This window comes from Bombina bombina, chromosome 1 (assembly GCF_027579735.1).
Source record: "Bombina bombina isolate aBomBom1 chromosome 1, aBomBom1.pri, whole genome shotgun sequence".
NCBI classification, from domain to species: Eukaryota; Metazoa; Chordata; class Amphibia; order Anura; family Bombinatoridae; genus Bombina; species Bombina bombina.
Genome location: NC_069499.1, coordinates 1,475,433,691 through 1,475,505,779, shown reverse-complemented (window position 1 = coordinate 1,475,505,779; position 72,089 = coordinate 1,475,433,691). Strand labels below are relative to the sequence as shown.

Below are 72,089 nucleotides of genomic sequence, written 5' to 3'. Positions count from 1 at the left end.
CTAAGAACTTTTCCATTTTACATAGTGGTTCTGGAATGACCAGATAATCACAATCATCCAAATTGGATAACACCTCCTTAAGCAGAGCGCGGAGATGTTCCAACTTAAATTTAAAAGTAATCACATCAGGTTCAGCTTGTTGAGAAATGTTTCCTGAATCTGAAATTTCTCCCTCAGACAAAACCTCCCTGGCCCCCTCAGACTGGTGTAGGGGCCCTTCAGAAACCATATCATCAGCGTTCTCATGCTCTACAGAATTTTCTAAAACAGAGCAGTCGCGCTTTCGCTGATAAGTGGGCATATTGGCTAAAATGTTTTTGATAGAATTATCCATTACAGCCGTTAAATGTTGCATAGTAAGGAGTATTGGCGCACTAGATGTACTAGGGGCCTCCTGTATGGGCAAGACTGGTGTAGACGAAGGAGGGGATGATGCAGTACCATGCTTACTCCCCTCACTTGAGGAATCATCTTGGGCATCATTTTTACTAAAAAATTTTATGACATAAAATACATATAGTTAAATGAGAAGGAACCTTGGTTTCCCCACAGTCAGAACACAATCTATCTGGTAGTTCAGACATGTTAAACAGGCATAAACTTGATAACAAAGCACAAAAAACGTTTTAAAATAAAACCGTTACTGTCACTTTAAATTTTAAACTAAACACACTTTATTACTGCAATTGCGAAAAAGTATGAAGGAATTGTTCAAAATTCACCAAAATTTCACCACAGTGTCTTAAAGCCTTAAAAGTATTGCACACCAAATTTGGAAGCTTTAACCCTTAAAATAACGGAACCGGAGCCGTTTTTATATTTAACCCCTGTACAGTCCCTGGAATCTGCTTTGCTGAGACCCAACCAAGCCCAAAGGGGAATACGATACCAAATGATGCCTTCAGAAAGACTTTTCTATGTATCAGAGCTCCACACACATGCAGCTGCATGCCATGCTGTCCTCAAAAACAAGTGCGCCATACCGGCGCGAAAATGAGGCTCTGACTATGATTAGGGAAAGCCCCTAAAGAATAAGGTGTCTAAAACAGTGCCTGCCGATATAATCATATCAAAATACCCAGAATAAATGATTCCTCAAGGCTAAATATGTGTTAATAATGAATCGATTTAGCCCAGAAAAAGTCTACAGTCTTAATAAGCCCTTGTGAAGCCCTTATTTACTATCTTAATAAACATGGCTTACCGGATCCCATAGGGAAAATGACAGCTTCCAGCATTACATCGTCTTGTTAGAATGTGTCATACCTCAAGCAGTAAGAGACTGCACACTGTTCCCCCAACTGAAGTTAATTGCTCTCAACAGTCCTGTGTGGAACAGCCATGGATTTTAGTTACGGTGCTAAAATCATTTTCCTCATACAAACAGAAATCTTCATCTCTTTTCTGTTTCTGAGTAAATAGTACATACCAGCACTATTTTAAAATAACAAACTCTTGATTGAATAATAAAAACTACAGTTAAACACTAAAAAACTCTAAGCCATCTCCGTGGAGATGTTGCCTGTACAACGGCAAAGAGAATGACTGGGGTAGGCGGAGCCTAGGAGGGATCATGTGACCAGCTTTGCTGGGCTCTTTGCCATTTCCTGTTGGGGAAGAGAATATCCCACAAGTAAGGATGACGCCGTGGACCGGACACACCTATGTTGGAGAAATAGTACTCAGCGGTACCATTTTAAAATAAAAAATTGCTTGATTGAAGAATCTAAAACTAACACCTCACTTTACCTCTTCCTATTACTAACACAGGCAAAGAGAATGACTGGAGGTGGAGGGAAGGGAGGAGCTATATATACAGCTCTGCTGTGGAGCTCTTTGCCACTTCCTGTTAGCAGGAGGATAAATCCCATAAGTAAGGATGAAATCCGTGGACTCGTCATATCTTGTAGAAGAAATAAACTTTATTGGGGGTCTAGACATATATTTTTTTATTTATGCATATAATATCCCATGCCCAAGCAAATTCCCATGTGTTTTATTGTACTTTATATTCAAGGAGGTTTAAAGAAAAGATAATATCCTAGCAATCCTGACCTTACTCCATGAGTAACCCTTGGATTCACACCAATAAAGATATCTACGCCATACCTTATGGTAAATTTTCCTGGTGACAGGCTTTTGTGCCTGTCTTAAGGTATCAATAACCGACTCGGAGAAGCCACGCTTTGATAAAATCAAGCGTTCAATCTCCAGGCAGTCAGCCTCAGAGAAATTAGATTTGGATGGTTGAAAGGACCCTGAAGTAGAAGGTCCTGTTTCAGAGGCAGAGACCATGGTGGAAAGGATGACATGTCCACTAGATCTGCATACCAGGTCCTGCGTGGCCACGCAGGTGCTATCAGAATCACCGATGCTCTCTCCGGCTTGATCTTGGCAATCAGTCGAGGGAGCAGAGGAAACGCTGGAAACACATAAGCCAGGTTGAAAGACCAGTGCGCTGCTAGAGCATCTATAAGTGTCGCCTTGGGATTCCTGGACCTGGATCCGTAACATGGAAGCTTGGCGTTCTGGAGAGACGCCATGAGATCCAGTTCTGGTTTGCCCCAACGATGAATCAGTTGTGCAAATACCTCCGGATGGAGTTCCCACTCTCCCGGATGAAAAGTCTGACGACTTAGAAAATCCGCCTCCCAGTGCTCTACACCTGGGATATGGATAGCTGATAGGTGGCAAGAGTGAATCTCTGCCCAGCGAATTATTTTTTAAACTTCTAACATCTCTAGGGAGATGTAAGCTATAGTCGTGATGTTGTCCGACTGAAATCTGATGTACCTCAGAGCTGCTAACTGAGGCCAAGCCTGAAGAGCCTTGAATATCGCTCTTAGTTCCAGAATATTTAATGGAAGGAGAGACTCCTCCTGAGTCCACGATCCCTGAGCCTTCAGGGGAGTTCCAGACTGCACCCCAACATAGAAGGCTGGCATCTGTCGTAACAATTGTCCAATCTGGCCTGCGAAAGGTCATACCTTTGGACAGATGAACCCGAGATAGCCACCAGAGAAGAGAATCCCTGGTCTCTTGGTCCAGATTCAGTTGAGGGGACAAATCTGTGTAATCCCCGCTCCACTGACTGAGCATGCATAGTTGCAGCGGTCTGAGATGTAAGCGTGCAAACGGCACTATGTCCATTGCCGCTACCATTAAGCCGATTACTTCCATACACTGAACCACCGAAGGGCGCGGAATGGAATGAAGAACCCGGCAGGAATTTAGAAGCTTTGATAACCTGGACTCCATCAGGTGAATTTTCATTTCTACAGAATCTATCAGAGTCCCTAGAAAGGAAACTCTTGTGAGTGGGGATAGAGAACTCTTTTCCTCGTTCACTTTCCACCCATGCGACCACAGAAATGCCAGTACTACGTCCGTATGAGACTTGGCAATTTGGAAGTTTGACGCCTGTATCAGGATGTCGTCTAAATAAGGGGCTACTGCTATGCCCCGCGGCCTTAGGACCGCCATAAGCGACCCTAGAACCTTTGTAAAGATTCTTGGGGCTGTAGCTAATCCCAAGGGAAGAGCTACAACTGGTAATGCCTGTCTTGAAAGGCAAACCTGAGAAACCGATGATGATATTTGTGTATCGGAATGTGAAGATAAGCATCCTTTAGATCCACTGTAGTCATATATTGACCCTCCTGGATCAGTGGTAGGATGGTACGAATAGTTTCCATCTTGAACGACGGAACTTTGAGGAATTTGTTTAAGATCTTTAGATCCAAAATTGGTCTGAAGGTTCCCTCTTTTTTGGGAACCACAAACAGATTTGAGTAAAAACCCTGTCCCTGTTCCTCCTTTGGAACTGGATGGATCACTCCCATAACTAGGAGGTCTCGTACACAGTGTAAGAATGCCTCTCTCTTTATCTGGTGTGCAGATAATTGTGAAAGGTGAAATCTCCCTTTTGGGGGAGAAGCTTTGAAGTCCAGAAGATATCCCTGGGATATAATTTCCAACGCCCAGGGATCCTGAACATCTCTTGCCCACGCCTGGGCAAAGAGTGAAAGTCTGCCCCCTACTAGATCCGTTCCCGGATAGGGGGCCGTTCCTTCATGCTGTCTTATTGGCAGCAGCAGGCTTTTTTACCTGCTTACCTTTTTTCCATGTCAGGTTTGGTCTCCAGACCGTCTTGGATTGAGCAAAAGTTCCCTCTTGTTTATTATTAGAGGAAGTTGATGCCGCACCTGCCTTGAAGTTTTGAAAGGCACGAAAATTAGACTGTTTGGCCCTAGATTTGGACCTGTCCTGAGGAAGGGCATGACCTTTTCCTCCAGTGATATCAGCAATAATCTCCTTCAACCAGGCCCGAATAGGGTCTGCCCCTTGAAGGGAATGTTAAGTAGCTTAGATTTTGAAGTCACGTCAGCTGACCATGATCTAAGCCATAGCGCTCTGCGCGCCTGTATAGCAAAACCAGAATTCTTAGCCGTTAGTTTAGTCAAATGAACAATGGCATCAGAATAAAAGAATTGGCTAGCTTAAGTGCTCTAAGTTTGCCTAGTATGTCATCCAATGGAGTCGCTACCTGTAAAGCCTCTTCCAGAGACACAAACCAGTACGCCGCAGCAGCAGTGACAGGGGCAATGCATGCAAGGGGCTGTAGGATAAAACCTTGTTGAATAAATATTTTCTTAAGGTAACCTCTAATTTTTTATCCATTGGAACTAAAAAAAAAAAAAAAGCACAACTGTCCTCGACAGGGATAGTAGTACGCTTTACTAGAGTAGAAACTGCTCCCTCCACCTTAGGGACTGTCTGCCATAAGTCCCGTGTGGTGGCGTCTATTGGAAACATTTTTCTAAAATTAGGAGGGGAAGAGAACGGCACACCTGGTCTATCCCATTCCTTATTAATAATTTCTGTAAACCTTTTAGGTATTTGGAAAAACATCAGTACACACCGGCACTGCAAAGTATTTATCCAGTCTACACAATTTCTCTGGCACTGCAATGGTATCACAGTCATTCAGAGCAGCTAAAACCTCCCTAAGCAACACGCAGAGGTGTTCAAGCTTAAATTTAAATGTAGAAATATTAGAATCAGGTATCTTTCCTGAGTCATTAACATCACCCACTGAATGAAGCTCTCTTTCCTCAGCTTCTGCATATTGTGAGGCAGTATCAGACATGGTTCTTAAAGCGTCAGTATGCTCTGCATTTTGTCTCACCCCAGAGCTATCTCGCTTACCTCTAAGTTCAGGTAGTCTGGCTAATACCGCTGACAGTGTATTATCCATGACTGCCGCCATGTCTTGTAAAGTAAACGCTATGGGCGCCCTAGATATATTTGGCACCATTTGAGCGTGAGTCCCTTAAGCGGGAGTCAAAGGGTCTGACACGTGGGGAAAGTTAGTCGGCATAACTTCCCCCTCGTCAGATTCCTCTGGTGATACATTTTTTAAAGACAGAAAATGATCTTTATTGCATAAAATGAAATCAGTATATTTGGTACACATTCTAAGAGGGGGTTCCACCATGGCTTTTAAACATAATAAACAAGGAGTATTTTCTATGTCAGACATGTTTATACAGAATAGCAATGAGACTAGCAAGCTTGGAAAACACTTTAAATCAAGTTAACAAGCAAATATAAAAAAACGGTACTGTGCCTTTAAGAGAAACAAATTTTGTCAGAATTTGAAAAAAAAAAAACAGTGAAAAAATGCAGTAAATCAAACGAAATTTTTACAGTGTGTATAATAGGCTAACAGAGCATTGCACCCACTTGCAAATGGATGATTAACCCCTTAGTTCAAAAAACGGATAAAAAAAAATGAAATAGACGTTTTTTAACAGTCACAACCAACTGCCACAGCAAGCTGTGGCCCTACCTTCCCCAATAAACGACTTTGGAAAGCCTTTGGGCCCTTTAGAGATGTCCTATAGCATTCAGAGGGCCTTTGAGGGAAGCTGGATGTCACAGTTTGTAATTTTAACTGCACCAACTGTAACTTTTATACTACAACAGTGGAAATTGTTTCTAGTCAAAATTTAAGCCAGCCATGTGGAAAAAACTAGGCCCCCAATAAAGTTTTATCACCAAAGCATATATAAAAATGATTAAACATGCCAGCAAACTTTTTATATTGCAATATCATAAGGGTATTACCCCTGGGAGTAAGCATGATACCAGTCGTTATTAAATCACTGTATTCAGGCTTAACTTACATTAATCCGGTATCAGCAGCATTTTCTAGTGTTTTCCATCTCTAGAAAAAATTATAACTGCACATACCTGATAGCAGAATAAACTGCACGCCATTCTCTCGCTGAAGTTACCTCATCTGTGTAATCCCCTCAGATATATGTGAGAACAGCAATGGATCTTAGTTACAACCTGCTAAGATCATAGAAACCTCAGGCAGATTCTTCTTCTATTTACTGCCTGAGATAAAATAGCACAACTCCGGTACTATTTAAAAATAACAAACTTTTGATTGAAGAAAATAAACTAGCTATATTTAACCACTCTCTCCTACAACGTCCTTGCTTGTTGAGAGTTGCAAGAGAATGACTGGGTATGACAGTTAGGGGAGGAGCTATATTACAGCTCTGCTGTGGGTGTCCTCTTGCAACTTCCTGTTGGGAATGAGAATATCCCACAAGTAATGGATGATCCGTGGACTGGATACACCTTACAAGAGAAAGTTGTTCCTGACATTACAGCAGTAAAAATGCATTCACCACAGTGACACTGTATCAATAGATCTGTATACATTGTGCTAATAGCTATCAAACTGTTTGGGTGGGGCTGGTAAATCAGCAGGCAATTTTTCATTTAGGGTCAAATGTATTTGTTTAACCGTTTTTCTTTAACAACAACAAAAACTTGGTTTTCGGGTCTCTAAAGATACACAGAAATTCTAAATGTTGATTATTGTGAAATGCACGAGAACGTCATGTAAAACCATACAACATAAATAAAAGTACAAAGACTTTCTTGAGGCAAAATCTCTCACACGCAAACTACAAATAGAATAAACTTTGGACATCTGGAGTTCTTCCAGAACGAGCTTTCGGCAAAATCACCAAAGTTGGATCTGTATTTACTTACATATCAAAGTCATTTTTTGTACTTTTATTTTACTCTGACCTTAAAAAGGTTTCTCTCTCATATTACAACAATAATGAGTGATATTTTAACTACATAATTGCATCAGTCTGACAATAAGAACCAGTAACAGATCGGTCTACTCTGTCAATTGGCATTTTTAGGTAGTGTTCAGTTATGGAGACTTGAGCTTATATCTGTATGTATCTCTGTCAGTATACATTGTCATTTAGAGTCAAAGTCTCCATTTCAAGGGACAGTATACACCAATTTTCATATAACTGCATGTAATAGACACTATTATAAAGAATAATATGCACAGGTACCGATATAAAAATCCAGTATAAAACCGTTTAAAAAAACTTACTTAGAAGCTCCAAATTTAGCTCTGTTAAAAAGGCAGCTAGAACATCCACTGCAAGTGGGAAAAACAGACCCCCCCCCTCCTCTGCATATGAAAAGACCGTTTACACAAACAGGAGCAATCTGGAGTAGGTATACGTCAATATTCTACTAAAACTTTGGGGCTTGGTTAGGAGTCTGAAAAGGAGCAATGTTATTTAAAAATAAGAAAAACTATACATTTTAAAAAAACAAAAAAAACTAAACTGTATGGGCTATATAATTGGATCATTTACAAAACATTTATGCAAAGAAAGATAGAGTGTATAAGGTCCCTTTAAGCCCGGTCTATTTGGGAATCCCTGAGAACTTGGACAGTTGTGGGGACACAACAGGCAAAATATGATATTTCAAATGACAAAATAAAGGTAAATTAGCTATGTGTAAATAATTGAATACACTCCCAGCTGGTAAAATGGATCATTTGGACCAAGTAAAGGGAAGGAAAAAATTAAAAAAAAATCTTTCAGAATCATAAGAGTTTATTTTGACTTGAGTGTCCCAAGTCACACAATTGAGAGAGAGAAAGAAAGAAAGAAACAAAGAAAGAGAGAGAGAGAGAAAGAAAGAAAGAAAGAGAGAAAGAAAGAAAGAGAGAGAGAGAGAAAGAGAGAGAAAAAGAGAGAGAGAAAAAGAGAGAAAAAGAGAGAGAGAGAGAGAGAGAGAGAGAAAGAAAGAGAGAAAGAAAGAAAGAAAGAGAGAGAGAGAAAAAAAAAGAGAAAAAGAAATAAAAAGAAAGAAAGAAAACGAGAGAAAGAAAGAAAGAAAAAGAACGAGAGAAAGAAAGAGAGTGAAAGAAAGAACGAGAGAAAGAAAGAAAGAGAGAGAAAGAAAGAAAGAACAAGAGAAAGAAAGAGTGAAAGAAAGAAAAAACGAGAGAAAGAAAGAACGAGAGAAAGAACGAGAGAAAGAAAGAAGGAAAGAACGAGAGAAAGAATGAGAGAAAGAAAGAACAAGAGAAAGAAAGAAAGAACAAGAGAAAGAACGAGAGAGAAAGAAAGAACGAAAGAACAAGAGAAATAAAAAGAGAGAAAGAAAGAAAGAAAGAACAAGAGAAATAAAAAGAGAGAAAGAAAGAAAGAGAACAAGAGAAAGAGAGAAAGAGAGAAAGAAAGAAAGAAAGAAAGAAAGAGAGAAAGAAAGAGAGAAAGAGAAAGAAAGAAAGAAAGAAAGAAAGAGAAAGAAAGAGAGAGAGAGAGAGAAAGAACGAGAGAAAGAAAGAAAGAAAGAAAGAAAGAGAAAGAAAGAGAAAGAAAAAGAAAAAGAAAGAGAAAACAGAATTTATGCTTACCTGATAAATTACTTTCTCCAACGGTGTGTCCGGTCCACGGCGTCATCCTTACTTGTGGGATATTCTCTTCCCCAACAGGAAATGGCAAAGAGCCCAGCAAAGCTGGTCATATGATCCCTCCTAGGCTCCGCCTACCCCAGTCATTCGACCGACGTACAGGAGGAAATATGCATAGGAGAAACCATATGATACCGTGGTGACTGTAGTTAGAGAAAATAATTCATCAGACCTGATTAAAAAAACCAGGGCGGGCCGTGGACCGGACACACCGTTGGAGAAAGTAATTTATCAGGTAAGCATAAATTCTGTTTTCTCCAACATAGGTGTGTCCGGTCCACGGCGTCATCCTTACTTGTGGGAACCAATACCAAAGCTTTAGGACACGGATGAAGGGAGGGAGCAAATCAGGTCACCTAAATGGAAGGCACCACGGCTTGCAAAACCTTTCTCCCAAAAATAGCCTCTGAAGAAGCAAAAGTATCGAATTTGTAAAATTTGGCAAAAGTGTGCAGTGAAGACCAAGTCGCTGCCTTACATATCTGGTCAACAGAAGCTTCGTTCTTGAAGGCCCATGTGGAAGCCACAGCCCTAGTGGAGTGAGCTGTGATTCTTTCAGGAGGCTGCCGTCCGGCAGTCTCATAAGCCAAACGGATAATGCTTTTAAGCCAAAAGGAAAGAGAGGTAGAAGTTGCTTTTTGACCTCCCCTTTTACCAGAATAAACAACAAACAAAGAAGAAGTTTGTCTGAAATCTTTAGTGGCCTCTAAATAGAATTTTAGAGCACGGACGACGTCCAAATTGTGTAACAAACGTTCCTTCTTTGAAACTGGATTCGGGCACAAAGAAGGTACAACTATCTCCTGGTTAATATTCTTGTTGGAAACGACTTTCGGAAGAAAACCAGGCTTAGTACGCAAAACCACCTTATCTGCATGGAACACCAGATAGGGTGGAGAACACTGCAGAGCAGATAACTCAAACTCTTCTAGCAGAAGAAATTGCAACCAAAAACAAAACTTTCCAAGATAATAACTTAATATCTACGGAATGTAAGGGTTCAAACGGAACCCCTTGAAGAACTGAAAGAACTAGATTGAGACTCCAGGGAGGAGTCAAAGGTCTGTAAACAGGCTTGATTCTAACCAGAGCCTGAACAAACGCCTGAACGTCTGGCACAGCTGCCAGCCTTTTGTGAAGTAAAACAGATAACGCAGAAATCTGTCCCTTCAGAGAACTTGCAGATAATCCCTTCTCCAAACCCTCTTGTAGAAAGGATAAAATCCTAGGAATTTTTATCTTGTTCCATGGGAATCCTTTAGATTCACACCAATAGATATATTTTTTCCATATCTTATGGTAAATCTTTCTAGTTACAGGCTTTCTAGCCTGAATCAGAGTATCTATTACAGAATCTGAAAACCCACGCTTTGATAAAATCAAGCGTTCAATCTCCAAGCAGTCAGTTGGAGAGAAACCAGATTCGGATGTTCGAATGGACCTTGAACAAGAAGGTCCTGTCTCAAAGGTAGCTTCCATGGTGGAGCCGATGACATATTCACCAGGTCTGCATACCAAGTCCTGCGTGGCCACGCAGGAGCTATCAAGATCACCGAAGCCCTCTCCTGATTGATCCTGGCTACCAGCCTGGGAATGAGAGGAAACGGTGGGAATACATAAGCTAGGTTGAAGGTCCAAGGTGCTACTAGTGCATCTACTAGAGTCGCCTTGGGATCCCTGGATCTGGACCCGTAACAAGGAACCTTGAAGTTCTGGCGAGACGCCATCAGATCCATGTCTGGAATGCCCCATAATTGAGTTATTTGGGCAAAGATTTCCGGGTGGAGTTCCCACTCCCCCGGATGGAATGTCTGACGACTCAGAAAATCCGCTTCCCAATTTTCCACTCCTGGGATGTGGATTGCAGACAAGTGGCAGGAGTGATCCTCCGCCCATTGAATTATCTTGGTCACTTCCTCCATCGCCAGGGAACTCCTTGTTCCCCCCTGATGGTTGATATAAGCAACTGTCGTCATGTTGTCTGATTGAAACCTTTTGAATTTGGCCTTTGCTAGATGAGGCCAAGCTTTGAGAGCATTGAATATCGCTCTCAGTTCCAGAATGTTTATCGGGAGAAGAGATTCTTCCCGAGACCATAGACCCTGAGCTTTCAGGGGTTCCCAGACCGCGCCCCAGCCCACCAGACTGGCGTCGGTCGTGACAATGACCCACTCTGGTCTGCGGAAGCTCATTCCCTGTGACAGATTGTCCAGGATTAGCCACCAACGGAGTGAATCTCTGGTCCTTTGATCTACTTGAATCGTCGGAGACAAGTCTGTATAATCCCCATTCCACTGTCTGAGCATGCACAGTTGTAATGGTCTTAGATGAATTCGTGCAAAAGGAACTATGTCCATTGCCGCAACCATCAATCCTATTACTTCCAAGCACTGTGCTATGGAAGGATGAAGAACAGAATGAAGAATTTGACAAGAGCTTAGAAGTTTTGATTTTCTGACCTCTGTCAGAAAAATTCTCATTTCTAAGGAGTCTATTATTGTTCCCAAGAAGGGAACTCTTGTTGACGGGGAAAGACAACTTTTTTCTATGTTTACTTTCCATCCGTGAGATCTGAGAAAGGCTAGGACGATGTCCGTATGAGCCTTTGCTTTTGACAGAGACGACGCTTGAATCAGGATGTCGTCCAAGTACGGTACTACTGCAATGCCCCTTGGTCTTAGAACCGCTAGAAAGGACCCTAGTACCTTTGTGAAAATTCTCGGAGCAGTGGCTAACCCGAATGGAAGTGCCACAAACTGGTAATGCTTGTCCAGAAAAGCGAACCTTAGGAACTGATGATGTTCCTTGTGGATAGGAATATGGAGGTACGCATCCTTTAAATCCACCGTGGTCATGAATTGACCTTCCTGGATGGTAGGAAGGATCGTTCGAATGGTTTCCATTTTGAACGATGGAACCCTGAGAAATTTGTTTAGGATCTTGAGATCTAGAATTGGTCTGAACGTTCCCTCTTTTTTGAGAACTATGAACAGGTTGGAGTAAAACCCCATCCCTTGTTCTCTTATTGGAACTGGATGAATTACTCCCATCCTTAACAGGTCTTCTACACAATGTAAGAATGCCTGTCTTTTTATTTGGTTTGAAGATAATTGAGACCTGTGGAACCTTCCCCTTGGGGGTAGTTCCTTGAATTCTAGGAGATAACCTTGAGAAACTATTTCTAGTGCCCAAGGATCCTGAACATCTCTTGCCCAGGCCTGAGCAAAGAGAGAAAGTCTGCCCCCCACCAGATCCGGTCCCGGATCGGGGGCCATCCCTTCATGCTGTTTTGGTAGCAGTGGCAGGCTTCTTGGCCTGCTTACCCTTGTTCCAGCCTTGCATCGGTCTCCAGGCTGGTTTGGGTTGAGAAGTATTACCCTCTTGCTTAGAGGATGTAGAAGTAGAGGCTGGTCCGTTTCTGCGAAAGGGACGAAAATTAGGCTTATTTCTAGCCTTAAAAGACCTATCCTGAGGAAGGGCGTGGCCCTTTCCTCCGGTGATGTCTGAAATAATCTCTTTCAAATCAGGCCCAAACAGTGTTTTGCCCTTGAAAGGGATGTTAAGTAATTTTGTCTTCGAAGACACATCCGCTGACCAAGACTTCAGCCAGAGCGCTCTGCGCGCCACGATAGCAAACCCCGAATTTTTCGCCGCTAATCTCGCTAATTGCAAAGCGGCATCTAGAATAAAAGAGTTAGCCAATTTAAGTGCATGAACTCTGCCCATAACCTCCTCATACGAAGATTCTTTATCGAGCGACTTTTCTGGTTCTTCGAACCAGAAACACGCCGCCGTAGTGACAGGAACAATGCATGAAATTGGTTGAAGAAGGTAACCTTGCTGAACAAACATCTTTTTAAGCAAACCCTCTAATTTTTTATCCATAGGATCTTTAAAAGCACAACTATCTTCTATGGGAATAGTAGTGCGTTTGTTTAGAGTAGAGACCGCCCCCTCGACCTTAGGGACTGTCTGCCATAAGTCCTTTCTGGGGTCGACTATAGGAAATAATTTCTTAAATATAGGGGGAGGCACAAAAGGTATGCCGGGCCTTTCCCATTCCTTGTTTACTATATCCGCCACCCGCTTGGGTATAGGAAAAACATCGGGGGGCACCGGAACCTCTAGGAACTTATCCATCTTACATAATTTCTCTGGAATGACCAAATTGTCACAATCATCCAGAGTAGATAATACCTCCTTAAGCAGTGCGCGGAGATGTTCTAATTTAAATTTAAATGTTACAACATCAGGTTCAGCTTGTTGAGAAATTTTCCCTGAATCTGAAATTTCTCCCTCAGACAAAACCTCCCTCCTGGCCCCTTCAGATTGGTGTGAGGGTATGTCAGAAGCGTTATCATCAGCGTCCTCTTGCTCTTCAGTGTTTAAAACAGAGCAATCGCGCTTTCTTTGATAAGTAGGCAATTTAGATAAAATATTTGCAATAGAATTATCCATAACAGCCGTTAATTGTTGCATAGTAATAAGTATTGGCGCACTAGATGTACTAGGGGCCTCTAGTGTGGGCAAAACTGGTGTAGACACAGAAGGGGGTGATGCAGTACCATGCTTACTCCCCTCATCTGAAGAATCATCTTGGGCACTATTATTATCTGTGGCATCATTGTCCCTACTTTGTTTGGACACCATGTCACAATTATCACATATATTTAAATGGGGAGACACATTGGCTTCCATACACATAGAACATCGTTTATCTGATGGTTCAGACATGTTAAACAGGCTTAAACTTGTCAACAAAGCACAAAAAACGTTTTAAAATAAAACCGTTACTGTCACTTTAAATTTTAAACAGAACTTTATTACTGAATATGCGAAAAAATATGAAGCAATTATTCAAAATTCACCAAAATTTCACCACAGTGTCTTAAAGCCTTAAAAGTATTGCACAAATTTGAAAGCTTTAACCCTTAAAATAACGGAACCGGAGCCGTTTTTACATTTAACCCCTATACAGTCCCAGGAATCTGCTTTGCTGAGACCCAACCAAGCCCAGAGGGGAATACGATACCAAATGACGCCTTCTATAAGCTTTTTCAGTGGATCCTAGCTCCTCACACATGCATCTGCATGCCTTGCCTTCCAAAAACAACTGCGCATTAGTGGCGCGAAAATGAGGCTCTGCCTATGACTAGAGAAAGGCCCCCATCTGAAAAAGGTGTCCATACAGTGCCTGCCGTTTTTTAACAACAATCCCCAAGATTATAATAATTATAAAGCACTATAATCTGTCAAATATGCTTAGCAAGTAATCGTTTCAGCCCAGAAAAATGTCTACCAGTTTTTTAAGCCCTTATAAAGCCTTTATTCTCATACTTAAACTAAGAAAATGGCTTACCGGTCCCCATAGGGAAAATGACAGCCTTCCAGCATTACCAAGTCGTGTTAGAAATGTGGCCATCATACCTCAGGCAGAAAAAGTCTGCCAACTGCTTCCCCCAACTGAAGTTACTTCATCTCAACAGTCCTGTGTGGAAACAGCAATCGATTTTAGTAACGTTTGCTAAAATCATCTTCCTCTCACAAACAGAAATCTTCTTCTCTTTTCTGTTTCAGAGTAAATAGTACATACCAGCACTATTTTAAAATAACAAACACTTGATTGAAGAATAAAAACTACATTTAAACACCAAAAAACTCTTAGCCATCTCCGTGGAGATGTTGCCTGTGCAACGGCAAAGAGAATGACTGGGGTAGGCGGAGCCTAGGAGAGATCATATGACCAGCTTTGCTGGGCTCTTTGCCATTTCCTGTTGGGGAAGAGAATATCCCACAAGTAAGGATGACGCCGTGGACCGGACACACCTATGTTGGAGAAAGAAAGAGAAAAAGAAAGAGAGAAAGAAAGAAAGAACGAACGAGAGAGAGAAAAAAAGAGAGAGAGAAAGCATTTAAAAATAGCTTGATAAAGTATGTGCCATAATTTAAATCACACTACTTTGACAGTCCTTTTGTTTATGAGCTGTAAAAAGACATTTCCTAGAGGTTCCTACACTTGGTGATTTACTTATGTCAAACATGCGCCAACAGCGAGAGTTGAAGAAATCAAAACTTTTTACTGCCTTGTTACTAAATAAAAAAGAAATACAACAATAATAAAAGGAGAATAAAATGGAGACTGTTGTGTACAAAGGGTTAAACAGCTATTACTGCACTTTGTTCACTGCTGATAATAAAATTTTTCCTTCCTGCTGCCATATATCTCTCAATCAGATAATTATTTGGGTATAAGTTAAAGGCCACGTTTTACAGTAAAAGGCTCAGCTGCATAACAAATAAGACGCTGCGTTAAATTGAAAGTCTAAAAATAAAAAACTTTCATGATTCAGAGCATGCCGTTTTAATAAAGTTTACAATTGACTTCTATTATCTAATTAGCTTTGTCCTCTTGGTATCCTTTGCTGAAAAGCATACCTAAGTAGACTCAGGGGCAGCAATGCACTACTGGAAGCTAGCAGCTGATTGGTGGTTGCGTGCATATGCCACTTGTCATTGGCTCACTCAATGTGTTCAGTTAGCTGCCAGTAGTGCATTGCTGCCCCTGATTGGTGGCTGCATGCATATGCCACTTGTCATTGGCTCACCCGATGTGTTCAGTTAGCTGCCAGTAGTGCATTGCTGCTCCTTCAAAAAGGATACCAACAGAATGAAGCAAATTTGATAATAGAAGTGAATTTATTTGTTCCCACTGTTTAAATATTTTATTGTGCATTTGTCATTTAAATATGGCTATTCAGGTGCTTTAAAAGACAGGATCTATTTATATTTTTAAAATTAATACACACTTTGTAAATTACTCATTACAAGCATTTCATTTAAGCCCATGTAACAGGGGTATGTTAAAAAAACAAAGCTCATACAGCAATCATGAACAATACCAGCAACTGCACCAGAGGGATAAGACAGACCTGTTTTGTGCGAACCACAAGAGAAAGAAAAATGCATAGCGTCATATTTTATTTTATTCAGAGCACTTTAAATATTAAAGGATCCTCCATCACACAAAACAGTTATCAGCTTCATTTAAAGGATTAGTACAGTATTTCCACTATCCATTAAAACACTTAGCTGCCAGCGTAGGAAACATGGTCTCACACTCTACAATATGGTAGGTCTTCCAGACAAGCATAAGGGCAATGGTACTTTTAGCTTTTTAGGAAACGAAACCCTACGTAAGTTTGAAGTCTTGGGGACCATGAGGTTGCAAACAGTTCTAAAGGTTGGCAGCAAAGGTGACACTCACATTATGGATATTTCAAATACTGGGTATTTGGGAACAGAAGCTTAAATGTTAATGCATCTATTGAAAAAATGTTTGATTGTCACAAGCCTTATGTTACCACGTGAATAGTAACATGAACTCTTCCCAGTAAATAAATGCAGACACTCTTTGTTTTAACACAATTAAATAGTTGGTTCTAGGAGGAAGGCATCTGAATAAGACTTACAGGCTCAACATTTTAATGCTTGAAGGGCCTGTGACATTTTGCCTTGTAGGTCTCTCTATAAGAGAAAAAAAATTAGGAATAATTAGTTAAAAAAATAAAAACAGATAAAAGCAAGGCTGAGGCCACAGTGTGGAGTATAATACAGATTTTTTTTGGGGGGGGTATAAAAAGTTGTAATGAGGGGTTTCCTCTTACATATTAACTGGTGTCCGGCAGAGTGCAGTGTAGTTTTAAATCAATTGTTATGTGCACCTGGATCCCTTTTCCCCCTTTCCTGTCAGCTATATTCCAAAACAAAAATTTCCATATTTTTAGGATAGCAATAAATTTGTAGTGTTCAGAGGTTACTCTGCCATCAAGGCTTTAGAATATCCACATGAGAAAACAGTTGTTATTGTGGAGGTTTATTGCCATTAAAGGTCTAGAATAGAAAACAAACTTTCTCAGATCCACAAGGGGCAGGGTAGTAAAGGGTTACTGCAAGGACAACCCAATAAGTTTGAGTATTTGGAAAAGTCTTTTCCCCATCTGAGCAGTTCCTTAGAAGAAAAGATAAATATTAGCTCTTTCTAGACCCTTATTTCATCCTCTTCTTCCTCTTCATCCATAAAAGAAAGTTCTCTTGCCCTTATTTTTTTTTCCTCTGTGTGCCCAGATGGGCCTCTGGATGTGGAGTAGTTGTCTTTAGTGGGCTGGCTGCTGTGAATTCTGCTAGAACTTATTTTGTTGGCAGATACCCTATGAACCTCATCCAAAGCTTGTGATGGATATTTTATGGATGAAGGAACTATATGAGTAGATGGTATAGAACTCGGGCCAGGAGGCATTCCATTACCATCAAGTTCATCAAGGCTACAGACCAAGTCCTTCTCCCACTGACTGTTGTCCATGACACTTAAAATATCTCCCAACATTGAAGGTCCCAAGTCAATGTGAAATGACATAATGGATTCAGCATGTTTCATTCCATAATGACTTTTAGAGTTGGTCTCTGGCAGCTCAGTTATGTCCCCAAATTCCCTCTCTGCTGAGGCAAGATCTGGAAAGGGGGCTGGGCTCCGAGCAGATGCCCCATTAAAATGCTGTTCTTCTGGAAACTTCTTAACTGGACTGGAAGACAAACTTTTAGGTAACTTCTTGCTAGATGAACTTTTCTCTGACTCTTTCTCTGTAAGTTGAGGCAACGATACAGCATTTTTGACAAAGAGGGCAGAGTCCCTGAGTGAACCCAACATATCCCTTCTGTCACTACGGGTCACAGAATGAGAACGTTTGCTACTGCGGAAATGTCTGGACAGAAGCCCTGGCTTAGAAGCAGGTTCTTCTACATCTGGTTGGTCTTCTCCTTTGCTAGCAAGAAATGATGTATCCCCAAAGGCATCTCCAGCTCTCCCAATGTGCATAGTATGGCGGAAATCTCCCAGCGGTGCACTGATCATCTCTGCTGTGAGATCCGCTCTGGACCGTCGCTTTGATGCATTGGGATTTGTGACCAATTGCTTTAAGATGGGCATCTTGTCAATACCCAAATAGGTAAAAAAGTATTTTCCAAATAATGAATGCCACAATCCAGGAAAAGTTTAGTGGAAGAAACAATGATTCTGAAGACGGAATAAAGTACTCAGCTCTAAAAAAACTGTTTCAGTGGCAACTCCCATCAGCCAATCCTAAGAAGACAAAAACAATAAAGGAAAATTACTTTTGTAATGGACATTGCATCTACCTGTTATGAGAAATTACCACCCACCCAGATAATAAACAAGCTGTATAGTGTGAAGGTTACAAATTATCACGGAGTCTTTTGTTGCTTGATATGCAGAACATTTATTTTCAGGTACACCCAACTAAATCTAGCTATGATTTACTAGCGCAGGATTTGATCTCAGCAGACAAGTTTGACAGATATCAAATCTTGTATCCTCTTAACAAGATAAAAGTTGCAGAAGCAACCAGGCAGAAAAGTGCAACTGAGAGCAAGGCAATGAGTTGACAGCACTGCAAGGCATAGGACTAATAAGAGGAAGTATAGAACTCAGTTTTGTCGCATATATAGCCTTAGCAGGAACAGAGATACCCTACAGGCCTCTCACTAGGAGGCTCTCTTGATGTGCTCTGCTTAATCAAAGAATAAAATAAGGGTCACTAAGAAGGAATAAAATGCTGTTTTCCATTGCTGTATTAAAAAAAAAAAATGTTTATTTTTATAATGCATATTATATGTTCTTGTGCTAAGTAAAGCTTTTAAAACTCTGTCTCATAATATAATGTTAAGAACAGTCTCTTTTAGCCAGTGAGAATGCAGTATCAGCTGTGCACATATTTATTACCGCTTTCATTTAAACAGAAATGCTTCGTATACAGGATAAACAAAGTTATGTAAAAAAATGTTTCATTTACACAACTGATACTGCTGTATTAGATTACATTTACTTCCTACAATAGTCTCACTGGCTGATAAGGACAACTGACACACCCTGTACAAACAAGAGGAACACCAGAGAAAATCTTGGTTCATTCAGAACAGGAACATGATTTATTTGGAACAACCTAAAAAATGTCAGTGAAATAACCTACCTTAAGCAAATAAAAACATTACTAGCATATATTCTATTGTATACCTTTATTACATTCCTTAATAAAATAATGAGCTGCTAGCAAAACCAGTAAATATATTTCACAGTTTATCTATAAAAACCACTAAAGTTGCCCCTACAACCCCATGCAGACACCCTTCCCTCAGGGCCGTGTGCAGAAACCATTACACCACCAACCTCTTTATATAAACCCCCACCAGACTTACTGCACAGACCAAATGCTCCATTTATTTAAAAACCCAATGATACTCACAGCTCTGTGTGTCCCACTGAATTATGGGTCAGATTGTGATCCGACTGCTGCAGAGCATGCATCAGCAATATCCTAGGGCTGGCACTGTTTACATATAAACAGAGTCCTGTGATGGGTTCATTTTTGCCTGAATTGCTAAATCAACTGCCTCAGGGGGTCTGGGTAAACTAAAGTGTGTGGTTTTCATGTGATGGCACAAAGCTTAACCCCATCTTGTGCAATTCACCGACATAGCTTCAGCAGTATATTGATCTTAGTAAATTACATATAGTGTGTGTATATGAAATACCAGCAAGTAGATTTCTTTTTAGTTAAACTGATTTACTTTTAAACAATTAATACAAAAGTATTGTTTCTAGTTATCTTCATTTACTGATAATTATATTAAGACCCCCCATCAGCCACTGAGCAATAGTAGGAAGTACAAAACACTATTTCCATGTAACTACCACCCTTTCTACAAAGTAACACTGAATTTAAAGACAATCTACTCCAGTTTTGCATAGCCAACAGTTATATTAATACACTTTTTACCTCTGTGATTACCTTACATCTAAGCCTCTGTAGACTGCCCCCTCATTTCAATTCCTTTGACAGACTTGCATTTTATCCAATCAGTGCTGATTCATAAATAACTGCAGAGGGTGTGTAGAATGTTTTATATATATATATATATATATATATATATATATATATATATATATATATATATATATATATATATATATATATATATATATATATATATATATATATATATATATATATATATATATATATATAGCACACAAACTAACGCTGTCTAGCTATATAAAAAAAAAACTGTCAAAATGCACTGAGAGAAGAAACGGCCTTCAAGGGCTCAGAAATTAGCATATGAGCCTACCTTAGCTTTCAACAAAGAATAACAAGAGAACAAAGCATATTTGATAAACGTAAATTGCATACACTATCTGAATCTTGAAAGTTTAATTTTGACTAGACTGTCCATTTAAAGCAAGAGCCCTGCTCTATCTGAAGGTGCATCACTTACTTTATATAAACACACATAAATAAACAGTACATGTATAGTATTTATAGCAGTTGTGTTAGACCAGTGATTCAGATACCAAATCTGGACCAACTCAATTAGGATCACTGCTGAGTGGATGTGTACTCCACAACAGGCAGACCCTTCTCTAGTAAATCAGACATCAGTGTTATATTGAATATCCATTCCAGCAGGAATTTACGTAAGAGGTAATTTAAGGAGTTTGTTACCAAATAACTGTACACGCTATGGCTCTACAAACTCAGGCATGGGTGGCCCCACTTCCCCTCACTGGCCACCACCAGCTGCACCTACAATTTAGCTTGTGTGGCGGGACCCTTTCTAGACTTTGCAAATGTGAAATCCAAATCAATCAAGCTTTACATTTAAAATATTTATGTTGTAATCAGATGTTTTGCAAAAGTATTTGAACAGTAATTTTGGTTAACATTATTTTGCAGACTTGGGACATGAGATTAAACAAAAATTATTAAATGATTCAGCTAGAGGCAAGCATACATTTGTAAACAACTTTCCCATTTACTTTGATTATCAATTTTGTTTCATTCTCTTCTTATCCTTTCTTGAAGGAGAAGCAATGTACTACTGGGAGCTAATTGAACCAATCAGTAAGCCAATAACAAGAGGCATATATGTGCAGCCACCAATCACCAGCCAGCTCCCAGCTTCTGAGCCTACGTAGATATACTTTTCAACAAAAGGATACCAAGAGAACAAAGCAAATTAGATAAGAAGTAAAATGGAAAGTTGTTTAAAATTGTATGCTTTACCATCTGAATCATGAAAGAAAATGTTTGGGTTTGCATAACCAACACTTATATTAATACACTTTTTACCTCTGTATCTAAGTCTCTGCAGACTGCCCTCTTATCTCAGTTCTTTTGAAAGACTTGGATTTTAGCAAATTAGTGCTGACTCATAAATAACTCCAAGGGAGTGAGCACTTATCTATATGGCACACAAACTAGCACTGTCTAGCTGTAAGAAAAAGTCAAAATGCCCTGAGATCAGAGGCGGCCTACCTAGGTTTAGCTTTCAACAAATAATACCAAGATGATACAAGCAAATTGGAAAGTTGTTTAAACTGCAAACCCTATCGGAATCTTGAAAGTTACATTTTGACTTGACTGTCACTTTACGTATTGTTAATCACATATCCTTTGCTGTGACCAAATAGCGATGATATAAATCAGCAATCTCTATGCAGAATGCTTCAGGGCCACAGTTCGGAATAATGTATCGTCAAAACCAGCCTCGCCCTCTATTATGAAAAAATGGGAACAAACTATTCAAATTACAGGAAAAGTGGGAATTAAAGGGACTTTCTAATGCAAAAATGACATGCTCTGATTTGTTAAAGGGACACTGAACCCAATTTTTTTCTTTTGTAATTCAGACACTACATTTTAAGCAACTTTCTAATTTACTCCTATTATCAAATTTTCTTCATTCTCTTGGTATCTTTATTTGAAATGCAAGAGTGTAAGTTTAGATGCCGGCCCATTTTTGGTGAACAACCTGGGTTGTCCTTGCTGATTTGTGGATACATTCATCCACCAATTAAAAAGTGCTTTCCAGAGTTCTTAACCAAAAAAAAAAGCTTAGATGTCTTCTTTTTCAAATAAAGATAGCAATAGAACGAAGAAAAATTGATTATAGGAGTAAATTAGAAAGTTGCTTAAGATTGCATGCTCTATCTGAATCACGAAAGAAAAAATTTGGATTCCGTGTCCCTTTAACCCCTTAACGACCAACGACGTATGGGGTACGTCCTGCAAAAAAATGCAGTTAATGACCAAGGACGTACCCCGTACGTCGTTGGTCTTTGAAAGCACTGGAAGCGATCCTGATCACTTCCAACTGCTTTCATGTTATAGCAGTGATGCCTCGATATTGAGGCATCCTGCTATAACATTTTTAAGCCGTCCTGTGGCCCTCTCTGCATAGGCCATCAATGGCCCTGTTCGTTGTTGGGTGGGAGCTGATCGTGGGAGGCGGGTGGGCGGCCATCGGTGGGGAAGGGGGGCGGGATCGAGTGCACGCGCGTGCATGGGTGCGCGCGCGTGCACGAGAGCGGGCGTGCGCGCGTGCACGGGAGCGTGCACGCACGGGAGCGGGCGCGCGCGCGTGGGAGCGGGTGCGTGCGCGGGTGGGAACCCTACACTATGAAACACTGTAAGGTGGGAGAGAGGGGGTTGAGGGGGGGCAAATGTTTTACAAATGTTAACGATCTGGGAGGGTGGGAGGTTGGGGGTTGAGGGGGGGCAGCTACACTACAGAAAATACTATTTTTAAAATAACATAATAATAAAATGTTTTAAAAAACATATTTGATTTCAAACTGGGTACTGGCAGACAGCTGCCAGTACCCAATATGGCGCATAATAAGGCCGAGAGGGGGGTTAGAGAGCTGTTTGGGGGGGGGGAGATCAGGGAAGTTGGGGGCTAAGGGGGGGGATCCTACAGAGCAGAATTATCTTTTTTTTTTTTTTTTAATCCCCAAAAAAAACTCTTATTTTAGTACTGGCAGACTTACTGCCAGTACTTAAGATGGCGGGGACAATTGTGGGGTGGGGGAGGGAAGAGAGCTGTTTGGGAGGGATCAGGGGGTGTGATGTGTCATGTGTCATGTGGGAGGTTGATACCTACACTAAAGCTAAAATTAACCCTGCAAGCTCCCTACAAGCTCCCTAATTAACCCCTTCAATGCTGGGCATTATACACGTGTGGTGCGCAACGGCATTTAGCTGCCTTCTAATTACCAAAAAGCAAAGCCAAAGCCATATATATCTGCTATTTCTGAACAAAGGGGATCCCAGAGAAGCTTTTACAACCATTTATGCCATAATTGCACAAGCTGTTTGTAAATAATTTCAGTGAGAAACCTAAAATTGTGAAAAATTTAACGCTTTATTTTTATTTGTTAGCATTTGGCGGTGAAATGGTGGCATGAAATATACCAAAATGGGCCTAGATCAATACTTTGGGTTGTCTACTACATTATACTAAAGCTAAAATTAACCCTAAAAGCTCCCTACAAGCTTCCTAATTAACCCCTTCAATGCTGGGCATAATACATGTGTGGTGCGCAGTGGCATTTTGCGGCCTTCTAAATACCAAAAAGCAATGCCAAAGCCATATATGTCTGCAATTTCTGAACAAAGGGGATCCCAGAGAAGCATTTACAACCATTTGTGCCATAATTGCACAAGTTGTTTGTAAATAATTTCAGTGAGAAACCTAAAGTTTGTGAAACAATTTGTGAAAAAGTGAACAAATTTTTTTATTTGATCGCATTTGGTAGTGAAATGGTGGCATGAAATATACCAAAATGGGCCTAGATCAATACTTTGGGATGTCTTCTAAAAAAAAATATATGCATGTCAATGGATATTCAGGGATTCCTGAAAGATATCAGTGTCCCAATGTAACTAGAGCTAATTTTAAAAAAAAGTGGTTTGGAAATAGCAAAGTGCTACTTGTATTTATTTCCCTATAACTTGCAAAAAAAGCAAAGCACATGTAAACATTGGGTATTTCTAAACTCAGGACAAAATTTAGAAACTATTTAGCATGGGTGTTTTTTTGTGGTTGTAGATGTGTAACAGATTTTGGGGGTCAAAGTTAGAAAAAGTGTGTTTTTTTCCATTTTTTCCTCATATTTTATATTTTTTTTAATAGTAAATTATAAGATATGATGAAAATAATGGTATGTTTAGAAAGTCCATTTAATGGCGAGAAAAACGGTATATAATATGTGTGGGTACAGTAAATGAGTAAGAGGAAAATTACAGCTAAACACAAACACCTCAGAAATGTAAAAATAGCCTTGGTCCCAAACGGACAGAAAATGGAAAAGTGCTGTGGTCCTTAAGGGGTTAAAGCGTGTATTGCACTACAGACTCTATGACCATATGTGCTGGTATGCAAAATGACATTTTCTAAAGAATTACAGCATGTCATTTTTTCCATTAAAAGGTCTATCATAAAAAAAAAATAAAAAAAAAAAATTAGAGAACATTACAATACAAGTTATATTTCACTACACATAATTACACATTTTATACGGAATTAAATATTTATTTAGTTTTGGTCACATTCAAGCAAATGATATCAACAAAATTAAAACTTCAATTTAAATTTATGTTTCAGGGAGTTCAAACTAATTTCAGCTTGAAATAACTACATTAAAAACAGAAGGTGGAAAACAACATTAGTTCAGATGAGTGGCATTTTAGTTTAGAATTGTAACCCCTTTGATGTATCAGGAGATTGCAATGACAGCGATGTTTAAGGGACAAGATAGGTCAGAGTCTATGGGGATAACACAGACAGAAATAAAAAAGGAGTAGTGTTCTGTAGGAACAGTAAGCCAGTGTGTTGCTTTTCTGAAGAGCAACAACTTCACGCGTCACGTGCAAACTCTGGCCTGGAGGAGCCTGGGTATTTGTTGGATCCCATGACTGCACTGTATCAAAGAAACCCTTCATGGACTGTGCCCATCTTGAAAACCACTAACTCCCCATAGCAAGATCCATCACTGGCATCATAATACACAAGGTTTGGCTAAAGAAACTACTGTACAGCTATAGGACAAGAAGCTACAGACAAAATGGAGGCTCTCTCATTTCACATAGATAGTACCTCTGGTCTTGTATCAAGTCTGAAAACTGGATTTTCCAGTCCTGATACCTGAAAGAACATTTTTGCAGGCTTCACAAACCTAATCCTGCCACATATTTCTCCCTAATATGCAGTTTATTATCTAATCATTTCTACTGAGGCCAAACATGACTTCTCCAAACTGAAGTCTGAATTGCCTCCTCCAAAAAAGGAAAGCGTGATCACTGGGGGGAAAAAAATGGGTTAATCTGTTCTAATAATATTCAGACTTTGCTGATATGTTAATGCAGGCCTCAACAAACCCAGAAGCCACTGGCTCCAATCATGTTACCCCTAGCTCTACCTTGTTTGGCTTATTCTCCACATATTTTTATACAAATACCACTGTCTGGCTACTAAGTATTCTTACTGGCTCCTAAAATTAAATTTAGGACAGATTTGCTGACCCCTGTGTTAATGCATTGGAAAACTGCAAAATTATTGTAATTACAAAGTGTTTATTGGCCCTTTAACTGGACATTAGTGTAAAAAATTGTTGTCGCACACTGTGAGGCCAAAAGGCAAAAAAAATGTGGGTTTTGACACTGAAACCAAACATACTATTCAGTAAGTATATTTATATACAGGAATATATTTATATATGTTCATGACTTGTCACTGCAGAGGTGAGTAATAGTTCCCTGGACTATGAAACAATACAAATTTCACCAACAAAATGAGAGTATAAAATTATGTTTAAAACATCTGGGAGATATTTTGCAATATACAACTTAAAGGGATAATGTACTGTCAAACAGGTTTACCCTTAAAAGGGACATTAAACGCAAAAAAATTCTCTCATGAGATAGAGAATACAATTATATATAAAGTTTTAAGAGATCATTATTTACAAATGTAGCCCAATTTTGTAATATATAGCGTTTACAAGAAAAAGCACTTAATGTTCGCGCCTCTGCTGTTTGAAAATATCGGTCTGCCCCCTCCCCTATTTCGTCAGCAGCTACATTATCATCTACTTGTGATCGCAGTAACCTTGCAATCATACTCGTTCCTTGCTTTAGCGCATGCGTAATGCAATGATTTTACTGAAGGGGGAATGTGAATAATGAGCCAGTGTTTTTGTTCTGGTTTCAAACATTCTTCCTTTGGTAAAATCAGCGCATTGCGCATGCGCTAAAGCAGGGAACGAGTATGATATATATCACTTAGAATTATTTTTGGGTTGACTGTCCCTTTAATGTTTCCAATTACTAGTTATACCAGCTGCAGATGTTATAACGTATGGGACATTTAAGTTTATATTTGTATATTAAATAGGGACATGAAACCCACATTTTATTCTTTCTTGATTCAGATAGAGCATGCAATTTTATACACGTTTCCAATTTACATCTATTATGAAGTTTGTTTTGTACAAAAAGGAAACCTATGTAGACCCAGGAGCTGCTGATTGGTGGTGCACATATATGCTTTCAGCCAGCTCTCAGTAGTGCATTGCTGCTTCTTCAACAAATGATAAAAAGAGAATGAAGCAAATGACATAATACAAGTAAATTGAAAAGTTGTTAAAAATGTAATCCACTGTCTCACTGGCTTAGAGGATATCTGAACTAAAGCACAGGTGAAATAATCAGCCAATCAGTAAACATGGTTATTTTACCTGCTCTCAACCAAGGTAATCCTGAAAATCTGGAATGTTAGAGAGGTCTAAAGACAGGTTTGAAAACTGTGTATTGTAGTGGACTTCCAGTATCTAGGTATCAATTGCTTAGCTGCGTTTTACATGATTTGAAATAGTTGCTCACGAATCTTGCATGTTACCTGGGGATTTTTTTGGAGCAGAATCACCTCGGGATTCGGGCACAATTGCGTTGATAGAATCTTATTAACCCCTTAACGACCGAGGACGTGCAGGGTACGTCTTCAAAAAAAAGGCAGTTAATGCCTGAGAACGTACCCTGCACGTCCTCGGTTTGGAAAGCAGCTGGAAGCGATCCTGCTCGCTTCCAGCTGCTTTCCGGTTATTGCAGTGATGCCTCGATATGGAGGCATCCTGCAATAACTTTTTTAAGCCATCCGGTGCAGAGAGAGCCACTCTGTGGCCCTCTCTGCACCGGAGATCGGTGGTTCCCTGCGTTGGTGGGTGGGAGCCGGACCGGGAAGCGGGTGGCGGCCATCGATGGCCCTGGTTATGTGCAGGGGGGGCGGGATCGTGGGCGGGGATGAGCGGGGGCGCGCACGGGCGCGCGCCCGGGGGGGCGGGCGCGTGCACGGGGAGGGAGCGGGTGGGAACCGCTACACTACAGAAAATGTGTTAGCAAAAATGTTTAAATGCCCTAATATTTGTTAAAAAAAAAAAAGATCAGCAAGGTGGTGGGGGTTTGTCTGTGTGGGGGGGGAAGCTACACTACAGAAAAAAGACAAATAAATATAAAAAAGCCCTTTTTTTTTGCAAACTGGGTACTGGCAGACAGCTGCCAGTACCCAAGATGGCCCCCAATGAGGCAGAGGGGATGGTCAGAGAGCGGTTTTGGGGGGGGGATCAGGGAGGTTGGGGGCTAAGGGGGGGATCCTACACCCTAGCATATGTAAATATGCTAAAAAAAAATATTTATTTTTTAAAAAACCCTTTTATTTTAGTACTGGCAGACTTTCTGCCAGTACTTAAGATGGCTGGGACAATTGTGGGGTGGGGGAGGGAAGGGAGCTGTTTGGGAGGGATCAGGGGGTGGGATGTGTCAGGTGGGAGGCTGATCTCTACACTAAAGCTAAAATTAATCCTGCAAGCTCCCTACAAACTCCCTAATTAACCCCTTCACTGCTAGCCAGAATACACGTGTGAGGCGCAGCAGGATTTAGCGGCCTTCTAATTACCAGAAAGCAACGCCAAAGTCATATATGTCTGCTATTTCTGAACAAAGGGGATCCCAGACAAGTATTTACAACCATTTGTGCCATAATTGCACAAGCTGTTTGTAAATTATTTCAGTGAGAAACCTAAAATTGTGAAAAATTTAACTTTTTTTTCAATTTGATCGCATTTGGCGGTGAAATGGTGGCATGAAATATACCAAAATGTGCCTAGATCAATACTTGGGGTTGTCTACTATACTACACTAAAGCTAAAATTAACCCTACAAGCTCCCTAAAAGCTCCCTAATTAACCCCTTAACTGCTGGGCATAATACACTTGTGGTGCGCAGTGGCATTTAGCGGCCTTCTAATTACCAAAAAGCAACGCCAAAGCCATATATGTCTGCTATTTCTGAACAAAGGGGATCCCAGAGAAGAATTTACAACCATTTATGCCATAATTGCACAAGTTGTTTGTAAATAATTTCAGTGAGAAACCAAAAGTTTGTGAAAAAATTTGTGAAAAAGTGAATGATTTTTTGTATTTGATCGCATTTGGCGGTGAAATGGTGGTATGAAATATACCAAAATTGTCCTAGATCAATACTTTGGGATGTCTACTAAAAAAAAATATATACATGTCAAGGGATATTCAGGGATTCCTTAAAGATATTAGTGTTCTAATGTAACTAGCGCTAATTTTGGAAAAAAGTGGTTTGGAAATAGCAAAGTGCTACTTGTATTTATGGCCCTATAACTTGCACAAAAAGCAAAGAACATGTAAACATTGGGTATTTCTAAACTCAGGACAAAATTTTGAAACTATTTAGCATGGGTGTTTTTTGGTGGTTGTAGATATGTAACAGATTTTGGGGGTCAAAGTTAGAAAAAGTGTGTTTTTTTCAATTTTTCCTCATATTTTATATTTTTTTTTATAGTAAATTATAAGATATGATGAAAATAATGGTATCTTTAGAAAGTCCATTTAGTGGCGAGAAAAACGGTATATAATATGTGTGGGTACAGTAAATGAGTAAGAGGAAAATTACAGCTAAACACAAACACCGCAAAAATGTAAAAATAGCCTTGGTCCCAAACGGACAGAAAATGGAAAAGTGCTGTGGTCATTAAGGGGTTAATATCCCTGAATATATCATGCCAAAAATGGTTAATAAGCGTGCACTCCCACCAAATGTGTTTCATATGTCCTACCTGTTCACATCCCCTCCAACATGTCCCTGGGCTTTTTTTTATATATGTGTTTAATCTAAAGACAGGTTTGAAAACTGGTGCTCTATCTGAATCATGAAAGAAAATGTTTGGGTTTCATGTCCCTTTAACTACATATAACGTAAATTAGATTCGGGTCAATAAAAAACAGAATTTATGTTTACCTGATAAATTACTTTCTCCAACGGTGTGTCCGGTCCACGGCGTCATCCTTACTTGTGGGGATATTCTCTTCCCCAACAGGAAATGGCAAAGAGCCCAGCAAAGCTGGTCACATGATCCCTCCTAGGCTCCGCCTTCCCCAGTCATTCGACCGACGTAAAGGAGGAATATTTGCATAGGAGAAATCATATGATACCGTGGTGACTGTAGTTAAAGAAAATAAATCATCAGACCTGATTAAAAAACCAGGGCGGGCCGTGGACCGGACACACCGTTGGAGAAAGTAATTTATCAGGTAAACATAAATTCTGTTTTCTCCAACATAGGTGTGTCCGGTCCACGGCGTCATCCTTACTTGTGGGAACCAATACCAAAGCTTTAGGACACGGATGATGGGAGGGAGCAAATCAGGTCACCTAGATGGAAGGCACCACGGCTTGCAAAACCTTTCTCCCAAAAATAGCCTCAGAAGAAGCAAAAGTATCAAATTTGTAAAATTTGGTAAAAGTGTGCAGTGAAGACCAAGTCGCTGCCTTACACATCTGATCAACAGAAGCCTCGTTCTTGAAGGCCCATGTGGAAGCCACGGCCCTAGTGGAATGAGCTGTGATTCTTTCAGGAGGCTGCCGTCCCGCAGTCTCATAAGCCAATCTGATGATGCTTTTAAGCCAAAAAGAGAGAGAGGTAGAAGTTGCCTTTTGACCTCTCCTTTTACCAGAATAAACAACAAACAAGGAAGATATTTGTCTGAAATCCTTTGTAGCCTCTAAATAGAATTTTAGAGCACGAACTACATCCAAATTGTGTAATAAACGTTCCTTCTTTGAAACTGGATTCGGACACAAAGAAGGCACGACTATCTCCTGGTTAATATTTTTGTTAGAAACAACTTTCGGAAGAAAACCAGGTTTAGTACGCAAAACCACCTTATCTGCATGGAACACCAGATAAGGAGGAGAACACTGCAGAGCAGATAACTCTGAAACTCTTCTAGCAGAAGAAATTGCAACCAAAAACAAAACTTTCCAAGATAATAACTTGATATCAACGGAATGTAGGGGTTCAAACGGAACCCCCTGAAGAACTGAAAGAACTAAATTGAGACTCCAAGGAGGAGTCAAAGGTTTGTAAACAGGCTTGATTCTAACCAGAGCCTGAACAAAAGCTTGAACATCTGGAACAGCCGCCAGCTTTTTGTGAAGTAAAACAGATAAAGCAGAAATCTGTCCCTTCAAAGAACTTGCAGATAATCCTTTCTCCAAACCTTCTTGAAGAAAGGATAGAATCTTAGGAATTTTTATCTTGTTCCATGGGAATCCTTTAGATTCACACCAACAGATATATTTTTTCCATATTTTATGGTAGATTTTTCTAGTTACAGGCTTTCTAGCCTGAACAAGAGTATCAATGACAGAATCTGAGAACCCTCGCTTTGATAAAATCAAGCGTTCAATCTCCAAGCAGTCAGTTGGAGTGAGGCCAGATTCGGATGTTCGAACGGACCTTGAACAAGAAGGTCCTGTCTCAAAGGTAGCTTCCACGGTGGAGCCGATGACATATTCACCAGATCTGCATACCAAGTCCTGCGTGGCCACGCAGGAGCTATCAAGATCACCGATACCCTCTCCTGTTTGATCCTGGCTACCAGCCTGGGAATGAGAGGAAACGGTGGGAACACATAAGCTAGGTTGAAGCTCCAAGGTGCTGCTAGTGCGTCCACTAGAGTCGCCTTGGGATCCCTGGATCTGGACCCGTAGCAAGGAACCTTGAAGTTCTGACGAGACGCCATCAGATCCATGTCTGGAATGCCCCACAATTGAATTATTTGGGCAAAGATTTCCGGATGGAGTTCCCACTCCCCCGGATGAAATGTCTGACGACTCAGAAAATCCGCTTCCCAATTTTCCACTCCTGGGATGTGGATTGCAGACAAGTGGCAGGAGTGAGTCTCCGCCCATTGAATTATTCTGGTCACTTCTTCCATCGCCAGGGAACTCCTTGTTCCCCCCTGATGGTTGATATACGCAACAGTCGTCATGTTGTCTGATTGAAACCGTATGAATTTGGCCTTTGCTAGCTGAGGCCAAGCCTTGAGAGCATTGAATATCGCTCTCAGTTCCAGAATATTTATCGGGAGAAGAGATTCTTCCCGAGACCAAAGATCCTGAGCTTTCAGGGGTTCCCAGACCACGCCCCAGCCCACCAGACTGGCGTCGGTCGTGACAATGACCCACTCTGGTCTGCGGAAGCTCATCCCTTGTGACAGGTTGTCCAGGGACAGCCACCAACGGAGTGAATCTCTGGTCCTCTGATCTACTTGTATCGTCTGAGACAAGTCTGTATAATCCCCATTCCACTGACTGAGCATGCACAGTTGTAATGGTCTTAGATGAATTCGCGCAAAAGGAACTATGTCCATTGCCGCGACCATCAAACCTATTACTTCCATGCACTGCACTATGGAAGGAAGAAGAACAGAATGAAGTACTTGACAAGAGCTTAGAAGTTTTGATTTTCTGGCCTCTGTCAGAAAAATCCTCATTTCTAAGGAGTCTATTATTGTTCCCAAGAAGGGAACTCTTGTTGACGGAGATAGAGAACTTTTTTCTACGTTCACTTTCCACCCGTGAGATCTGAGAAAGGCCAGGACAATGTCCGTATGAGCCTTTGCTTGTGGTAGGGACGACGCTTGAATCAGTATGTCGTCCAAGTAAGGTACTACTGCAATGCCCCTTGGTCTTAGCACCGCTAGAAGGGACCCTAGTACCTTTGTGAAAATTCTTGGAGCAGTGGCTAATCCGAATGGAAGTGCCACAAACTGGTAATGCTTGTCCAGAAAGGCGAACCTTAGGAACCGATGATGTTCCTTGTGGATAGGAATATGTAGATACGCATCCTTTAAATCCACCGTGGTCATGAATTGACCTTCCTGGATGGTAGGAAGAATTGTCCGAATGGTTTCCATTTTGAACGATGGAACCTTGAGAAATTTGTTTAGGATCTTGAGATCTAAGATTGGTCTGAATGTTCCCTCTTTTTTGGGAACTATGAACAGATTGGAGTAGAATCCCATCCCTTGTTCTCCTAATGGAACAGGATGAATCACTCCCATTTTTAACAGGTCTTCTACACAATGTAAGAATGCCTGTCTTTTTATGTGGTCTGAAGACAATTGAGACCTGTGGAACCTTCCCCTTGGGGGTAGCTCCTTGAAATCCAGAAGATAACCTTGGGAGACTATTTCTAGCGCCCAAGGATCCAGAACATCTCTTGCCCAAGCCTGAGCGAAGAGAGAAAGTCTGCCCCCCACCAGATCCGGTCCCGGATCGGGGGCCAACGTCTCATGCTGTCTTGGTAGCAGTGGCAGGTTTCTTGGCCTGCTTACCTTTGTTCCAGCCTTGCATTGGCCTCCAGGCTGGCTTGGTTTGAGAAGTATTACCCTCTTGCTTAGAGGATGTAGAACTTGGGGCTGGTCCGTTTCTGCGAAAGGGACGAAAATTTGGTTTATTTTTAGCCTTAAAAGACCTATCCTGAGGAAGGGCGTGGCCCTTACCCCCAGTGATATCTGAAATAATCTCTTTCAAGTCAGGGCCAAACAGCGTTTTCCCCTTGAAAGGTATGTTAAGCAATTTGTTCTTGGAGGACGCATCCGCTGACCAAGACTTTAGCCAAAGCGCTCTGCGCGCCACAATAGCAAACCCTGAATTTTTCGCCGCTAATCTAGCTAATTGCAAAGTGGCGTCTAAGGTAAAAGAGTTAGCCAACTTAAGTGCTTGAACTCTGCCCATAACCTCCTCATAAGAGGATGCTTGATTGAGCGACTTTTCTAGTCCCTCGAACCAGAAACACGCTGCTGTAGTGACAGGAACAATGCATGAAATTGGTTGTAGAAGGTAACCTTGCTGAACAAACATCTTTTTAAGCAAACCCTCTAATTTTTTGTCCATAGGATCTTTAAAAGCACAACTATCTTCTATAGGGATAGTGGTGCGTTTGTTTAGAGTAGAAACCGCCCCTTCGACCTTGGGGACTGTCTGCCATAAGTCCTTCCTGGGGTCGACCATAGGAAATAATTTCTTAAATATAGGGGGAGGGACAAAAGGTATGCCGGGCCTTTCCCATTCTTTATTTACAATGTCCGCCACCCGCTTGGGTATAGGAAAAGCTTCGGGGGGCACCGGGACCTCTAGGAACCTGTCCATTTTACATAATTTCTCTGGAATGACCAAATTGTCACAATCATCCAGAGTAGATAACACCTCCTTAAGCAGAGCGCGGAGATGTTCCAATTTAAATTTAAATGTAATAACATCAGGTTCAGCTTGTTGAGAAATTTTTCCTGAATCTGAAATTTCTCCCTCAGACAAAACCTCCCTAGCCCCTTCAGACTGGTGTAAGGGCATGTCAGAACCATTATCATCAGCGTCCTCATGCTCTTCAGTATCTAAAACAGAGCTGTCGCGCTTTCGCTGATAAGTGGGCATTTTGGCTAAAATGTTTTTAATAGAATTATCCATTACAGCCGTTAATTGTTGCATAGTAAGGAGGATTGGGGCACTAGATGTACTAGGGGCCTCCTGAGTGGGCAAGACTGGTGTAGACATAGAAGGGGATGATGCAGTACCATGCTTACTCCCCTCACTTAAGGAATCGTTTTGGGCAACATTATTATCAGTGGTATCATTGTCCCTACTTTGTTTGTCACATTTATCACATATATTTAAATGGATAGGAACCTTGGCTTCCGAACATACAGAACATCGTCTATCTGATAGTTCAGACATGTTAATAGGCATAAACTTGGTAACAAAGCACAAAAAACGTTTTAAAATAAAACCGTTACTGTCTCTTTAAATTTTAAACTGAACACACTTTTTTACTGAACATACGCAAAAGTATGAAGGAAATGTTCAAAATTCACCAAAATTTCACCACAGTGTCATAAAGCCTTAAAAGTATTGCACGCCAAATTTGAAAGCTTTAACTCTAAAAATAACGGAACCGGAGCCGTTTTTACATTTAACCCCTATACAGTCCCTGGTATCTGCTTTGCTGAGACCCAACCAAGCCCAGAGGGGAATACGATACCAAATGACGCCTTCAATAAGCTTTTTCAGTGGATCTGAGCTCCTCACACATGCATCTGCACGCCTTGCTTCTCAAAAACAACTGCGCATTACTGGCGCGAAAATGAGGCTCTGCCTATGACTAGAAAAGGCCCCCAGTGAAAAAGGTGTCCAATACAGTGCCTGTCCGTTTTTTTAAACAATTTGCCAAGATTAAAATAACTCTCCTAAGTTATAAACCATTAAACATGCTTATATAGTAATCGTTTTGGCCCAGAAAAATGTCTACCAGTCTTTAAAGCCCTTGTGAAGCCCTTGTATTCTTATATTGAAAATTAAGAAAATGGCTTACCGGATCCCATAGGGAAAATGACAGCTTCCAGCATTACCAAGTCTTGTTAGAAATGTGTCATATCTCAAGCAGCCAAAGTCTGCTCACTGTTTCCCCCAACTGAAGTTAATTCCTCTCAACAGTCCTGTGTGGAAACAGCCATCGATTTTAGTAACGGTTGCTAAAATCATTTTCCTCTTACAAACAGAAATCTTCATCTCTTTTCTGTTTCAGAGTAAATAGTACATACCAGCACTATTTTAAAATAACAAACTCTTGATAGAAGAATAAAAACTACATTTAAACACCAAAAAACTCTGAGCCATCTCCGTGTGTGTATATACACACACACACACACACACAGGTAGCCCTCAGTTTACGCCGGGGTTAGGTTCCAGAAGAAATGGTTGTAAATCAAAACCGTTGTAAATTGAAACCCAGTTTATAATGTAAGTCAATCGGAAGTGAGGGAGATAGGTTCCAGGTCCCTCTCAAAATTGTCATAAGTAACACCTAATACATTATTTTTAAAGCTTTGAAATGAAGACTTTAAATGCTAAACAGCATTGTAAACCTAATAAAATAATCACACAACACAGAATATATAATTAAACTAAGTTAAATGAACAAAAACATTTGCTAAACAGCATTATAAACATAATACAATAATCACACAACACAGACTTCACTTTTTTTTTGCAAACAGTTCTTTCTATGCATTCCAATCTGGACTGATTTATAGACAGGAAGATCTTGTTCCTTTGAAATCTGCTCGATAGCTCAGGTCTGGTTAAACTGATTCATTTCAGCTTGCTTGGCTTTGCTGCAACACAAGCGGACAGCTCCACCTACTGGCTATTTTAATAAATGCACTGCTTCTTAATACTTTTCAATAGCAGTCACATGACTGGAAAAAAAGGTTGTTATTCTGAAACGGTGTAAATTGAACCGTTGTAAAACGAGGGCCACATGTATGTATGTATGTATGTATGTATGTATGTATGTATGTATGTATGTATGTATGTATGTATGTATGTATGTATGTATGTATGTATGTATGTATGTATGTATGTATGTATGTATGTATGTATGTATGTATATATATATATATATATATATATATATATATATATATATATATATATATATATATATATATATATATATATATATATATATATATATATATATATATATATATATATAGTGCCTTTGTCAATGTTATACTTGTTGTTGTATAACATTGACAAAGGCACAATGCAGTGCCGAAACGTTTGTTTTTTAATCTGATATAATAAATTCGAGTTTTATTGCAAAGACCAGTGAGCTGCCTGGAGAGTATAGTTATGATATTAGCAGTGCACCGTGGCATTATTTAAAGTATGATTGTGCAATCCTATCCATGACATTATATATATATATATATATATACACACACAGTCTCCCATATCTTATCTCTCACTATATAATTAAATAGAACAATTACATTTTAGTACCCGTCTCTCTCTCATTTCCCCCAGGAATGCGATTTACATAGTAACATAGTAGATAAGGTTGAAAAAAGACTGAAGTCCATTGAGTTCAACCTATACAAATCTAAAACTTACAAAAAGCTCCAGTTAAGCTTAAATAACCCCATTAAAAACAGAATTTATGCTTACCTGATAAATTGCTTTCTCCAACGGTGTGTCCGGTCCACGGCGTCATCCTTACTTGTGGGATATTCTCTTCCCCAACAGGAAATGGCAAAGAGTCCCAGCAAAGCTGGTCACATGATCCCTCCTAGGCTCCGCCCACCCCAGTCATTCGACCGACGGACAGGAGGAAATATATATAGGAGAAACCATATGATACCGTGGTGACTGTAGTTAGAGAAAATAATTCATCAGACCTGATTAAAAAACCAGGGCGGGCCGTGGACCGGACACACCGTTGGAGAAAGCAATTTATCAGGTAAGCATAAATTCTGTTTTCTCCAACATTGGTGTGTCCGGTCCACGGCGTCATCCTTACTTGTGGGAACCAATACCAAAGCTTTAGGACACGGATGAAGGGAGGGAGCAAATCAGGTTACCTAAACGGAAGGAACCACAGCTTGCAAAACCTTTCTCCAAAAAATAGCCTCAGAAGAAGCAAAAGTATCAAATTTGTAAAATTTGGCAAAAGTGTGCAGTGAAGACCAAGTCGCTGCCTTACATATCTGGTCAACAGAAGCCTCGTTCTTGAAGGCCCATGTGGAAGCCACAGCCCTAGTGGAGTGAGCTGTGATTCTTTCAGGAGGCTGCCGTCCGGCAGTCTCATAAGCCAATCGGATGATGCTTTTAAGCCAAAAGGAAAGAGAGGTAGAAGTCGCTTTTTGACCTCTCCTCTTACCAGAATAAACAACAAACAAGGAAGATGTTTGTCTGAAATCTTTAGTAGCCTCTAAATAGAACTTTAGAGCACGGACAACGTCCAAATTGTGTAACAACGTTCCTTCTTTGAAACTGGATTCGGACACAAAGAAGGTACAACTATCTCCTGGTTAATATTTTTGTTAGAAACAACTTTAGGAAGAAAACCAGGCTTAGTACGCAAAACCACCTTATCTGCATGGAACACCAGATAAGGAGGAGAACACTGCAGAGCAGATAACTCTGAAACTCTTCTAGCAGAAGAAATTGCAACCAAAAACAAAACTTTCCAAGATAGTAACTTAATATCTATGGAATGTAAGGGTTCAAACTGAACCCCTTGAAGAACTGAAAGAACTAGATTTAGACTCCAGGGAGGAGTCAAAGGTCTGTAAACAGGCTTGATCCTAACCAGAGCCTGAACAAATGCTTGAACATCTGGCACAGCTGCCAGTCTTTTGTGTAGTAAGACAGATAAAGCAGAGATCTGTCCCTTTAGAGAACTTGCAGATAATCCTTTCTCCAAACCTTCTTGAAGAAAGGAGAGAATCTTAGGAATTTTTATCTTATTCCATGGGAATCCTTTGGATTGACACCAACAGATATATTTTTTCCATATTTTATGGTAAATTTTTCTAGTTACAGGTTTTCTGGCCTGAACCAGAGTATCGATCACCGAATCTGAAAACCCACGCTTTGATAGAATCAAGCGTTCAATCTCCAAGCCGTCAGTTGGAGGGAGACCAGATTTGGGTGTTCGAATGGACCTTGAACAAGAAGGTCCTGTCTCAAAGGTAGCTTCCATGGTGGAGCCGATGACATATTCACCAGGTCTGCATACTAAGTCCTGCGTGGCCACGCAGGAGCTATCAAGATCTCCTGATTGATCCTGGCTACCAGCCTGGGAATGAGAGGAAACGGTGGGAATACGTAAGCTAGGTTGAAAGTCCAAGGTGCTACTAGTGCATCTACTAGAGTCGCCTTGGGATCCCTGGATCTGGACCCGTAGCAAGGAACCTTGAAGTTCTGACGAGACGCCATCAAATCCATGTCTGGAATGCCCCATAATTGAGTTATTTGGGCAAAGATTTCCGGATGGAGTTCCCACTCCCCCGGATGAAAAGTCTGACGACTCAGAAAATCCGCTTCCCAATTTTCCACTCCTGGGATGTGGATCGCAGACAAGTGGCAGGAGTGATCCTCCGCCCATTGAATTATTTTGGTCACTTCTTTCATCGCCAGGGAACTCTGTTCCCCCTTGATGATTGATATAAGCAACAGTCGTCATGTTGTCTGATTGGAACCTTATGAATTTGGCCTTTGCTAGTTGAGGCCAAGCTCTGAGAGCATTGAATATCGCTCTCAGTTCCAGAATGTTTATCGGGAGAAGAGACTCTTCCCGAGACCATAGACCCTGAGCTTTCAGGGATTCCCAGACCGCACCCCAGCCCACTAGACTGGCGTCGGTCGTGACAATGACCCACTCTGGCCTGCGGAAGCTCATTCCCTGGGACAGATGGTCCAGGGTCAGCCACCAACGGAGTGAATCTCTGGTCTTTTGATCTACTTGAATCATTGGAGACAAGTCTGTATAATCCCCATTCCACTGTTTGAGCATGCACAGTTGTAATGGTCTTAGATGAATTCGTGCAAAAGGAACTATGTCCATTGTTGCAACCATCAATCCTATTACTTCCATGCACTGCGCTATGGAAGGACGAGGAACAGAATGAAGCACTTGACAAGAGCTTAGAAGATTTGATTTTCTGACCTCTGTCAGAAAAATCCTCATTTCTAAGGAATCTATTATTGTTCCCAAGAAGGGAACTCTTGTTGACGGGGACAGAGAACTCTTTTCTTTGTTCACCTTCCATCCGTGAGATGTGAGAAAGGCTAGAACGATGTCCGTATGAGCCTTTGCCTTTGACAGGGACGACGCTTGTATTAGAATGTCGTCCAAGTAAGGTACTACTGCAATGCCCCTTGGTCTTAGAACCGCTAGAAGGGACCCTAGCACCTTTGTGAAAATCCTTGGAGCAGTGGCTAATCCGAATGGAAGAGCCACAAACTGGTAATGTTTGTCCAGAAAAGCGAACCTTAGGAACTGATGATGTTCCTTGTGGATAGGGATATGTAGGTACGCATCCTTTAGATCCACGGTAGTCATAAATTGACTTTCCTGGATGGTGGGTAGAATCGTTCGAATAGTTTCCATTTTGAACGATGGTACCCTGAGAAATTTGTTTAGGATCTTCAAATCCAAAATTGGTCTGAACGTTCCCTCTTTTTTGGGAACTACGAACAGATTGGAATAAAATCCCATTCCTTGTTCCTTTATTGGAACTGGGTGTATCACTCCCATCTTTAACAGGTCTTCTACACAATGTAAGAATGCCTGTCTCTTTATTTGGTTTGAGGATAAGTGAGACTTGTGGAACCTTCCCCTTGGGGGTAGTTCCTTGAATTCCAGGAGATAACCTTGAGAAACTATTTCTAGCGCCCAAGGATCCTGAACATCTCTTTCCCAAAGCCTGAGCAAAGAGAGAGAGTCTGCCCCCCACCAGATCCTGTCCCGGATCGGGGGCTACTCCTTCATGCTGTCTTGTTAGCAGTGGCAGGCTTCTTGGCCTGCTTACCTTTGTTCCAGCCTTGCATTGGTATCCAGGCTGGTTTGGGTTGTGAGGCATTACCCTCTTGCTTAGAGGATGCAGAATTAGAGGCTGGTCCATTTCTGCGAAAGGGACGAAAATTAGGCTTATTTTTAGCCTTAAAAGACCTATCCTGTGGAAGGGCGTGGCCCTTTCCCCCAGTGATGTCTGAAATAATCTCTTTCAAATCAGGTCCAAATAAAGTTTTACATTTGAAAGGAATGTTAAGTAATTTTGTCTTGGATGACACATCCGCTGACCAAGACTTTAGCCAAAGCGCTCTGCGCGCCACAATAGCAAACCCTGAATTTTTCGCCGCTAATTTTGCTAATTGCAAAGCGGCATCTAAAATAAAAGAGTTAGCCAATTTAAGTGCGTGAACTCTGTCCATAACCTCCTCATATGGAGTTTCTCTACTGAGCGACTTTTCTAGTTCCTTGAACCAGAACCACGCTGCCGTAGTGACAGGAACAATGCATGAAATTGGTTGTAGAAGGTAGCCTTGCTGTACAAAAATCTTTTTAAGCAAACCTTCCAATTTTTTATCCATAGGATCTTTGAAAGCACAACTATCTTCGATAGGAATAGTAATGTGTTTGTTTAGAGTAGAAACTGCCCCCTCGACCTTGGGGACTGTCTGCCATAAGTCCTTTCTGGGGTCGACCATAGGAAATAATTTCTTAAATATAGGGGGAGGAACAAAAGGTATGCCGGGCTTTTCCCACTCTTTATTTACTATGTCCGCCACCCGCTTGGGTATAGGAAAAGCGTCGGGGGGCACCGGAACCTCTAGGAACCTGTCCATAATTTCTCTGGAATGACCAAATTGTCACAATCATCCAGAGTAGATAGCACCTCCTTAAGCAGCGCGCGGAGATGTTCTAATTTAAATTTAAATGTCACAACATCAGGTTCAGCTTGATGAGAAATTTTTCCTGAATCTGAAATTTCTCCCTCAGACAAAACCTCCCTCATGGCCCCTTCAGATTGGTGTGAGGGTATGACAGAACAATTATCATCAGCGTCCTCTTGCTCTTCAGTGTTTAAAACAGAGCAATCGCGCTTTCTCTGATAGGTAGGCATTTTGGATAAAAGATTTGCTATGGAGTTATCCATTACAGCCGTTTGCATGGTAATAAGTATTGGCGCACTAGATGTACTAGGGGCCTCCTGCATGGGCAAAACTGGTGTAGACACAGTAGGAGATGATGTAGTATCATGTTTACTCCCCTCATTTGAGGAATCATCTTGGGCAATATCATTATTTGTGGCAGTACTGTCCTTACTTTGTTTGGACGCTATGGCACAATTATCACATAAATTTAAATGGGGAGACACATTGGCTTTCATACATATAGAACATAGCTTATCTGAAGGTATAGACATGTTAAACAGGCTTAAACTTGTCAACAATGCACAAAAAACGTTTTAAAATAAAACCGTTACTGTCACTTTAAATTTCAAACAGAAAACACTTTATTACTGAATATGTCTTAAAGCCTTAAAAGTATTGCACACCAAATTTCAGAGCTTTAACCCTTAAAATAACGGAACCGGAGACGTTTTTCAATTTAACCCCTATACAGTCCCAGATACAGTCTTTGCAAAGACCCAACCAAGCCCTGAGGGGAATACGATACCAAATGACGCCTTCTAAAAGCTTTTTCAGAGATTCTTAGATCCACACACATGCATCTGCATGCCCTGTTCTCAAAAAACAACTGCGCATTAATGGCGCGAAAATGAGGCTCAGTCTATGACTAGAAAGGCCCCCTGACTGAAAAAGGTGTCCAATACAGTGCCTGCCGTTTTATAAACGTTCCCCAAGATTATAAATGTCAATTGTTAGCCTAAATTTGAATAATATGCACAAATAAAGCAATCGATTTAGCCCATAAAAATGTCTACCAGTTTTTTAGCCCATAATAAGCCCTTTATTCTTTTTTTTTTTACTAAGAAAATGGCTTACCGGTCCCCATGAGGGGAAATGACAGCCTTCCAGCATTACACAGTCTTGTTAGAAATATGGCTAGTCATACCTTAAGCAGAAAAGTCTGCTAACTGTTTCCCCCAACTGAAGTTACTTCATCTCAACAGTCCTATGTGGAAACAGCAACCGATTTTAGTTACTGTCTGCTAAAATCATCTTCCTCTTACAAACAGAAATCTTCATCCTTTTCTGTTTCAGAGTAAATAGTACATACCAGCACTATTTTAAAATAACAAACACTTGATAGAAGAATAAAAACTACATTTAAACACCAAAAAACTCTTAACCATCTCCGTGGAGATGTTGCCTGTGCAACGGCAAAGAGAATGACTGGGGTGGGCGGAGCCTAGGAGGGATCATGTGACCAGCTTTGCTGGGACTCTTTGCCATTTCCTGTTGGGGAAGAGAATATCCCACAAGTAAGGATGACGCCGTGGACCGGACACACCAATGTTGGAGAAATGCGACCCATTTAATACTAGCAATCATATCCATGAATTTTGTTTATATACAGAGATTTAGTTTCCGTTGCAGGAGATTAAATCTCCTTTCCTCCAACCTTAAATTATGACCTCTTGTCAGAAACAATTTTCTTGGAATAAACAGAGCTTCTGCCATCTCTGTATATGGGCCTTGAATATATTTATATAAAGTAATCATGTCACCTCTCAAGCGCCTTTTTTCTAAAGAAAACAGACCCAGTTTGGCTAGCCTCTCCTCATAGGTTAATTTCTCCAATCCCCTTATTAGCTTTGTGGCGCTTCTCTGAACTTTTTCTAGTTCTGCAATATCTTTTTTAGCAATTGGTCCCCAGAACTGCACTCCAAACTCAAGTTGAGGTCTTACCAGGGCTTTATATAATGACAGAATTATGCTTTCCTCCCTTGAATCAATGCCTCTTTTAATACATGCTAGTATCTTATTAGCCTTTGAAGCCGCTGCCCTGCATTGTGCACCCATCTTTAGCTTGTTATCTATTACTACTCCCAAATCCCTTTCCTCCTGTGTTTGGCTAAGTCTTGTCCCATTTAAAAAATACGTAGCCTGCTTATTTTTACTTCCAAAATGTAGAACCTTGCATTTTTCCGTATTAAATCTCATTTTCCATTCACTTGCCCATAGTTCTAATTTTAGCAAATCCCTTTGTAAAGAGAGTTCGTCCTGCTCTGACCTTATGACCTTACTTAACTTAGTATCATCTGCAAAAATAGAGATGTCGCTATTTAATCCTTGCTCCAAGTCATTTATAAAAATATTAAAAAGAACAGGGCCCAGTACTGATCCCTGGGGGACGCCACTGATTACCTTTGTCCAATCTGAGTATGATCCATTTACTACTACTCGTTGCTCCCTATCTTTTATCCAGTTATTTATCCATGAGCTAACATTTTCAGCTATTCCCAGTCCCTTAATTTTGTGCATTAATCTCTTATGTGGCACTGTATCAAATGCCTTTGCAAAATATAAGTATATCACATCAACTGATTCCCCTTTATCTATATTTTTACTTACTTCCTTGTAGAATCTAATTAGATTAGTTTGACATGATCTATTTCTCCTAAAGCCATGCTGATTAGAACTCATAATCTTGTTTACACATATATGCTAATCAATATAATCCCTTATAATCCCTTCAAATATCTTCCCCACTATTGATGTCAGACTAACTGGTCTATAGCTTCCTGGATCATCCCTGCTTCCCTTTTTGAAGAGTGGCACCACATCAGCTTTACGCCAATCCTGGGGTACCATGCCTGAGGATAATAAAAATTAAGAGTAAAGGTTTGTCTATAACAGTGCTAAGTTTCCTTAACACCCTTGGGTGTATTCCATCTGGGCCTGGAGTTTTATTTACCTTAATATTTTCCAGTTTTTTCCTGATATCCTCTAAACAAAACCCAGTTAGTGGTATGGACTGGCATGTTCTATTCTGTTCATTCAATGGTTCCTCTCTTGTGTATACTGAAGAAAAAAAACTGGTTTAGTACCTCAGCCTTCTCCCTGTCATTATTTATCCACGCATTTTAATGTACCTATATTATCCTTCTTAGATTTTTTGCTATTTATGTACTTAAAGAACCTTTTAGGGTTAGACTTAGAATCCTTGGCAATTAATTTTTCATTTTCAATTTTGGCTAATTTGATTGCTTTTTTGCATGCTTTGTTACATTCCTTATAAATATTGTATGCTGAGTCTGTACTATTTTCTTTTAATAATTTAAATGCCCTACGTTTTTTCCTAATTTCTCTTAACACATTTTTATTTAGCCATAACGGCTTTGTTTTTTTATTTTTATTTTTATAACCATATGGTATGTGTTGATATGTATATTTATTTAACACATTTTTAAATATTATCCATTTATTCTCTGTATTTTTATTAGAAAATACAGTGTCCCAATTTATATTATTTAATAATTTCCTTAAATCGTTGAATTTTGCTTTCTTGAAATTAAAAGTCTTAGTTAAGCCTTTAAAACACTGCATTTGAAAATAGATTTCAAATGTGACCATGTTATGATCACTGTTACCCAAATGTTCTTTAACTTCTATGTTTGATATTATATCTGTATTGTTTGATAGCACTAAATCCAATATAGCTTTACTCCTAGTTGGCTCCTCTATGAATTGTGACAAGAAGTTATCCCTGAGAACATTTAAAAATCTATCCCCCTTAGCTGAATTACTAGTTTCATTGGCCCAGTTTATATCAGGGTAGTTAAAATCTCCCATAATTACAGCACTGTTATTAGCAGCCTTACCTATTTGGATAAGTAGTTTGTAGGCTTGTAGCATGTTCCTAGTAATATTTTTTTAGGATTTTTCCCCCCCACTCTTTATTTATTTTCTGCACCTTCACGTTTACAAAGCTGTACTAACATTTTCCATATTGTTAGCTGTTTCAATGGGCAGACAGTTTTTTGATTTTACTAAATAAAAGTAAAAAAGGAGCTCTTTTTTATGAATACACTTCTGCATGTCAAATGGATAACTGTGAACACAATAAAGGGAAGAGAAAATATCACTGCCCCCTGTCCTTGTAATGACTGATGGTTACTACGCTTTGGTGTACTTCACATTTACACTGATTGACCAGCTCCCAGACATTATGATCACTTGCTGAAGCAAACATGGAATTTTGTGAAGCAAATGAGATGTGACTCACTGGAAGAAATTAAGTCACTGACGTGGTTCATTCATAGGAAGAAAAAAAAAAGCCCCAAACTGTCTGGGGTGGGGGAGGGTGGTCTCCAGAAACAAGCCAGTCTGTACCAAAGGATGCACAGACAAAATATCAGTCTTACAAGTCAGCTCTACACAGGTGTGCAGTACACAGGGAGATCACATAAAAACAGAGGATTAATGCCATCTGTTCCCTAGGCATGCTAACTACCACAGTGTGGAATTAGTACTATTTCTATACAAAATAATTTAAATTCATTGGATGATTAATTGGATGGGAATTTATCAGATTATTCAATCAATCAGTCCATGACACTATACATGTGGCCCTAGGCAGAGATTACATCACAATTCTGAGTTCACACCTGGTGGGAATGTGTTACACACATACACTGGATCATCTATAACTACCCAGCCTTCTTACTGACTGTACCAGCAGGTTCCTTCCCTTCTAAACTCAAATCTGTAATAACCCTTTTGTTATCATAAAAAGGAACTATTTTTTTTTCTTATAGAATGTGATCATGGAAACGGTTACTACAATAATATAATCAGATTCTACATCCTAGAAGAGACAGGAAAGTCAAAATAAAAAAACTCTATTCACATAGCGCATGCAATTTTAGGACACTTAAATGCACTTTTATTATCAAAATGTACGTTGTTGCCTATACTGTAGAGCAGTGTTTCTCAACGTTTTTGTAGCAAGTACCCCTGTAGGCATTTGATTTCTATGCACCCCAACTGTTTATGAACAAAACGGAAATCGTGTATCACTTGATTTTACAAGCTTGTATCAGATATGGTTAATTAAGTAAATATATAGGAATCAGATGTTTTATGTTTTCCGGAATGTAATATTTTGCAATATTACCACAGAGAATAATAAACACATAAAACACAGATATTTAGTCCATTGATATTACTAATTAGATGAAATTACTGAGCTTCTTACATTAAACGAGAGGTAAATAAACAAATTTTCTGCATAATGAGGAAAGCAATATTTATGGTACCATCTTTCTATTTTTAATAACCATTTCATGCGCAGTTTATCAATCTTGTTTTACTGTGGCATACTTCAGTATGATGCACTTTACCCGACACTCATCTCTGTGGCACTTGGTCACATTAATATACTTTCTCTGTTCATATCAGTAAAGCTCAACTTGTAATACCAGGACTCTATTAAGAATTGGGAATTAGGTTCAAGTTCCACTCAGTCTCACAAAATAGCGGAATTAATAAAATAATCCCTGTTCTGCTCATAGACTGAGGGCCCAAAAGGGAATAGCAGCAATGTGTTGCAGAGATTGCAAACTGTCTCTTTAAATATTGGTGCTTTGAGCTGTAACCACTCCAAATAGCAAGGTATAACAAACACTCCCAGTGTAGCAAAGTTATCAACAGACAGGATAAAATAAATCAATCACACTCAATATTGCAGATTATTTGTATTCCAGTTAATATGGATATCAGAAACAATGGTGCAGTCTCTTTATAAACAGATGCAGCAAGTTCAGGATTAATTACAGGAATGTCTGGAGAATGCAGGCAATATATAAATCAAGTCTTGCAAGGCAAATGTGCAGAGTTTTAGAAAACAAGTTTAAAGTAATCTCACCCCAGGAGTTGCAGTCCGTTTGGCAGCTACAGTGTGATGAGAGACAGAGAGAGGTGCTGTGAAATCCGTTTCTGTGTAACAGCTTGCAGACTGAGTCAGGAAGTGCTGGAGAGCAGGAGGAGGTGCCAGTAAGGAAGGTAAGACTTACAATTCCAGCAGGGTATCCAGGAATATGTCTGTGAAAGGAGAGGTAAAGATTACCTTAACAGAAGCTCTTACTTCAGACTGCCAGGGCAGAGAGAGCTTAATGCTGCAGCAGTAGTTGTTTTCCAGGTTACAGCTGACAAAGGAGAGATGGTAAATTAAGTGGAGGCTTAGCTGAACTACTTAGACAGTAGTTAATGTGATCCAGGTATCAGAAGACAATACTAAGCAAAGAGAGGTTGGGGGAGGAGACTTTTATAGGGTTCAGATACAGGATTTAAAGGGATATACATGACAGAACCCCCCCTGCAAGGAGCCACTCTGGGGCTCAGGGTCTGGGACGATCGGGGTTCCTGCGGTGAAATAAAGAAACCATTCGAGGAGCAGAGAGGTTGGAAGATGGCTCCCAGGAATCCTCCTCATGAGAATAACCCTTCCAATGAATAAGATACTGCAGAGTGTCACCATGATATCTGGAATCCAAAATGGAATGAATTTCATACTCAGGTTCAATGGTATAAGTAGGTGTGAAAGCTGAACCAGTAACTGGAGGCTTGTCAGAAGTATAAGGTTTGAGAAGGGATACATGGAATGAAGGATGTATCGGTAGAGTTTCAGGCAAATCCAAAATTACAGAATTAGGATTAATAATTTTAACAATGGAAAAAGGACCAATATAGAGGGCTCCGAGTTTTCTTGAAGGATACTTGAGTCTTAAATGTTTAGTGGAAAGCCAAACAAAATCACCCACCTGATAAGATGGAGAGACACGCCTTCGTAGAACATAATAAACCTTTTGGTGGGCTTGAGCGGTCTTGAGATTGTCTTGAATCACAGTAAAATGTTGAGCTAGTTCATTCAACATGTCATTAACCAATGGGGAAGTACTCTCTTCTCTGGGATATAGATGAAATCGGGGATGAAAACCATAATTAGCGTAGAATGGGGACATCTTAGTTGATGAATTTAATGTATTGTTGAAAGCGAATTCAGCCGTGGGTAAAAGAGAAAACCAATTATCTTGTAGTTGAGTGCAATAGCACCTTAAATACTGTTCGAGAGTCTGATTTGTTCTCTCGGTCTGGCCGTTTGTCTGGGGATGATAGGAAGTGCTGAGCCGAGGTTGAATTTTTAGAATGTGGCAAAGCTGGGTCCAGAACTTGGAGGTAAATTGCGAACCCCTATCTGAAGTGATGGTATCCGGAAGACCATGTAATCTGACAATATGTGTGAGAAAAAGTTGAGCAGTTTCTGAAGCAGTGGGTAGCGAATGTGATGGGAGAAAATGTGCCATCTTTGTAAATAAGTCCACTACAACCATTATACAACTATGGTTGTTTGACGGAGGTAATTCTACAATGAAATCCATTGCAATGTCCTTCCATGGTTTATTTGGTATGGGTAGAGGCATGAGGAAACCATAAGGATGTGCTCTGTCGTTTTTGACTTTGGCACAGGTATCACAGGACTTAATGAAGTTAGTAACATCAGAATTCATAGCAGGCCACCAGAAGTCTCGTCTAAGTAACTCAATTGTTTTATGTATACCAGGATGTCCAGATACAATTGAGTTATGTGTTGAATTGAGTATTTCAGTACGAAGTTGTAAAGGTACATATACCTTTCCTTGGTGATAATATAGGTCATCTTTACCTTTCTCAAGGATGCTAGTAGGCAGATCTTGATCTTGTTGTTGGGCTAGTCTTAACTGAGTTGAAGAATCGATACTTAAAGCGATGAACCTCTCTTGAGGTATTACGGTTGACTCGGGAACAGCAAAGGTGGGTCTTGGATCTTTCCTCGACAGAGAATCGGCCTTTCCGTTTTTACTTCCAGGACGGAATGTGATATTATAATCAAACCTGGAGAAGAACAAATTCCATCTAATCTGGCGTGCAGACAAGGTCTTATTAGTTTTTAGATACTCTAGGTTTTTGTGGTCCGTGTAAATTAGTATAGGATATTTGGTGCCCTCAAGTAGGTGTCTCCAAAATTCTAGTGAGCTCTTAATTGCCAAGAGCTCTTTCTCACCAATCGGATAGTTGACTTCAGAACTGGTCATAATTCTTGAGAAAAATCCAACTGGGTGAAGAGGATCTTTAGGAGACATGCGTTGGGACAAAATAGCTCCCAAGGCATAATCTGACGCGTCCACTTCTAAGACATATTGTAATTGGGGATCAGGAAATTTAAGGATAGGTGCTGTAGTAAAAGCTTTCTTTAATTTATTAAATGCTGTATTAGCCTGTGATGTCCATAAAAATGGAGTATGGGAACCTGTGAGAGCAGTTAAGGGTTTAGCTATTAGAGAGAAATTTTTTATGAATTTTCTATAAAAGTTCGAAAATCCAATAAAACACTGTACATCTTTCTTAGTTTTGGGAATGGGCCATGATGCTATAGCCTCTACCTTTTTATTCTCCATCTGTATGCCCTGAGGAGATATATGGTATCCCAAGAAAGAGATAGTATCAGTATTAAAGATACATTTTTCTGGTTTGGCAAACAATGAGTTTTGTCTTAGTCGCTGTAACACAGTTCTAACATGTGATATGTGTTGGTCTAATGTTTTAGAGTAAATGAGTATGTCATCAAGGTACACAATCATATACACATCCAAGAGGTCACGAAACAAGTCATTGATGAAACTCTGAAATGTCTCTGGGGCATTACATAGCCCAAATGGCATGACCGTATACTCAAACAATCCATATCTTGTTCTAAACGCGGTCAGCCATTCATGTCCAGCTTTTACTCTTATTAAATTGTATGCCCCTCTTAGGTCAAGTTTTGTAAATATCGTAGCTGCCTGAAGTCGTTCTATTATTTCAGGTATGAGGGGTAGCGGGTATCTGTTTTTCTTGGTTCGTTTGTTCAGTTCCCTATAGTCAATTATAGGTCTTAAGGTGTCGTCTTTATTACGAACAAAAAACATACCTGCCCCAGCGGGTGACGTAGAGGGCCTAATAAAGCCCTTTCTTAGGTTATCATCAAGGTATTGTTTTAAATGTACTAGCTCTGGTTCTGACAGTGGATATATATGCCCATAAGGAATATCAGAACCTGGTAGGAGCTCTATTGGGCAGTCATATGTTCTATGAGGTGGTAACCTCTCTGCTTCTACTTTATCAAATACATCTGAGTAGTCAGAATAACAGTCAGGAATAAGATGTTGTTCTGACGTGGTCTGAAGAATATGTGTGGATGTAAAACAAGTGTTAGTGCAATACTCAGAAATAAAGTTTACCTCTGAAGTATTCCACACAATATGTGGTTCGTGTGTTTGTAACCACCGTAAGCCTAGTACAATAGGAAAAAGAGGAGAGGCTATAACATCAAAGGTAACATGTTCCCTATGACCTGAAGTAGTGGTCATTAGAAGAGGTGTGGTATGGTGAGTGATTGGCCCAGATGAAATAAAAGAACCATCTATAACACGGATGGCAAGTGAATCACCTCTTTTTATTAATGGAATATCATACAACTCTGTGAAAGACTTATCTATTAAATTACCAAAAGTTCCAGAGTCAATAATTGCTTGGGTCTGTATTCTTTGGGTTTCCCACTGTAGAGTAACAGAGAGATTACAATGAGTATTAGAAAATGTGCTATTTGTACAGATAATATTACTAGAATTTCTCTTACCCTTCTGTTTAAGAAGACTTGGGCATTCTTTGACAGAATGTGTCTTTGCTGCACAATATAAACATAAATTGTTTATCCTTCTTCTATTTTTCTCTTCAGCAGAAAGTGGTCCTTTAGTAAAGGCCACTTCCATTGGTTCATCCAAACGTAGAGTGGGGTTTGGATAAGCAGATGTGGGAGGCCTTTTCCAAGTATGTTCTGTGGGAGCTTTTTCATGTCTGCGCTCTCTTAGACGGCGATCAATAGTAACCACTTGGGTCATAAGGGTATCCAGAGTGGTTGGCATAGAACCCCGGGCTAGTTCATCCTTTATTAGATCTGATAACCCTTGGCGAAACTGGAAAAATAGAGCTGCCTCATTCCAGAGGGTGTCAGGTGCCCATCTTTTAAAATCTGAAATGTAATCTTCAGCAGGGCGTTTGTTCTGTTTTAGAGCTTTAAGGGCTATCTCAGCGGTGCTCTGTTTGTTCTTGTCTTCATAGAGAAAAGACATTTTATCAAAGAACAACTGAAGTGAATCCAACACTGGATCGTTGGTTTCGAAAAAATTAGTAGCCCAAGTTTTAGGTTCCCCTTTAAGATATGATATCACGGTAAGAACCTTGATACGATCAGTGGGATATGTTTTAGGTTTGAGTGAAAAATATAACAAACAGGAGTTTTTAAACTCCCTGAAAGAGTTCCTATCACCTGTGAACCTTTCAGGGGGACAAACCTGAGGTTCAGGCTGAGTCTCAGATACTGAAGGTCTTTTATCAATATGATCTCTGATTACAGTACGTAAATATTAATTCTCAGATTGGATCTCTCTTATCCCCTGTATTAAGAGATCCATATTCTGAGTGAGAGCATTCACCTTATTTGTAAGGTCTGCTATTTCCATTATAATTCCTTTTATGGCTTAGTATTCTGTAATACCAGGACTCTATTAAGAATTGGGAATTAGGTTCAAGTTCCACTCAGTCTCACAAAATAGCGGAATTAATAAAATAATCCCTGTTCTGCTCATAGACTGAGGGCCCAAAAGGGAATAGCAGCAATGTGTTGCAGAGATTGCAAACTGTCTCTTTAAATATTGGTGCTTTGAGCTGTAACCACTCCAAATAGCAAGGTATAACAAACACTCCCAGTGTAGCAAAGTTATCAACAGACAGGATAAAATAAATCAATCACACTCAATATTGCAGATTATTTGTATTCCAGTTAATATGGATATCAGAAACAATGGTGCAGTCTCTTTATAAACAGATGCAGCAAGTTCAGGATTAATTACAGGAATGTCTGGAGAATGCAGGCAATATATAAATCAAGTCTTGCAAGGCAAATGTGCAGAGTTTTAGAAAACAAGTTTAAAGTAATCTCACCCCAGGAGTTGCAGTCCGTTTGGCAGCTACAGTGTGATGAGAGACAGAGAGAGGTGCTGTGAAATCCGTTTCTGTGTAACAGCTTGCAGACTGAGTCAGGAAGTGCTGGAGAGCAGGAGGAGGTGCCAGTAAGGAAGGTAAGACTTACAATTCCAGCAGGGTATCCAGGAATATGTCTGTGAAAGGAGAGGTAAAGATTACCTTAACAGAAGCTCTTACTTCAGACTGCCAGGGCAGAGAGAGCTTAATGCTGCAGCAGTAGTTGTTTTCCAGGTTACAGCTGACAAAGGAGAGATGGTAAATTAAGTGGAGGCTTAGCTGAACTACTTAGACAGTAGTTAATGTGATCCAGGTATCAGAAGACAATACTAAGCAAAGAGAGGTTGGGGGAGGAGACTTTTATAGGGTTCAGATACAGGATTTAAAGGGATATACATGACACAACTCCAGCCCTCATATGTCACCAACAAGCCAGATGTAAGCCAATCTAAGGTTTTACTAATTCCAGGTGAATCAGTGATTGAGCAGTGGTCCCACATAGGCAGGGGAATACTCACACTCTGACCTGTTAGGAGTGCTCGAGGGTAGACGCGAGAAGCACAGCTTTCTTTTTCATATGTCATGTTTACAATAGCTACATCAGGAAAAAATAATAATGAAGGCCAAGCCATAGAGTACCCCTTGCCAACACCCTGTAGAACATATGTACAACAGCAGCTATAGGGGGGGTTGACAAACTAATAGCAAATTTAATAACCACTCTCTCATTTTAGGAGATAAGAAATGGATAGGAAAGGGCTCGACAAACCCAGGAAGCCACTGGCTCCTAGAATTTTACGCCTAACTCCTAACAGATTTGTTGACTTCTGAAACAGGAGAGAAGTCCGTCAGAATCAAAAAAAGATCTGCTGTGTGATTGCAGTTGTACAGAAGCAAATCGTACAAAAATACAATTAAAGCCATATATGTATTATATTTATGTGTATCAAAAGAGAAATGCAATAAACTGCACTCTATGAAACAGAACTACAGGTGAAACCAAGTAAAACCTGGTGTATCTGCTTGAAAAATACACAAACACTTAAATTTTGTGTCAACCGCATGAAACAATTTGTTATTTAATTAGATTTGTTATAAACATAGGCTTCCAAAAAAAGTCTAATTGCTTCCTTTTATGCTTAAATTGCATGTAATTATTGTACTCAGGCGAAGAACTGGTGCCATAGATCATGTACATACATTTATTTATTTATGCTGCTTTGCGTGGTTTACAAGAGCGGAAGGCTATATTTCAAGACTCGCTTTTAATGTTTGGTTTTGGATAGCCGTGCTTCCCCAGGAACTATTTAATGGACACACCACTGGCTAAAATTTAAGCCTATATTAAAGGGACAGTCAACACCAGAATTTTTGTTGTTTTAAAAGATAGATAATCCCTTAATAACCCATTCCTCAGTTTTGCATAACCAACACTTTTATAATAATACACTATTTACCTCTGCAATTACCTTATATCTAAGCCTCTGCAAACTGTCCCTGTATTTCAGTTCTTTCGACGGACTTGCATTTTAGTCAATCAGTGCTCACTCCTCGGTAAATTCACGTGCATGAGCTCAATGTTATCTATATGAAACACATGAACTAACGCCCTCTAGTAGTCAAAATGCATTCAGCTTAGAGGCGGCCTTCAAGGTCTAAGAAATTAGCATATGAACAAAGCAAAATTTGTGATAAAAGTAAACTGGAAAGTTGTTTAAAATGATATGCCCTATCTGAATCATGAAAGTTTTTTGGGACTAGACTGTCCCTTTAAGCTATAAAATTTGCTAATAATGTTTGTTGTCTAAATTATCATTATATTAATGTTAAAGTATGCATATAATCTGTGCTTTGGCTAGCAAGGTCAAAAATGAAATGTGCATGGATGGATTTTAAAGGGACAGTCAACACCAGAATTTTTGTTGTTTTAAAAGATAGATAATCCCTTAATTACTAATTCCCCAGTTTTGTATAACCAACAGTTATAATCATACATGTTTTACCTCTGTAATTACATTGTATCTAACCCTTAGCAGACTGCCCTCTTATTTCAGTTATTTTGACAGACTTGCATTTTAGCCAATCAGAGCGGTCTCCATTGTAAATTCGCGTGCATGAGCTCAATGTTATCTATATGAAACACGTGAACTAATGCCCTCTAGTGGTGAAAAACTATCAAAATGCATTTAGATTAGAGGCGGCCTTCAAGGTCTAAGAAATTAGCATATGAACCTCCTAGGTTTAGCTTTCAACCAAGAATACCAAGAGAACAAAGCAAAATTGGTGATAAAAGTAAATTGGAAAGTTGTTTAAAATTACATGCCCTATTTGAAACAAACATGAAAGTTTTTTTGGACTTGACTGTCCCTTTAATTTTAAATAGAATTTATTTTTCAATATATTTCAATTAGCAAAGATGCTTCTAGTACAAAAAGTTATTACCATTTTTCAGTGGCATACACACATATGCTGTGCGAGTCCGTGCACCAGTATTCAAGCTCAGAGAGCAGCTGGAGGTAGGTATTGTAAATACATACAGAAACATACATGTGGTGTGTATTGTGCCTGTAAATACTTACTTTGTGTGAAACAAGACACTGCTGACTTGATAAGAAGGTGTAGGTTTTGAATACTGGTACACAGGCACTCACAGCATATATGTATATGCTGCTGAAAACAATAATTTACTAGAAGCATTTTTGCTAATGTAAGTATAATGCAAAAATGCTTCTACTTAAAACTGAAATACACCCATGCACCTTTCAGCTTTGACATTTCTTTTTCTTTTAGTAACATTTATAAATAAGATAAAATGGGCTGAGCTTGCAGGGAGAACAGACCTCATTAGCTTCTCTCGCTATATTTACACAAAATCCTCATTATCTTATTTATTCTAAACCACCTTGTTTTCTTGCCTTTACTATAACTGGAGATACAACAGGCAAAATCAGCTATCACAAATAACAGATGAAAGGTAAAGGAGCTATTTGTAACAATTTAATAGACTCCAGCAGGTAAAATGGATCATTGGAAACAAACTAAAGGGAAGAGATAAAAAATAAATAAAAAGTACACTGTCCCTTTAAAGTCAAACTAAACAGTAAATAACGGCAAGATATAATCATAGAATCACAGCAAAGATTAAACTGGCAGTATATGAAGATGTATTTTTAAAAGTATTTGTTCAATATTTAAACAAGAATAAAAGTGTAAAGCTTTCGTTTTTACAAAGTATTTTAGTTTATATAAAGTAATGGGCATCACCATGTTGAAACCTAGGTTTAGCTTTATCTAATCTCTTCTGCTGAGGACAACTAGGAAAAGCTTGAGTGTGAAAATGATGTCTGTGTGGACTATACCAATGTTAACATTTTTTTATCATGGTTTAAAGTCCCTTTAGCATTGTTGTATTCCACAAAGCCATTGTTTGCTCACATTTTTTTTACATTAAAAATGGACAATAAACACTGAGATTGTATTAATTATTTAAAGTAAAAAACAACTTTGCAAAATACTACTCAAATCCAGATTGGCCACTCCAAATAAGAATAAGTGGTTGGTGAAGTTAGCCCATTGAAAAACAACGGCAAACAAGGTGTTAATCTGTTCTTGCAACACAGACTGCTGATTTGTTATTCTATTGAAAGACTGCAGAAAAATAGAATTACTTGTTTACTGTCCCTTTAATTGTTCTCAGTGGAAAACATCAGATAAGGAATACATTACTTTATAGAAACTCATTGGAATTTTAAAGCCCACAATTTCCAGTTAAATTAAAGGAGGACATAAAAGGAAATTAATAAAGTATATTTTTATTATAGCTAAAATACAACATAAGTTTGTCTGTGTCCCTGTAATGCAAGTGACCAGTTCATGAGCTCATTTATATCTATTACTAAATGGGTAATTTAATTATTAGTTTGTAGTGATGAGAATGTTCATTCACAACTTGCAGATGTTCTGCAGCAAATTAAATATCCCTTCCCAGATTTGATTTCTGTTAATAGCAGAAGTATATGCAGATAAAATCTCCAGCGGCAGATGGCAAAGTGAAAGTCAGAGGACGGGGGGGAATGAACAAACAGGGAAAAACGTGGACCCACAAGAATAGACAGAGTCAAAAACTACAATTAAAAACTATGATTTACAAGGCAACCCTGAGGTGCTGTGATACTGAAGAACTATAGTAATTAGGCAGGTTTGCAAGTCATTCTAAATTTCCATTCGCTTCCTGGAGTTAAAAATATTTTTTTTTTGTAAAATTGCACCTAAAAGTAATAAATGTTTCTATTAAAAGGAACTTAAAAGTGCAAAACTAAAATCCAATAATGTAGTGAATCAAGAGCTTAAAGTGATGGTAAATCCTAGCGTTTGTGAAACGCTAGGATTTACCATCATAACAAAGGGGACTTTCATTCATGAAGAATACAAAACTTCATTCTGAGAGCCCCTTTATTTGTTAGGAGCGTTCGCTGAGCTGCTAAAGGCAGCCCACGGTAGAACGCTATTTGGCTGAGAGGTGATGTTTCCACCTCTTAGCCAATAGCCGTGCGGGAAATCCAGCTTGGCGCCGTGTTTTGGTTTATCCAGAGCGTGCACGTTAGACTTTTTTGATTTACTTCATTCTCATGTTGAACACTATTTGGCTGAGAGGTGACGTTTCCACCTCTTAGCCAATAGCCGTGCATGAAATCCAGTGTGGCGCCGCAAAACACGGCGCCAAGCTGGATTTCCTGCACGGCTATTGGCAAAGAGGTGGAAACATCACCTCTCAGCCAAATAGTGTTCTGCTGTGGGCTGCCTTTAGCAGCTCAGCGAACGCTCCTAACAAATAAAGGGGCTTTCAGAATGAAGAATTATATACTTCATGAATGAAAGTCCCCTTTATTTGTTACAATGGTAAATCCTAGTGTTTCACAAACACTGGGATTTACCATCACTTTAAGATAGCTCAATGTGAGTACAGAATTGACGCAAATATTACTTTGAAATTTGTTGCAATATCACACTATATGTTTCTTTTATTCTTTGAGACATTGAGAATTGGATGATTGCACGCTTCTTGATTCACTATATCCTTTTTTGATATCACATTTATTGCTAGTTTATAATTGTTTTGTGATTTTTAAGTTATTTATTACTAAAATCCTCTAATGTGTTAGAGCATTTTATTATTGTACTATTAATTACATATAACCATTTAACCCTTCCCTTGCAAAGACAGCCCAAGAGCAGCAATGCACTACTGGGAACCAATCACAAGAGGCATATATGTGTAGCCACCAACTTGTCTCCAGTAGCTGCTCGAGCCTACCTAGGTATGCTTTTCAACAAGAGAATGAAGTAAATGTCATAACAGAAGTAAATAAAAAAAAGTCTAACGTGCACGCTCTGGATACACCATGAAAGTTTAAAGGGACATGAAAACATGATAAAGTTAGTGTAAAATGGAACCCCTTAAGACTTAAGTGATAACTCAAAATTGTCCGTCAGGTGCTGAAGACGACTCAGAGCCGTCGCTATCACTCACCCACCTTGAGGGCAATCTGGGGGCTCCCACAACGGCGATCTGGCCTGAATAGTGAGAGGCTTTGCGTGATGACGGCACTGTGCAACTTTATTTAAAATGAACAATATAGGGAGATGGGGGCAAGCTGCTTAAGTCTGTATCTCAGGCAGCTACAAACCCACCATTGGAAAGGTAATCGCCTAACCTTTCCAACGGTATAAGTCTTGGGGATCTAAAAAGTAAAAAAAAAAATAGATTAAAAAAATAAAGTTAAAAAAAAGTTCAAAGCCAGCTTCGCACGCAGGTGGGAAATGGCTTAGCAGCCAAAGGATTAAAAAAACAAAGCTTCCAATTAATTTCTACTTTTGAATATACTTTGTTCTCTCGAAATCCTCTGTTAAAAAGCAAGTGAGTATATTTAGGAGCATACACGTTTCTGAACTGGAAACGTTTTCACAAACTAATGCCTTACAGGTGAATGCTACCTACATAGGGTTGCTCTCAACAAAGAATACCAGGAGGAAGAAGCATATTTGATAAGAAGTAAACTGGAAACTTTTTTTCTTCTTCTTAATAATTGCATACTGTATCATGAAAGAATAAAATAAAATGGGTAAATTATAGATTTTGCATATAGGAACCTGGCTAGGCACTTGTTTTCCTCAGTTGCGGAGGTCAGTGGCAATTCTATGGGGGTGTTCCAGACTCATGCGTAGCACCCCCTTTAGCTGTGAAGGGTCCTATATATTAAGTTCACTACCTTTCTTAGCCCCCCCAAATATTAAGTTCTAGAACCGCCACTGGCTAAGGTCAAGATAACACAACTGATGTTTCATTACATTAATAAGTAAATAAGCTACAGTTTTAGCCTTACATTAAAGGGACAGTTACACCAACTTTCATATAACTGCATGTAATAGACACTACTATAAAGAAGAATATGCACAGATACTGATCTAAAAATCCAGTTTAAAACCTTTTCAAAGCTTACTTTGAAGCTCCCAGTTTAGCACTGTTGATGAGGTTAGGCTGAGAAAGCAGGAACAGGCAGACCACCCTCCACTGCATATTAAAAGACCCATTACACAAGCAGGAGTCTGTAGGCATCAGTATAGATCTAAAACTTTGGGGCTTGGTTAAGAGTCTGAAAAGCAGCACAGTGTTCTTTAAAAATAAGCAAAAAAAATCTATACATGTTTACAGAAACACTACCAGATGGGCTGTATAAATGCATAATCTACAAAACATTTATGCAAAGAAAAAGCTAGTGTACAATGTGCCTTTAACTTATAATATCTGTTTGGGAAAAAAACTAACAGTTTCTAAACAGTTAAATTAACATTTAAATATGAATGCAGCACCCCAATTAGACATTTTCCTCAAATGCTGGCATCCATGTCACATAATTGGCATTTAACTAAATGAATAATTTGATAATAAGTGTAAATTCCGATGAGTCACCAAAGATACATAGATAATTAACTTTTGGAAGAATTGGACTCTGCCTAAAGAGATGAACAGGTGGTAATGAAACTTTGTGTTCTGTACAATTATGCAATAAAATTATATGTTAGAGTGGATTTGCATCATAATGACTATGATGAAAAAATGAGATCAACTAGAGGGCTGATACACATTTAAACTCTCTCAGACATTATATTTAGCTGCTGCCTTACAATTTCAGATTATATCTTCTTATTTCTGTTCTTTAATATGACAAGTACAACGGAGGACCCTAACACCGTTAGTAACCCGTACAAACAATGCGGCAGCAACAAAGCAAGTCATTGATATCTAGAACCCGTATGTTAGTCCATAAATCACCTATTACCCTAAGATGTACGAGGGTTACCCCCATCCCTCCCAAAACAGCATTTAACAGATGAGTGGATGGAGAACTGGGCCTTTGTGTTTATTTATACGCATGGAGAGTCAGAAGATCCCCATTTAGCAGAGCCAATAGGAGACACAAGAATGTATCCTGCCTCCCAGTCGGCTCCTCCCTGAATCGCACAGCCTTCCCCAGCATCTCCTTCCATTATCTCTAACTTGCAGCAGGACTAGGTACATCCAAAGCAAGTTTACAAAATAAACCAATCAATCTCAACAGAAATCTCTCAACACATGTTGACTAGTGTATAATTGTATAGGTATTTTTCATAACCTCCAATCTCTAGCTCCCTATAGCACCATTACGCAGGACAACCCCCATAGCCTCAGCACATGCTGCACATATACCAGTGTTCAGCATTTCCCAGCCTAAACCCCAATACAACGGTATTGATCAGAATACCCTGCACATGTCCCAATGTACACTGACATCTGTCAGCTCCTCATAGGTCCCATATGCTTTGCCATTTAGTAGTATCTGTCTGTTTCCCTACACGTCCCATTTTCAGAACAGTTTCTAAAATCGGTTACTTGTATCTACACCAGTATAATTCAGCTCTGCTAAGTATTTCCAGAGACACCTAAGTCAGTATACCAGCAACCCCCACAACATCTGGAAATCCTGAAATGTGAGAATTGTCCTTCTATTAACTCTAAAGCAGATCTAAGTAAACTCAAAACGATCACAATTTATCCTAATGTAAGGACAGATTATATTGCAGATATTAAAAAACAAAAATAGTCTGTATAAACTTGTTATGACTAGCAGGAAAAACATTTACCCACCACTAGCTTTAAAAGTGACATTTATGCAGTCAACACGTCAAAAGAGTTAGATGGGGGGTGAATTATGAAGTATTGAGGGGCAAGTGATTTGGTGTATATTTGATGCAATGTAATATAGAAGTCCTAAAGTTGAACATTCAAATGTTCTAAATGCGTTCATGCCCTCCCCACTGATATACAGTATATGCTTGGTTCTTTCAACATCATTTACCTTTCTTTTTGTAATAATTTCTGACTTTAATAGACAATATCACAAAGCATTTTTCAAGTTCAGTCCCTACTACAGATAAGTGCACCTCAGGTTCACATATCTGTATTGATAAAGTACATCCCAGCACCAGAATAGTTTAGACTGCACAGTTTATAAACTAAAACAGTACTGTATATCTCAACAACCAGTTCAGAGAACAGCTTACAGGACTGAACCACATTGGATATCCATTGAGCCTTTGGATCTGTGCATGCAGTGTATGTTAAACACGATAACATGATAGGGACGGTCAACTCAAAAAATGTGTTACTGTTTAAAAAGATAGATAATCCCTTTATTACACATTCCCCAGTTTTGCACAGCTAACAGTTATATTAATATACTTTTTACCTCTGTGATTACCTTCTATCTAAGCCTCTTGACAGCCCCCTGATCACATGGCTATTTATTATTATCTATACAACAAAAGAAAAGGGGGCGCCCTTGAGAGTATCTAATAAAAAAATGATAATATGTGGTATATGAGGTAGCTCATATGTTACCAATAGAAATGCACCTTTCAGTATAAGTGATGATACACTGATTCAATAGTAACTTGTATATATATTGTGAATAGAGTAAATAGATATTAATCTATACAATTGATAATCACAATGTTAATAGGACAGTTGTATCTCACTCAAAGATAGCGATTATTGGGTGATAATGATCACTATATTTTATTAAAGTGATTTTAACTTTTACTAAAAACACTTGCTGCCTATGAACTGGTTTTTATCTGAGGATATAACTGACCTAAAGACCACCGAGAGGACTATTGCATGCTGCATGCCACTAGTTAAGTCTGTTGGGTGACTGAATTAATCCCAGCCTGTCTCTATAGCATCATTGGGGATGCTTCACCAAATGTGCGTTCAAAATCTTATACTACTATCTGGTGTGGAATCACTCTAGTCATACAATACTAGGCCATATAGGCTTTTTTGTGTTTTCTATTTTACACAGACCCTGAACAACTCGAGAGGCCGGTCTGCTGGGTGACTGTTATAGATCCCAGACTGTGTCATTTGCACCAATTGAGGTGCTTCAATACATGTGAGTTCAACTATATAGTAAAATCTACATACATTTGGAAACTACAATATTGGGCCATGTGGCGCATCTGTCTCTCTTTGATATTTTAGATTATTTATTATTATCTATTGACTTGCATCTTAGCCAATTAGTGCAGTGTCATCCACAACTCCACAAAGTGAGCACAATGTTATCTATACGGCACACGAACTAGCAGTCTCTTGTTGTGAAAAGCTAATAAAAAAAAAAAAAAAGAGGTGATGAGTGGCAGTCTGTAGTGGCTTAAAACAGGCATAAATTTAGAGGTTTAAATGTTATAAACTATATTAATATAACAATGTTGGTTGTTCAAAGCTGGGGAATGGGTAGTAAAGGCGTTATTTATCTTTTTAACAAATAACAATTCCCTTTAACTAATCCAGGACTAATGAAAAGTGTTTGTGTAAAAAAAAAGGATAGATATATATATATATATATACACACACACACAATTTATATATGTGTGTGTGTGGAGGATTTATGGAGTCATGTATCATGTAGAATTTTTTTTCTAAAAAAGGACAGAGAACTTTCAACCATTACAAATTGTATTGACACACAGCTTAGAACTCAGCTCAAGAAGAGAAATCAGTAAAACCCAGAATATATATATATATATATATATATATATATATAATACGTTTGCTGAGCTCCCACTATACAAGCAATATCCAGTGAGTTCATAATACAGTACCAAGCATCCCATCCAAACACAATACAGTCTGGTAAGAACTAGCAGGTAGCCCGTCCAAACAACCCGTCAGAAATACCAGTACCTCTCTAGATACCCTTTGCTCCCCAACCCTTGCTATCCAGTATAACAACTCATTGTCTCCTAACGAATACCACCCAGCTAAGACCCCAGTATACAATCAACCCAGCCCAGCCGCAGTGTTACCTCATATACCCTGCATAGTACCAAGTAATTCATAAAATCCCATCTAGCATCTCCCAACTCAGCCCATGTATTCACTATTAGTTGCCAACACACATTGTGACAGTCAGTACCATTCAAATCAGTCACACTACGTAATAGTTGTCAACCTCCTAGCACCAGTATTGTACTGGTCATTCCCTATATCCCAAACAATATCACACACATTAACAGTCGCCAGCCTTTAATATCCAACATGGTACCAACAACTCCCAGTATGCCAGCCAGTGCCATCGAGATCAGAATCATATATATATCTCATTACTAACTTCGACCTCCAATACATATATATCAATATAAGTTAACCCCTTACAGACCGACATATTGGGTCATGCCCATGTTACGAACATCTCTATGGATTTATAAACCCATCGGTTGCTAAAGAGTTTTACAGATCGCTGCCAAGTAAAGAGGTACAGCACACTTTAAAGTATAGTGAGTCATTAACCATATTTCTGCCAACAACGCTGATCCTAGAACCTTGACAAAGCAAGGATACGATAGAAAGGCACTGCAACGGGTTAAACTACGGTATGGCCTCCAGCACAGCATTACAACACACGTTCTAACCTGCGAATGCGTCACTCCAGAGTATTGAGAGTTATATCCATACAGGGCACCTATGCCAGTGTCGTCTTCGTAGTTCCCCCGCCGTGTGACTGACTGGCAAAGCAAGCAAAGACACACAAAAAAGACCCGCACAATGCAAGTACCACCCACCACAGTGTGCCCCACCTACTCAAGAAGGCCACGCCTGCTCTGTGTTATCATTGGCTGCAAAGCAACAACCCTCTCATCACTTTTCAATAAGCCCCGCCTACACTCGGACTTGATGTTTCACGCTAATCCACGCCCACCTAGACAGGTCACGCCCTGGCCCTGCTAAATTCCTGTATTCGATAAAAACCCTGTTACAGCGCATTGCTATTGTAGCTCCACCCCCTCAAATGAAACTCACGCCTGATAATGTCCCTTATTCAGTGAGTTCCGTCCAGTCATTCTAGCCGCGCCCGCTCATACTCTGCTACAACCTGAAGAGACCACCCACTCATCTGGAGAACCCGCCCATATATGTAAATCCCGCCTTACAGAGTGCCTCAGTGACTCTGCAACAACAATAGTCCCTAGTAGTAGTGCGGCGATTGCACATCAAAGTATGAGTTACAGACAAAACGGAACAGTCACAGATTCATTAGCATCAACTGCCCGCTGTTAGTTTCACTCTAGATACGTTTGTGTTTTACATTTCACATTTGTTCTTTTACCACCTTTGCTCAGATGCGATTCCATGTCCACTACCTGTTTCATAGTTACCTTTCCTCCAGTAGTCTTTAGGAAATGGATACTTTCAGTTGAGGAGATGCACTGTCTGTGACCCAAGGCTTTAGGTTGGCCAAGTGTAGTAGTGTAAAGATGTTAATCCAGTTTCTAGGCAAACTTTAATTTAAGTGATTTTAAATAATGACCTATGACTTGTCACAAGAGCAATAGTGACAAAACACATTTAAGTGGGACATTTTAAGAAGATACCAATGCTTTAAAAGCTTTGGTTATTAGAAAGGTGTGCAAAATTGTGCACAGTAACAAATTCCAGTAAATCAGTTTATATCAGTTTTCTGTTTTTTTTTTTTTTAAATAAGGCCCTTATTCAAAAGCAAGCAAGATTGTGAACTTGTGGCAAAATCTGCTTGAAAAATGTAAAGGGATAGAATTGGTAAAAAAAAAGAAATGTACATGGTGCATAATACTTTCATTAGCAAAAATGCTTATTGTAAAAGTTATTACGTTTTTTTTCAGTGGCATACGCACATATCCTGTGAACGTCCATGCACCCGTATTCAAACACCAAACCTTATCAGAGAGTCAGAACTGGCTTGTATGTCACAAATTATGGGCTAGATTACAAGTGGAGCACTAAATTATTGCTCTCCCGCAAACAGGCAAATTTGCAGCGCAATAATTAAATTATTGGTTAATTTTTTAAAAGTGCCCCAATTGCCCTCAAAATAGAGGGCATTGTAATTTTTGATTAAAAAAACAACTGTACTGGGCAGTTTTTGGGGTCTAAAGTTTGTGGGAATGGGGTGTTAGAAAAAAACGGCACTGATAAGTGCCTTTACATAGCGGACTATGGAAGTGCTCTCTCGTGAGCGCAATGTTTCCTAGCAATTCAAGCTTGCGTTCGCATTGCGATTTATGTGTAATATCAGCGCACATTATCATGCACTGAATCTGGCCCTATGTCTTCAGAAGCAATACACACCACCGCCAGCTCTCTGAGAAGAAATGGCGGTCGATTTATGAAGCAGTGGATGCTGCTTCCAACCCACTCCGCTTCAGGTCCGACTGAAGCGGAAGTTAAGAAGCAACGGTCTTAAGACCACTGCTCCTTAACTCGTCCACCACCTCTGAGGCGGCGTACAGCAATCGGTACGATCGGATTGATTGACCCCCTGCTAGTGTCCGATTGGCCTCAAATGTGCAGGGGGCGGCATTGCACAAGTATTTCACTAGAATCGATGTGCGGCAGACATTAGTAAACCGGCCCCATGGTGTTTGAATACTGGTGCACAGGGCCTCACAGGATATGTGCGTATGACACAGAAAAGCAGTAATATCTTTTACTAGAAGCGTTTTTGCTAATGAAAGTATATTGCAAAAATGGTTATACTTCAAATTAAAATGAACCATGCACATTTCATTTTTGACCTTTCTATCCCTTTAAACCATTCATGCATGAAATGTTGCAGGGAAATATATTCTTGTAACATTTTTAACTTCAGGCCACCATTTTGGCTTGCAATGCCATTCAAAAGGCAAGTGATTACGCAAACACGCTTGTATTCTCACTGCAAATCTTCGTCATGCACTTTCCTGCAAGCACGAGCGGAAAAAAGTACTTTATTCATAAAGCGTAATTTTATTTTTGGACAATCTTGTTTATGTCTCCAGGCACATGCAGGATCCCTGAAATAGAAAACAATTACTGAAAATTAAAAATAAAATAATTAAAAAAAAAACAACTGAAAGAACGCCCCCTTAACGTTAAACACACTCTCAAAGGGACAGTAAAGTAAAATATTTATTGTTCAAGATGTAATGCCAGCCATGCAGATATTTTTCACTGTTTTTGGGATTGTCCTAAAATTGCCCAGTTTTGGGCAAAAATCAGCTTTTGGGTGAAAACAGCTCTACTTTTAGAGTTTTTTATCCAACCACAGGATGTTTTAATTTTAGTTAAATTTCAGGGTTTATATAAAAATTTTACCCTAATTAAAACAATAATATTTCTAGCGCGTAACCTTATTTTAAGAACTTGGAAAGGACATTTGGCTCCTAAGTTCTCAGATCTTAAACAAGCTTTGATAACACAATGCACGTCAGATCAGTGTGGACTACAGAATCCTAATGACACACAACTGGCTGCGTATTTTAAAAAATGGACTGGGTTCAATTACACCCTTCCTGAGATAGCACAAATTCAACTCATGAAACCACTGATAAATTCTACTTATGTCCTATTGAATATATATGCTGGGCATCTTCCCAATGCGTGGTTAGGCTAATAAAGGATACCCCCAATTGCTTTTCCCTCCCCTTTTTTTTTCTTTGCAAGTTGTCCTTTTTTTGTAATAGCTTTTCATTTTTCAATGCCAATAATCCTTGATTCAGTACCCGGGTAATGAATGAATGCCCTAATATCTAGGTTACGTCTTTTTATATACTTTTGTTGTCTGATGATGTATTCTTTCTTTTATCCGTCACTATTGGATTTAATAATAACATAATTAAAGAAGGAAATGGTTTAATATAAGTTAAAAACACCAACAGTTCGGATACAAGAAGTTTAATATACTTTGTTTTGTACTTGGTTTACTTATTTATTATCTGAAAGTCTATATTTTTATTTTGTCCAGCGGAACACCAATTATATGTCTGATATGCTGTACCCACTGTTGGCTCTAAATAAATAAAAAATATATATATAAAAAAAAGGGACAGTAAAGTCAAAATTAAATTTTTATGATTCGGATAGGGCATGCAACTTTAAACAACTTTCCAATTTACTTTTATTATCAAATTTGCTTTGTTCTCTTGGTATTCTTTCTTGAAGGCTAAACCTAGGTAGGCTTATAGGCTGATTTCTAAACCCTTGAAGGCCGCCTCTTATCTCAGTGCATTTTATTAGCTTTTTACAGCCAGACAGTGCTAATTCATGTGTGCCATATAGATAAGATTGTGTTCATTTCAGTGGAGTTATGCATGAACCAGTGCTAATTGGCTGAAATGCAAGTTTGTAAAAAAAGCACTGAGATAAGGGACAGTCTGCAGAGGCTTAGATACAAGGTAATCACAGATGTAAAAAGTGTATCAAAGGGACATGAAACACATTTTTTTTTTCTTTCATGATTCAGATAGAGAATACAATTTTAAAAAACTTTCCAATTTACTTCTATTATTTAATTTGCTTCCTTCTCTTGTTATCCTTTGCTGAAAGGTTTATCTAGGCAAGCTCAGGCGCAGCAGAGAACCTAGGTTCTAGCTGCTGATTGGTAGCTGCATATATATATATCGATTGTGATTGGCTCACCCATGAGTTCAGTTAGAAACCCTTACTGCATTGCTGCTCCTTTAAAAAAATGATGCCAAGAGAATGAAACAAATTAGATAATAGAAGTAAATTAGAAAGTTCTTTAAAATTGCATTCTCTATCTGAATCATGAAAGAAAAATTATGTGTTTCATGTCCCTTTAATATAAGTGTTTTTGTTTTCTTTTCAAGCGCCTATTAAAAACTTGTTGCCACTCTCATGAATATCAGGCAGTGTATTTTCCTTGTATTTCTTTATGCATTTGTGTGAGGATACATTTGAAAATATGTGGTCTATCCCTAAAGGATGTTTAAAGGACCAGTAAACACTATAGATTTGCATAATCAACAAATGCAAGATAACAAGACAATACAATAGCATTTACTCTGAATTTCAAATGAGTAGTAGATTCTTTTCTAACACATTTCAAAGTTATGTATATTTCCACTCCCCCTGTACCATGTGATGGCAATCAGCCAATCACAAATGCATATACGTATAGTCTTAGTTCTTGCACATGCTCAGTAGGAGCTGGTGACTCAAAAAAGTGTAAATATAAAAGACTGTGCACATTTTTTTTAATGGAAGTAAATTGGAAATTTCTTTAAAATTACATGCTGTATCTGAATCATGAAAATGTAATAAAACCTGAGTGTCCCTTTAAGAAGCACACTTCAGCTCTATCCATACTGAAAATGTACTCTTTTCATAGTTTTATCTGTCATTATTTTAAAACAGAAAGGCCATTTAGCATACATAGCTAATTGCATAATCCTATAATTTAATTTGACATACACTATATAGATAACACTAACTCCACTAACTCAGTAATATCATTAAGAGATAATCAATTAGCAAGGTCTGTTCACTGAAAACAATACAATTAGTACTGCAGATGCTCTGTATGAGACACCCAGCCTGGTACTAACCTGTCAATTACATAATCTGCTATTCATAAAGTATAGAATGGGGGTATAAAGATTAAATCTCATTATTTTTGGACAGTTTTTTTAAATTTAGGTCTGTGGTGAAACCTGCCACTTGCACACCTTATAAATTGTGTCTTCAGAACAATACATGATAGATAAGCACCTGGAGGCTGAATTAATTTATATCCTATTAGTTACTACTAATTTATATAAATCTATTGTTTTAGTTTTCTCCTCTGGATTACATAGTTGCCAACATTTGAAAAAAAATTCCAGGGACACTTTGCAGCTATCAATTACCTGCATGAAATATTTTACCACACCCCCTGCCCTAAAGTACTGCCCACTTTGCCAAACCCACATAATTAGCATAATTAAGCCCCGCCTATTATATGTAGCATTTGTTTCAATATATAGCCATACTAAACAGGGAGAAATCTAGAGCAGCTAATAAGGAGTTATATCACCAGCAGACAGATGGGTTATATACATCCTGTACAAACAGCTGGCACTCTGGCCATACACATTTTCCTGCCCTCTGCTGCAGGAATGAGCAGAAAATGCTGACAAAGTGTGGGATTTTTAGTTGTGTGATGTGAGGCTGAAATGGGCCATATGTTATGCAGGGGGGGGCACATAGGGGCCAGACACTGTGAAGGTGGGCATATGGGGACAAGATATTATGCAGGGAGAACATTGGGGCCAGACACTGTACAGGGGACACACATGGGGACAAGATATTATGCAGGGAGAGCATTGGGGCCAGACACTGTACAGGGGACACACATGGGGACAAGATATTATGCAGGGAGAGCATTGGGGCCAGACACTGTACAGGGGACACACATGGGGACAAGATATTATGCAGGGAGAGCATTGGGGCCAGACACTGTACAGGGGACACACATGGGGACCTGATAATATGCAGGGGGCACGTGGGGACCAGATATTATGCAGGAGGGAACATAGGGGACAAACATTTTGCAGGGGCACATTAGGGACCAGATATTATGAAGGGAGGGGGGCATATGGGGGCCAGAGTGTAGGGGCACATGGGGAACAAGTAGCATGCACATGAGGGCCAGATATTATGTAGAGGGGGCATGGGGATAAGATATTATGCTGGGTGACACATGGGGCCAGATATATGCAGGAGGCAGGCGCACATGGGGACCAGATATTTATCATGCAGGGTTAGCACTAAGGCGCAAAAGATTATGTAGGGGGGATGGGGGCTAGATATTATGCTGGGTGACAGGGCTATATAATATTATGTAGGGGGGATGGGGGCTAGATATTATGCTGGGTGACAGGGCTATATAATATTATGTAGGGGGGTGGGGGCTAGATATTATGCTGGGTGACAGGGCTATATAATATTATGTAGGGGGGATGGGGGCTAGATATTATGCTGGGTGACAGGGCTATATAATATTATGTAGGGGGGATGGGGGCTAGATATTATGCTGGGTGACAGGGCTATATAATATTATGTAGGGGGGATGGGGGCTAGATATTATGCTGGGTGACAGGGCTATATAATATTATGTAGGGGGGGGTGGGGGCTAGATATTATGCTGGGTGACAGGGCTATATAATATTATGTAGGGGGGTGGGGGCTAGATATTATGCTGGGTGACAGGGCTATATAATATTATGTAGGGGGGGGTGGGGGCTAGATATTATGCTGGGTGACAGGGCTATATAATATTATGTAGGGGGGATGGGGGCTAGATATTATGCTGGGTGATAGGGCTATATAATATTATGTAGGGGGGATGGAGGCTAGATATTATGCTGGGTGACAGGGCTATATAATATTATGTAGGGGGGATGGGGGCTAGATATTATGCTGGGTGACAGGGCTATAATATTATGTAGGGGGGGTGGGGGCTAGATATTATGCTGGGTGACAGGGCTATATAATATTATGTAGGGGGGATGGGGGCTAGATATTATGCTGGGTGACAGGGCTATATAATATTATGTAGGGGGGATGGGGGCTAGATATTATGCTGGGTGACAGGGCTATATAATATTATGTAGGGGGGGTGGGGGCTAGATATTATGCTGGGTGACAGGGCTATATAATATTATGTAGGGGGGGTGGGGGCTAGATATTATGCTGGGTGACAGGGCTATATAATATTATGTAGGGGGGATGGGGGCTAGATATTATGCTGGGTGACAGGGCTATATAATATTATGTAGGGGGGATGGGGGCTAGATATTATGCTGGGTGACAGGGCTATATAATATTATGTAGGGGGGGTGGGGGCTAGATATTATGCTGGGTGACAGGGCTATATAATATTATGTAGGGGGGATGGGGGCTAGATATTATGCTGGGTGACAGGGCTATATAATATTATGTAGGGGGGATGGGGGCTAGATATTATGCTGGGTGACAGGGCTATATAATATTATGTAGGGGGGATGGGGGCTAGATATTATGCTGGGTGACAGGGCTATATAATATTATGTAGGGGGGGGGGGTGGGGGCTAGATATTATGCTGGGTGACAGGGCTATATAATATTATGTAGGGGGGGGTGGGGGCTAGATTTTATGCTGGGTGACAGGGCTATATAATATTATGTAGGGGGGGGGTGGGGGCTAGATATTATGCTGGGTGACAGGGCTATATAATATTATGTAGGGGGGATGGGGGCTAGATATTATGCTGGGTGACAGGGCTATATAATATTATGTAGGGGGGATGGGGGCTAGATATTATGCTGGGTGACAGGGCTATATAATATTGTGTAGGGGGGATGGGGGCTAGATATTATGCTGGGTGACAGGGCTATATAATATTATGTAGGGGGGATGGGGGCTAGATATTATGCTGGGTGACAGGGCTATATAATATTATGTAGGGGGGGTGGGGGCTAGATATTATGCTGGGTGACAGGGCTATATAATATTATGTAGGGGGGGGTGGGGGCTAGATATTATGCTGGGTGACAGGGCTATATAATATTATGTAGGGGGGATGGGGGCTAGATATTATGCTGGGTGACAGGGCTATATAATATTATGTAGGGGGGATGGGGGCTAGATATTATGCTGGGTGACAGGGCTATATAATATTATGTAGGGGGGGACTGACAATAGACACACTAGAGCAAAAAGTCACCTTCAGCTATCTTTATCCAGCTGGTGAAAACCTAAAATCACCTTTGTGGCATCTGATTGAGGATTGTGTTAGCACATTATAATGTATTCATGTCAAAGTTTTCCTTTTTTTCCCATACTGGACCCAATTTAAGAACTTGCTTTGAAAACCTCATGTTTAGCTCAGATTTGGTTTGGCACATAACTATTTTAAACATTTTGAACTGTTTAAGTAATAAAGTTAGAAAAAAGGCCAGAGTTGTGTATGATTATAATATATACTGGACACTGGTTAAATGTGAAAAACTAATAAACAGGTTATTCTCAACCTTTTTAATGGCATTTTGCAGAGATTTTAACTGACCTTGGAACTTTGGCAAGTCAGAAGACAGAGTTAGGTAACAAGAACAAGAGGAAGGACAGGCAATTTTCACCTTTCCTTTCATTCTAATGAATACAATAGGGTACAGCAAATGATCTGTTACTATTATACAACCAGCATATATAACAAATAAACTGTATATAAAAGTAGATATTTTTCAGTTAAAAGCTTCTTAATTTTTGAATTACCCCTGATATTAGCAAATAATCTGCCACTGTTATATACAGTTTATTTTGTTATTATCTGCTGTTGGTTCTGTAATATTTTGAATGTAGTAAAGGTTGTAGCTTCATTTATTTGTTAATTAACCCTGTTATTAGCAAATCATGGCTACCTGGGTAGTTTATTTGTTATTTAATTACTTTAACTTAGAAACACAACTTGTCAAGTTTTTTTATTTTTTAAATTACGGTCTGTCACCTTAACAAAACAGTGAAGTCACAGCATTTTTTTTTATTTTTTAAATAATGGTGATTCACGGTCTGTCACCTTAACAAAAGCAGCTGGCTTTATTGCAGCAGCCCCCGGTTCATGCAGGGCTGAGTCTCACCTGGTCACTGATCAGCTCTCTGAGTCTACTCGACTGTCTCTGAGTTGGGTGTGTGTGACAGAGACACGACTGTTCCTGGCTGTCCTCCTCTGCTGTCGCGTGTGAGAAGGCTGGTCGCACTGCTCCAGTGAGCGGCAACGTGGGATGGTCACGTGATGAGTCATGGTGACGTCACAGGTGCTCGTCGCTGACCGCGCAATCGCGAGAGATTCATGAAAAATTAGGAGGAGGGCTCAGGAGTGGCACACATGATCGCAGTAAAGCAAAAAGCTGCAGCCTGCTACTAACTTGCTGGCACAGTCCGGGACATTTAAATGGCCGGGACCGAGTCCCAAATTCCGGGACTGTCCCGGCAAAAACGGGACAGTTGGCAAGTATGGGATTATAACTCTCACAACCAGGTTTAAAGATGTCTGCACCTGTATATTTATAAAATATTTTACCAGGAAGGATACATTGAGATTTCTCTTGTTTTCAAGTATATGTGCATTTATATTCATTATTTTATATATATTTATTTATTTTTTCTCAATAATTCTGTACAGCAGAGTGTAAACATAAACAGTAGATGACCCAAGGCAGATTTTGAATTACT

At 39.6% G+C, this 72,089-nt stretch overlaps 1 protein-coding gene across 1 annotated transcript; it reads right to left on the bottom strand.

Annotated features, from left to right (window-relative positions):
* Positions 1 to 15,786: 15,786 nt before the first annotated feature.
* CDC42EP4 (CDC42 effector protein 4) lies at positions 15,787 to 62,622 on the bottom strand. Its single transcript, XM_053706992.1, has 2 exons — positions 62,497 to 62,622; positions 15,787 to 17,957 (listed from the first exon to the last, which is right to left on the bottom strand). The coding sequence occupies exon 2, from the start codon at positions 17,802 to 17,804 to the stop codon at positions 16,860 to 16,862; it is 945 nt and encodes a 314-aa protein (XP_053562967.1). The 5' UTR covers positions 17,805 to 17,957; positions 62,497 to 62,622; the 3' UTR covers positions 15,787 to 16,859.
* Positions 62,623 to 72,089: the final 9,467 nt, after the last annotated feature.

What these genes read in the sequence shown, in the direction of transcription:
- CDC42EP4 (XM_053706992.1), bottom strand. Translation starts at nt 17,804, where the DNA reads ATGCCCATCTTAAAGCAATTGGTCACAAATCCCAATGCATCAAAGCGA.